The sequence below is a fragment of the Cenococcum geophilum genome (genome assembly GCF_001692895.1).
Source record: "Cenococcum geophilum 1.58 unplaced genomic scaffold K441scaffold_11, whole genome shotgun sequence".
Taxonomy (NCBI): domain Eukaryota; kingdom Fungi; phylum Ascomycota; class Dothideomycetes; order Gloniales; family Gloniaceae; genus Cenococcum; species Cenococcum geophilum.
The window spans coordinates 2,544,775-2,616,863 of NW_027137569.1; the positions used below are offsets into that span (position 1 = coordinate 2,544,775).

General features: G+C 35.6%; 2 protein-coding genes across 2 annotated transcripts; both read left to right on the forward strand.

Moving 5' to 3' along the window:
* Window positions 1-26,337: 26,337 nt before the first annotated feature.
* On the forward strand, window positions 26,338-26,616 carry K441DRAFT_549143 (uncharacterized protein; the record flags this gene model as incomplete). Its single annotated transcript, XM_067642991.1, has 1 exon — window positions 26,338-26,616. A coding segment is annotated over one exon (279 nt), but the record flags the coding sequence as incomplete, so codon positions are not given.
* Window positions 26,617-27,913: 1,297 nt separating this feature from the next.
* K441DRAFT_712550 (uncharacterized protein) lies at window positions 27,914-30,496 on the forward strand. The gene has a single exon (XM_067653924.1). It carries the CDS (start codon window positions 28,207-28,209, stop codon window positions 30,181-30,183), a length of 1,977 nt encoding a protein of 658 aa, XP_067506581.1. The 5' UTR covers window positions 27,914-28,206; the 3' UTR covers window positions 30,184-30,496.
* Window positions 30,497-72,089: the final 41,593 nt, after the last annotated feature.

The window sequence follows — 72,089 nt, forward strand, 5'->3', positions numbered from 1 at the left end:
AACCCCTTAAGGGCTTCCGTATACTGGTATTATACCTTCTTCCTAATAAATGATGAGGTAGGTTCGGTGTTCTCCTTTAGTTAAGATAGCTATTCTTTAACTGTTAAGGAAGGGTTAAGCAGTAGCTTCTTCTAAATTAATACTGTAGACGTAATCTGGGTGCGTATCTATTGCAGATGCTCTTCCTATTTTAGGAAGTACTTTATATCTTAGTTGTAGTATTATCTACTGTTCTTGTACGCCCTCTGTTAATTCGTCGAGAGCTATGCATATAAGGTTGCATTCTTATTAAAATCTATAACTTCTAGATAGGCTGGTTCTTATAGTAGACCTTATTAAGGTGCTACATTATCTGGGTTAATATAGGCCCAAATTCATTTGTCTATAAGGGCTTGTAGTTGCCAGATTTATTACTCCCAGTCTTCTGGCTTATTAAGGATGATCGTAATAGACGAACTCGATATCAGTGAAGTCATTTAACTAATAGGCAGATGGGAATTAAGATAGAATTCGTCGTTAGGATCGTCCTTATTATTAGGATCGTCCTTATCGTCAGGATCGTCCTTGTCGTTAGGATCGTCCTTTGATGATTAAGGTGGAACCTCGTGGAATCTCGTGGAATCTCGTCTTATGACAATTAAGGTAGGATTTCGATCAGGGTCGTCTTGTGACGATGAGGTGTCAGAGTCTGACGATGAGGTAGAATTTCTTCAAATGATTGAGTAATAGCTGAATAGCTTCTTAAGTCGGCGGACCGGGCTCATAACTGTCACGAAGCTCGTATTGAGCTGTTCATTGATGAAATGGGTTGATTGATTGATGATCTTGTCTTGAGGTTGATTGACCTTGGACCTAGGGCCCTTGGGCTCAGATGAAGAGGTTTACAATGCACGTGACTCGTGCACGGTCTACGCCTCTAGAGAATACAGATTATCTAACAATAGTCTATCTGTTATAGTATTCTCATCCTTACGCCGTCTTCCTTAGTTAGAGTGGGTAGGACTAGTTATCCTACTTATAATTCCTAAAGAAGTACTTAGCGCATTTCTCCTTATTTAGGCACTCCTTGTAGTACCCTTCTTCGCACTTTATATATTTTTTCTCCTTGCGGTAGAGGCCAAGGTAGTATATAAGGCAGTTTTTGCATAGCCTTAGTCTCCCTCTCTTACCTACTTTAACCAGTCCTGCCTAGCCTCTAAACAGCCTAACATATATACTAGGGCCTTTTCCTTTACTAAAGTAGTATATAATTCCACATATACTCTTATCCCCTCTACTTAGCACTATTAGTACCTTCTTTAGTGCTTTCTTATACCTTAGCCCTATCTCTAATTTGGCGTCGGCGGCGTTTATCTCCACTCTACCTATCTATTATTCTTGTCTTAGGAATGTTCCTAACTAAGAACTTATCCCATTTCTTAGCTATTTCCATCTTAGTGCACCCTATTACTTTAATAATTTCTTCCCTTTTTTCTAATAGTTTGTCTTGCTATATAGGCCCTTTATAAGCTACTACTAGTGCTCTATTAGTTCTGCTAACTCCTTAAATCCCTTTAAAGTCTCTTATTACTTCCCTAATCTTCTAGTCCGTAACCACTTTATCTAGGATATTCTCTTTAAACCTAAGGAATATATATAGGTCCTGTACTAGTTTTGTCTATACTAATCCCTTTTTATTAGCCTTAGCCAGCTCTAATTTATTCTTTAGCCAATACTTTTAGCCAACTACTTATACCTAGGTCTTTCTTTCGACCTAATTCGTCTCCTATAGGCCACGCCCCTTATAAGGCGTACTGCCACCCTTCTTTTCCTAGTTCGTTGGGCCCTTCCTACCTTTCGCCCCTTTCTTTTTAAGGGTTTTCCAAGTCCCCTATATTGCCTTACTTATAGTCTAAAGGACTTTCCTCGCTATTACCTCCAGCTTAAGGCCTATCTTCTTTTTTAGAGTCTCCACACTCTGGCCAAATACTTAAGACTATTCTATTAGGGCCTCATCTCTCTTCTTTATAGAGTCGCTTTCTCTACAGATAAGCTCTCTAAGGATATCACTATGCTTTAACTTTAGGCCTAACTTGCCCTTCTTTTCTTCTATTATTGGGTTACCCCTCTAACTCTCTATTCCTTTATCCCCTATATAGCCGTTCTTTTTATAGTCTAGCAAGGGATCTCCTTATTTACTTCTTTATATTCTAGTATCTCCCCTACTAGGCAGGGGGTCGCCCTTAGATCTTCTATAAGTTTAAAGTAAACCTATAGGTCTTCCTCCTCTATCCCGTCCTAAGGGTTGGCCCTTGTTTCTCTCCCTCCGTACTATATACCCCTAGTGCTTCCGCCGCCTAGCACTAAGGGCATAGTAGTAATTAGCGGGGGGTTGCTAAATCTTAGTAGTGTTGGCGTAACTACTAGTACCGTTCCTTCTCTTATTACCTACCCCTTAAGTATCTTCTATCTACCTCCCTCTTCTTCTTTATAAAACTCGCAGTTCCCTTTGTAGAATACGCTCCTGTACTCTATTAGTGACGGGCATCCCTGCCCCACGCAATATACGCATTTATCGACCATTTTAAAAGTTTAAAGATTGGAAAAAAGGTAGGAAAATAAACCCAAATAGAGAAGGAAGAGATAGCAGTATAGATAGATATACGGAATTTATTTTACCCGGGATAAACCCTAAATTAGATAAGTTCTTTTACGCTAGTAAAGACTTCAAAGGTTAGGGTAGCTAGGTAAAATCCGCTAAGCCTATTCTAGAAGTCTATTTTAGAAATATTTAATATTTGACTTTAAGCCTAATAAGGGCTGTGTTAATCTAATACCGAAGTGTCTCTTATACCCTTAATTCTATTTATTAGTACTTGACCTGTCCTTTTCCAATTCTAGAGCCAGTTTGTTAAGGTACTATATACTATTTTATAGGCTATAGCTATATAGATTAGGATATCTAGGAAATAAATAGCTGTGGCGGACAGTACACGGGTAATAATATTACGTGGACTAGAGGAACCCTAGATTGGGCGGGGAGTTGTTATAAATATACCTACCCTACTCTAGAGTCGCAAGACCTTCTCAAACATAACTATAGCTTCGACTATCGCGCGCACGACATTATATACTATATCGCCCCCAATTTGAGTTCTTATTATCACTCACCCAGCTCTACTTAACTCTTATTAATTAGATACTAATTAGGCGGACACAGAGTTAATTTATACATTCTCTAAGCAAACGCTTGGTTTTGCTAACACTATAGTAGATATAAAGCCTACACGGCATTTAATTACAAAAGTAGTAAGATATATTTGGATTATCTTTAACTACGGGGTTCTTAAGAATAATTATAAACCTCCCATAGCCGCGTTTTGGGTATTAGATAGATCTACCTTTTTAACTACTAGATTTTACCATCTAGGATTGAAGAAAGAGGTAAATAATATGGTGGATATATCGCGGGGTTATAGCGCGAAACTTCCCACCTAAACAGACCTTCGGAAGAATCGAGATGCTTAAGAAAATGCAAAGTAATAAATTTCGTCTTTAAACTCTATATAAGTCTATCTGCAGCCAATACAAATTGGGTACTAAGCGCTAAGAAGAGGACCATTAATAGCATCCTCTCTTATTATTTTAAGTATAACATTAGGAACATTTATGCGTTAAGGTTATTGCCTATAAGGGAGCCCTTTTAGAGACGGCAGGCTTGCCGCAATATAGCGTATAAATGTAACTAAAGCAGAAGAAAATGCAGACACTATAATTATATAGATGCTACATATAATAGCCTAGTAAACCCGGTTTTGTTCGTTTTCTAGCGTGTAAAGGGTAGTATCGCTAATTGTTACATGCATATAATACCTGCCATGCGTGGAATCCTAACCCGTAGTGTTGGCCGCGACCGCTGCTTGTCGCCGGCTTGGTACGGGTTATGAGACGAGGTGGTTATGGGAGCTGGGTGATCGTAGGAGCTGAGTGATCGTAGGAGCTGGGCGATTGTAAGAGCTGGGCGATTGTGTATTTAAGTTGGGCTTGGAACGTGTTAACAGTTATATAACTGTATATTAATAGGTCTCTGGCTAAACCACGTATTTTTAGTATGTATTTTTAAATTCTTGTGCTCGCCTTATTGTACGAAGTGTAATTTAAAGGGGCTAATAACGGGAAATTATAAGACGTTGTAGAAAATGCGCTATAAATAGAATACATAGCTAGAAAGAAGGGCACTGCTATTATTACTGTCTATTTCACCTAGTAGGCCTACCTCTTTTCTTCTACACAGTAGGCCAGGCCTTTAATTTTAAATAATAATGCGCCTGTAGTGATCTAAGACTTCTTTTTAGAAAGCGGTCTTTAATCTATTCCTATAAAAGATTCTGCTCCTCCTTTAACCCTATAAATAGCGCGTCTTCCTTTTTTATAAATTTTACTCTAGACTTTAGCTCTTAAGGCTTTAATTCTTAGGGCTTTAGCTCTTAAAATTGCTCGACTAGGCTAACTAGTAAGTAGAATTATTAAGGAAGTATATCTAGTGCGTATAACCTATCTTCCTGGCGCCTAAAAGCTACTTAGATTAATAAATCTTTTGAATTATTTAAGGCAGCTCCTAGTATTACTTTATTAGAGTTAGAGCTAAAGGCTAAGTTTAGTAGCGGGTTTTAAGCACGCAGGCGATTATATATGGGGGATATAACCTATATACGATAATTACTAGTAAGCATAGTGCTCCAGTTGGACGCGTGCATAGATGAAATTAAAGGGGAATAGTAAGACCGCTAGAGACAATGCTTCGTAGAAAGCTTTGGCTTTAATTAACTACTAATAGGGTTTAGCGATCCTCGTCGCCCTACGCACCCGCGGGCCTCGTTGCCCCCATTACTATCGCTGCTGTCATGGTCCCTAGCGTCGTCATTATCCGTATCGCCGCTGTCGTCGCTTCTGTCGTTATAGTTCTCGGCCTTACCTTCGTCCATAACATTCTCGCCATCCTCGTTATTATCGTTATAATTATATTCTTTAGCCGAGCCGTTAACAAGATTATTAAGCTTATCTTGCGGTAGTCTAATATTACAAGAAGACGAAGATCGCTAAAGGGAAGGGCTAGCAGACCGCGCAGCGGAGGCCGCTCGCTCCTTAATATGGTTATCGCCATTATTAAGGCCAAGGGTAGAAGGGCCGGAAGGTAAGTTCTTCTAGGAAGCTGGTAAGCTTCGTTGCTTCCTAAGTCAGGGGCTCTTACCGCTCTTACTAACGGAAGTATTGGAGATATAATTAATATTATCTAGTTGCTTAAGCCGATTAAACCTTCGCTTCTTTAACTTCTTAGCTCCTAAAGACTTTTAACTAGCGCTTATTAATGTCCTAAGCTCCTATTTAAACTATAAAGCGGTTCCAATACGACGCCCCTTAGCTAAATTATCCGTTTGATTAACATCTTCCGCCGTAAGTTTAATATAGTAATACTTAAATGCGCTAAAGAGATCTTCCAGCTCTCCTAAAGAAGGTAGCTCCTTACCCTTATCGTCCTTATTACTGCAGTTATTTCTATCGCCTAATAATTGTTAGGCAAGGCTATTATAAATTAAAGGGGAAGCGTATACCCAATTCGCAAGATATTAGTCGATTATTGGCTTAGCTAGCTTCATTAGCTTTATCAGCTTTATTATTAGCGTTACTAGCTTTATTACCCTCGGCTTCTAAGTCTAAATCGGCTATATTATCTTTAATAACTATTTAATTTGCTGCTAGTCGTTAGATATATATATTCACAACTACTAGGGGAATAGGGAGAGAGTATTAGGGTAATTATAGGGTATAATTACCTTAACTACTTCCTCTAGCGACTTAACTGTTATTTCTATCCCTATAAATATCTTCCTTGTTATCCTTATTATCCTTATAATACTTATTATAAGCTTCCTCGTAATTATATATAGGGTCTATAGGCGCTTTATTAGATAGAATCCCTAAACTAAGGCCCTAGGTAGAATAATATGCCTAAGATTACCTAAGCTTTAAACGCTTCTTAACTTTTTAGGGTAAAAAGAGGTATTTTATGCTTCGTCTAAGGTATACTACTTACGCCTTTTTTAGAAGCTGTAATTATATAATACCGAGGCGAAGCTATTAATTTTCTAGGGGGATTAGTGTAGAAAGTGTTATTATTAAGCGAAATTTCGTAAGGGATACGAAATGAAGATTAAGATAGTGCTAACGTTATTATTATTATTAGAGTTGCTATTACTTTATGCCTCTTAAAAGCTTTAAGGGGGAATTACAGGTCTTTTTAAGTGTATATTGGTCCTCCCTTCGCCGCTAGCTCTCGCCTATTACCCCTTACCTGGGCTTCTTATTGAATTAAAGTACTTAATACGTGCGCCTCCAGTATAGACTAGAGTAGATTATCGTTTATAGGGTATAAAGGGTTGCAAGGGCTTAAATTCCTAGCGCCTAATTAACACCCTTAGCAAATTGCGATTAAACCGTATCCGCCCGTCTAAGCTGGCATATTTAGCTCTACACAGCCATTATATCTAGCCCCTTACTAGGAGGTTAATAGCGTAAATCCTCCACCCTCGTTCCTTGGCAAAGGGCAGCGCTAATATATCTATTCGCTTCCCAACAATTCCGATCCAGCTAATCTTCTGCGCCGCTCGTATAAGTAGGATATAAAGCCCTACTTATACGTACACGTTGCGAGCTATCTATAACAAAAGGAGGTAGTGTCCTTACTAGTAGCAAGGCTCTTTAATACTAACAGCCCGGTAACGGATACGCCTGCCGCTCGCACGGTGACTGTATGCAGACGCATAGATGTGCTGGGCAAAGGACTGCATAGGGTGCTGCATGGGGTACTGCATGATGCTCGCTCTCCTGACGTGGCTGGCTGGTGTCAGAGATTCCTTCGCAGGCGTGCCGCTGTGTCGCTGATCCATCATGCGCCCAAAGCTGCAATCTTCCAATTTTAATCTAGGTGGTTCCCACTATAGCCCTATGGCTTAGAAGACCAGATTGTCAATCCTTTACCGCTCTACCGCTAAGTAGTAAGGCAGCCGGAGCTGATAGCCCCTTAGCCCTAAACCAGCAGATCAAACGGCGTCCCTAAAATATCCGTAGCAATACAACTATACCGCCAGGCGGGCATGCATGACCACCTAGGCAATGCTCCGTGTAACGTCCGTTTAAATAGTGCCTAATATAGCCCCGTACGGCGTGGTTGCTTAGATCGGCGATCTCTAGCTACTTTCCCGCTAAGTAGCCTAGCACGCATGTCAGCTGTAATATAGGTGGCTTTAGCTATTGGCAAACGCTAAAGTAGACGGTCTAACTAACAGCGCATCCCAGGCAAGAAAAGAGCGCGTGATTAAGTTAAGTGGGTTAGCTAAAATGAGTGCGATATAGGCTGGCTTAAGCCCTTAAAGGGGGCGATGCGGCACGCTTATCCCTCCCTAGCTAGGTAGGGATACGGGCAGAGTTGAACGAGACGACGGTGCTGACGCGGCTGGTGACTGCGGACTTCCCCTAACCCCCCCTTCTATGGGACGGCTGCGGATGAGCGTCATCCGGGGGGCGAGAGAAGGAAGTGCGAGAGAGAGAGAGAGAAAAAACAGGATTGTGAGGACATGCACGCGCTCAGCAGACAGAGGTAGCGCTGAAAGGGCTTAATGATAGTTGAGGCCATCGGCACCAGAGGTGGGGATTAGGAGAGGAGGCTATGGCCGTCCATGCATTGCCGTAAAAGAGTCGCCCTATTGGAAAGGCCGCAATTTACTGCATTAATTGTTAGTCTAAGACACGGGGAATAAAGAGGAATGAGCGGGCTAGACTTGCATGCGTATAAGCGCTAAGGGACGGCAGAAAAATGGAAGATGAGAGGAAAAGCAGCGAGGGAAACGGCCTTTTATAGTTGAGGTCGAGAGGCAGTCTTGGCAGAGCCACGGTTAAAAAGCGAGGCGCTTTGCCTAAAAAGGAAGTCTCCATTTCCTAATGCAGCGACACCAACACTCCGTTTACTTAACATTTAGACAATGTCACTCCGCTGCCTTAAATGGTTCCCACCAATTAATCATTTACCCCTATGTGCTATTTAATATATTGGCCTTGGCCTTTCTACCTAATACCCTTTAAGGCCTTAACTTTAGCTTCTTTGCTCTTATTTTAGCTTCTATCTCCTCTACCCCCTCTATAACTTGCTTAATTAAATTAATATTTATAAACTTTATATTTAGATCTATCCCTTCCCCTTTAAGAGGCGGACCGTATATAAACACTAGAATTAAAAGTACGCGTAATGTAGCTAACTAGAAAGCGAGCCACCCTATATAATAAGCTATATATGTGACAGTGCTAGAGCGTGTCACCTGCTACATTGCCGTTTCCTAGGCAATTTGCCGCAATTTGCTGTTTTCTAGGCAATCTGCCAAATTCTGCTAAATTCTGCCAAGTCGCTATTGGCTCGCTTACTACTAGCGCCTTAACGACCCCTTTATATCTTACTAGTCTCTACTAGTTTTCTTCTTCTCCTTAGCTTAGTATTTTTGTATGGTAGCATTCTATAAGCTTTAGTTTAGAAGCATTTATATAAGCCCGTTACATTATACTAAGCTCTCCCTATATTGCCTGGGAAGGCCTTAATAATATCCCACCCTAAAAAAAGACCTTTATCTGCAACGACGCGTCAACGCGTTATACTCAGATATTAAAAAACTCACACTACTACGCCTAAGAAGGCCCTAACAATATCCCACTTTATAGGCCAGACTGTACTTAACCTGTACCCCTAAAAGAACCCCAGAATTAAAACCGAATTATACAATTCTAACGAACCTTAGGAAGCTGACAATAGCACCTAAAGCGAGCTTATTTAAAAGACCTATCTCTACCCAAGAGGAACACGAGATCCAGTTAGGATTAGAAATTAAAGATAATAACAACATTACAGATATACACGGGCAGATTTATGCCCTTATAGCCAATTAGAAGGTTAATTGTCTTTAAGCCTAAAGCATATAAGAGACTCTAAAGGAGATCCTAAAAAGCCTTGCTGCCTTATAAAATAGCCCCGCCTCCCCTTTACAAAGCCTTAGTTAACCTATTTGCTTAACTAAATACGATATACTAAAGAGTACAGATATAATAATAAAATAATTAAAGTCCGTTAAGCTCCCTAACCCCCTACTATTATTAGACGGCATAGACCCAACCTTTAAAAACTAGAGAATTTAGGTATAAGGAAAGCTTTATATTAACCACAACCATTTTCCCTTTAAAGAAGCTAAAATGTTCTACCTCTTTAGTTAAACTATTGGGGACACCTAGTAATACCTCTAGGCCAAGTTTAAGGATAAGTTACCTATTCGGTTTATATCTATTAATAAGATAATATAGCATCTGGCTACTATCTATATTAATCTAAATAAAGTACGGGATGCTTATTATAACTATAATCGCCTAATAATAAAATTAAACCAATCCTTTACTAAGTTCTAGACTTAATTCTTATACTTAGTAGGCGAAGGCTAGGTTCCCCTTAAAAACTACCGTTTGGACCTATATAACAAGCTAACGGTCCAACCATAAGAGAAGATCGCGGTAGCCTTAGATGACCTACTAACCTACTAAAGACTTACAGCCTAATATTTGTTGTTAGATTTAGAACTAAAATAAATTAATGCTTATTCTAACTAACTAAAGAAGTCCCATAGCGACTAGAACCCATCCGCCACGCTAATAGGAGCTGGCGTTGGAAGACAAACCACGACCGCCCTTATACTAAAAGCGGTTACAACTGCCTACCCATAAGCCTTGCCTAACCCGCTATATACCACACCCTTAGCTAATACTTATTGCAATACCCCAATTAACCCTGCCACGGTTATGTGCTTTAATTACGGAAAGAATAGCTACTTTACCTCGTCCTACCCAGAGCTAAAGGATATAAGTAATATTAAGGAGATAGAGAAAGAAGAAACGTCTAATAAGTTGGGAAAAAAAGAACCCTAGGGGAAGACTCCCCCCTAGGGTATCCTATTAATTTTAAAGAGATTAATCTAAGTTAGCTAATAGGTGGAAAACACTTTATAGTTCTATATATAGTATCTTAAAATAGATATAGAATTAATATAACTGCCCTTATTAATACTAGAGCAAATAGCTTTGCCTTTATAAACACTGCTTATATAAATAACGTTGCTAAGTTTTTAAATGTAAACGCTACCCGACTAGAGAAGCCTGTTTAAGTAAAAGGCTATAACGGCCAAGCCGGTAAGCCGGTTACCCATGTCTTAAAGCTATATATTGCTATTAATAGACAGCGCCAATTTAGTATCCCCTTCTGTATCCTAAACCTAGGGTCCTATAATATAATTCTTAGCCAAAAATAGATGTCCTACTTTAATATTTAGCTGAATATTTAATAAAGACAGTTTATCTAGCTAAAGAATAGACCAAAATTACCCTCTTTTATTAGAGAAATCCGCACTAACTATAAGATATTAGCCGCGAAGGCTAACCCTATCTACTAATAGGATATTAGGGACCGCGACCTAGCCTTTACTTAAGAAGATGCCCGCCACAAGGCCGGTAGGAACTCCGTACTAATAAGAATACTCCCCTAAAGGACTGCAGTTAAGGAGGACTCTATTTACAAGAGTAGAATAGATAGTAATATAAACAACTTCTAAATTACGGAGATCTGGCCAATGGGGAAAAGGACATACCAATAGAACGTAAAGAATAACCTTTAGAAGATGCAATAAGAGCTAAAAGGGGTAAAGATAACGCTAATACGCCAAAGGCCCCCAAGGCCGCGGACACCCCTATTACCACATAACCCCCCTATGGTAGACATCGCGGCAATTAGCGCTATAGGTTTCCACTTTAATATATATTAAAAGGACAATAAGGTCTTTATAACTAGCTTATATAAAATTAACTAGATTATCAACAAGAAGGAAGAAGGGCTAGTAGAGGAAACTAATAAGGAGCTAGTTAAGCGCCTCCTCTCTATATACCTCTTAAACCATAGAGACGCGTTCTTAAAAGCAGCCTTAGATATACTACCCCCCCACTAAACCTATAATTATAAGATTTAACTGGAGGCCAATAACTTTTTAGGCTATAGCCCCCTTTACTAACAAACTATAGAGGAACTAAAAGTAACTAAGTAGTACTTAATCAATAACCTCTATAAGGAGTTTATTAAGCCAAGTTAGGCCCCTTTTACTTCCCCTATTTTGTTCATAAAGAAACCTAATAAAGGCCTTTATTTCTGCATTGACTATTAAAAACTAAACGCTATTACTTAAAAAGATCGCTACCCTCTTCCCCTAATTAATGAGACCCTTATACGCCTAAGCTAAGCCAAAATCTTTACCAAGCTTAATATCCGCTAAGCTTTTTACCAAATTAGGATAGACCCTATATTAGAAGATCTAACAATATTCCGCACTTACTACGGTTCTTATAAATATAAAGTTCTTCCTTTTAGACTAACAAATGGGCCAGCCACGTATTAACAGTACATAAATAATGTTCTTTTTAACTACCTTAATAAATTCTGCACGGTATACCTAAACAACATTCTTATATACTTAGACAATAAACTTAAGCACCAAGTTCACGTTAAAAAGTTCCTAGAGAGACTGCGGAATACAGGCCTAGAAGTCAACATTAAAAAATGCAAATTTGGAGTAAAACGAATAAAATACCTTAGGTTCATTATTAGCACAAAAGGAATTAAAGTTAACCCTAAGAAGGTTAAGGCAATACGCAACTAAAAACCCCCTTATACTATAAAAGGCATCCAGTCCTTTCTCGGCTTTTATAATTTCTACTATTAGTTTATCTATAACTATAGAGTTATAGCTAAGCCTCTTATATAACTAAGTAAGAACAACACGTCTTTTATCTTTAACAATAACTGTATAAAAGCCTTTAAGGAGTTAAAGGACCAACTTATCTCCTTTCCAATCCTTTATCACTATAACCCAGACCTTAAATTAATGCTAGAAACGGACGCCTCCAATAGGGTAGTAGTGGGAGTCCTCTTATAGCTATACCTAGATGGCAAATGGTACTCTATTACATTCTTCTTAAAAATAATGGCCCTAGCTAAGTGCAACTACAAAGTACACAATAAGGAAATGTTGGCTATTGTACAATTATTATCCTAATGGCGCGCAGAGCTTAGAAGCTTAGACTCTTAGATTAAGGTCTATACCAATTATAAAGCCCTTAAGTATTTTATAACAATAAAACAACTTACTAGTTAATAGGCCTAGTAGGCCAAAATACTCTCCTAATTCTTCTTTACAATTATATACCGCCTTAGTAGGCAAAATGCTAAAGCTAATGCCCTAACCCGGAGAGAATAGAACTTGGGGCCATAAGACAAGCTAAAGGCCCAGCACTAGATACGCGCCCTCCTCTGTACCAAATAGCTCGACCCGCGTATCCTTAAGGAAAGGCCCTAAATAAACTAATAGGACTAATTAATCGCATTCTAACCGCAAACCGTATAGCTAAATCCCTAAAAGCCCTCCAAGATTAAGCTATAAGAGGTGACCCTAATTTAGAAATAGAAGACGGACTGCTCCTATACTAAGAAAGGCTTATAGTTCTAGATATTAACAACCTACAAATAGAGCTAATCCGTAAAGCCTACTATTAAGTCTCTACGGCGCACCCTAGTAGAGACAAGACCCACCAACTACTATTGCCTTATTACTATTAGCGAGGACTCCTATCCGATATAGAACAATTTATTAGAAATTATCATGCTTATAAATATATAAATACCCCTAGGGACCAAACTCCTAGATAGCTGTAACTACTACTAGTTCCTAAACGCCCTTAGCAATATATTATAATAGACTTTAAATCATTCCCAAAGGACAAATACGGTTACAATATGGCCTTTATAGTAGTTAACCAACTAAGTAAGCAAGCCATTTCCCTCCCTTACTTTAAGACTATGACCGCAAAAGACATGGCCTATATATATATTAACAATATCTACCGGATCCATGGCGCTCCTAAGTTAATTATCTCTAACCGTAGACCCTAATTTATATTAGACTTCTAGAACAAATTCTGCCGCATCCTTAGAATCTAGATTAAGCTTTCTATTATATTCTACCCTTAAACTAACGGCCAAACCAAGATTATAAACTAGTACCTTAACTAGCAACTCCGCCCCTTTATTAGCTACTACTAGGATAACTAGTTGGAACTACTACCTATAATAGACTACGCACAGCTTACGCTCCCTTATAATGGTATAGGAATGTTACTATTTAAGCTACTCTACGGATATAAACCACGAACATCCTTTAATTGGAATAGACCTATAGGACCCATAACAGCCCGCAAACGCCTTAGCTATAAAGAGGCCTAGGCATTTATTAAGAGAATGCATAAAGCCTAGGAGACCGCCTAAGCAATTATAAAAAGAGCATAAGAAAAAAAAGAGTTTAATATAAATCAACATTGTTACAAGGTAGACTTCCACATAGGAGATAAGGTATAGGTATTAATAAAAAACTAAAAGACCTAGAGGCTAAGCCGTAAGCTAAACTACTAAATAGCTAACCCCTACAAGATCCCTAAGAAGGTAGGGCACTCTTTTAAGGTTAAGCTACTAGAGTTAATAAAGATCCACCTTATCTTCTCTTTAGACCAACTGCGGAAGGCCGCGGACGACCCATTACCTAGACAGTATAACAATCCCCCACCGCCAATTTAGAATATAGAGAACAAAAAATAGGAAGTTAAAGAGATCTTAGCAGTTAAGAAGGACTATAGTACCTTAAAATACCGTATAAGCTAGGTAGGTTATAATAAAGATCCAGAATGGTACCCTATATCCAATTTTAAGTACTCTCCCTATAAGCTATAAGATTTCCACCTAGCTTACCTAGACCTCTGTAACGGGACTAGCCTAGTTACAGTAGGAATGTCTCGGTAAAATACTCGATAGATAAATTCCGACGCTTTAACCAAATTCTGCCGAATTCTACTAGCTTAATCAACTTCTACTAAATCCTGCTAGATTAATCGAATTCTACTAAAGTCCGTCGAAGACCGCGTGCGCATGTGCGCATGCATCGACCACTAAGCCCCTAACTATTTAATTATATGATTCTCTTGTTATTCCCTTCTCTTCTTTACGCAACGTTTTGTTCTTAGCGAGAGCTATATACCCTTAGATTTAAATAGAATTTATATTATTCCTTTAAATCTTCCTAAAGTCTCTCCGCGCCCTTATATTACGTTATATTAATACTAATACCCTTAAAATGGCAAACGAACTTAAATCCGCTACGTTAACTATTATAGCCCTAGTTAGAGAATAAATAACGATAATATAATAGTCCTTTATAGATGCCTTGGCCTAGTAACAAACTATACTAGAAGCTTAGTATTAGCAATTAATTAAAGTAATATATAAAGAACTCTATAACGCTAAAGTACTCGCGTTAGAGACCTTAATAGTAACACCTATAAATAAAATTAAAATAACTATATGCGAACCCGACCTATTAAATACAAACCCTAAACTAGTAATAGCAGCTTAACCTGTACCTGTAACGAACCTAGTACCTACTATAAAATCTAAAAGGCTCCCTAACCCTCTAATATTTAATAGAAATTAAAATAATCTATATCCCTTTATAAATAAGCTCCGTCTTAAACTTTTAATAAACTATAACTAATACCCTACTAAAGCTAGTAAGATTAGCTATAGAATATCTTAATTAAGTAAAAATACTGCATAAACTATGGACCTATTCTTCCGTAATAGCACCTTTATTAATTTTAAAATCTTTATCTCTCTACTAGAATAAATATATAATAACACTAGCCGTGAATATATAGCTATTACTAAACTTAAAAACCTATAATAATAGAACCGAGACTTTACTAGCTTCTTTTCGGAATTTTTAGGCCTTATTAATAAACTAGATTAGAATAAAGCCGCTAGAGTTACTACTCTCCGTTAAGCTATCTTAGATAAAATTAGAGTATAGTTAGTGGGTAAAGAACTGCTAAAAGACTTACCTAAATTTGCTATAATATGTTAACGAATTAATAAAGACCTTTAATATAATAAGTAGACCTATTCTCTAAAGCTAATTATACCTTATATTTAAAACCTTATAAAACTAATATATACCCTAAAGCGCGATCCATTTTTAAGACCTAAAAGCCTTATATATAACCCTATGGACCTTAACGCCACTTAATTCTATATACTCTTAGGAACTAATAAATAAAGAACACAAGCTATAAATAGAGAATATTTTAGATATAAAAAAAAGGGATATATTTAAAGGGATTGCCAAACTTACCCTTTTAAAAAAGTCTGCCGTAGCTCCTCTCGGTCCTTAAGTCGCACTTATTTTATAAATTATACTTATTTTATAAATTATACTTATTTTATAAATTATACTTAGTTGCCACAAAGTATCTTACCTTTAATTAATTTAGAAAATAAATCATCCTAGGGCTAAGTCGCGCCTTAGGATAAAAAGTGGAAGAGTATAAGTGTCTAGGCTCTTCTAGCGCTAATATATAATATAACTCCCTTAATATACTTAGCGAAATTTAAATACTTAAAAAATAGAANGAANTANNAATCCTTATANANAGCGGAGCNACTAGNATANGCTTTATTAATATAAACTACGCGAAAACTTAACGCTTAAATTTAAAGAAACTTAATAAGCCCTAAGGCCTATAAGGCTTTAATAGTAAGCCTTTAATATACGGCGAANTAACGNANTANGCTNTTATAAANATNTNGATAGGCNAANACCTTAAATANANTTCCCTATTTATAATACCCTTAAAGCATTATAAGGTAATACTCGGATATAGATAGCTAAAATAATATAACTCTTTAATTAGCTAGGTTAAAGAAATACTAAAATTCCGTATAACCTACTGCTAAAGTTATTATTTAAAACACTACTTGCCCTATAAATATGTATATAACTATTTAAATTTAATATAATACGAATTACCCTTATTATAAACCCTAAACTAACATAATAAAGTTATAACTATTAATCGTAGTAAAGAATGCGAAGATAATATATTAAAACCCTTTAAATTTTGTATAATATAAGCCGCACCCTTTTATTTATTAGTAAGAAAATAAGACTATAAGATCTTTACTATAACACTAAAAGATATTAAGAAGGCGTTAGAACCGAAGTAATATACTAACCCCCGACCTCTTATACCTAAAGAATATTATAATCTAATTAATACGTTTAAGAAATGATTTGTAAACTAACTACCCCTATATTAAGACGAGTATAATTTTAAGATAGAACTTAAACCTAGTATAACGCTAAAGTTTAGCCCGTTATACGGTATGTTATAAAAAGAGCTACTAGTAATGCAATAATACCTTAAAGAGCACCTAAAGAAAGGATTAATTCGCCCTAGTTAATTACTATTTACCTTACCTATACTATTCGTTAAGAAACCTAAAGGAGGCTTAAGGTTCTATATTAATTATTAAGCCCTAAATGCAATTACGATTTAAAACTAATATCTAATTCCTCTGCTTTAAGAAATGCTTAACTACTTAGTAAAAGCATAATACTTTATAAAGCTTAACGTAGTTACTACCTTTAATTAAATCCGTGTTTGCGAAGGAGATAAAAAGTATATAGCTTTCTATATATAATAGGGACTTTTTAAATACTTAGTAATGCCGTTTGGTGTAAAGAACGGTCCTAGTATATTTTAGTAATACGTTAATAATACGCTTTACGAATTCCTTAATATATTTATTACCGTGTATATTAATAATATCTTAATCTATTTATCTTTGCTTTCTAAGTATTAGAAGTATATTTAAATAGTCCTTAAACGCCTGTAAGACGCGGGCTTATAATGCGATATTAAGAAATATAAGTTCTATACGTCTAAAGTTACGTACTTAGGCCTAATTATATCCTGTAATAGAATTAAAATGGACCCTAAGAAAATCGCTATAATTATAAACTAGGAAAGTCCTAGTAGTGTATAAGATATTTAAGGATTTCTAGGATTCGTAAATTTCTACTATTAATTTATTAATTACTTCTTAAAAATTGTTTAGCTATTAATGAACTTAATAAAAAAGAATATAAGATTTAAATAAACTACTAAATGTAAATAAGCTTTTAACGACCTAAAATATTATTTTATAACTACTCTAATTCTTACCTATTTTAATCTGGACCTTAAATATATTATTAAAATAAACTCGTCTAATTATATACTAGGAGGAGTATTATCGCAATATAATAAGAACGGTGAGTTACGCCTAGTAGCCTTTCTCTCCTAGAAACTTACCCCTACTAAATTAAACTATAAGATATATAATAAGGAACTACTTATAATTATTAGATACTTTAAATAATGGCATCTAGAACTTAAAGGATTGTTGTTCTTAATATGCGTATTAACGGACTACAAAAACCTATAGTACTTTATAACTATAAAGCAATTAACGTAGCGCTAAATTCGTTAGGCTAAATATCTTTTATAATTTAATTTTAAGATTACGTACTAACCTAGCAAACTTAATTAGAAGCCTAACTTATTAATATAATAATTATAGGATTTACTTATAAACGCCTTTAATAAACGGATTATAAATTAATTATAAATTCTACTGCCCCCTAAACGCTTTAAGAACTACACCCTATATTTTTAAACGCGGAGCTTAATAGGAATAAATTAGAAATTAATAAGTGGGATATAGAAATTAATAAATTAATAGAACACAAATATAAGAATAACCCCTAGATAGTAGATATAATAAAAGTAATTTAAATAGGGAAACGGCAATATAAGGATATTACACTGGCTAAATGCGAAATCCGTAATAATTAGTTATACTATTAATAGAAGATAGTAGTCCCGAATTCCAAACCCTTATAATTTAAGATACTTAAATTCGTACACAATTCCCCTATAGTAGGGCACCCTAGCTATATAAAGACCTATAAGATTATCTAATAAGTATATTACTAGCCTATAATATACAACTATATACAAAAATACATTTAAGTATATAGAATATACGTATATAGGAAGACCTCTTATATAAAAAAGTAAGGAGTACTTTAACCATTACCAATTCTAATATAAAGATAGTAAGATATCTTAATTAACTTTATAGTTAACCTACCTAATAGTAATAGGTTTATAAATGTTATAGTAGTTATTAACCGTCTTATAAAAATGTAATATATAATTCCTATAAACTTAATTAATATAATATTAGTAGCTAAATATTTTATTAAGCACGTTTTTAAGCTATATAGACTTCCTAATTTAATAATATCTAACTACGGAAGCCAGTTCATTTTAAACTTCTAGTAAGCCCTATATAAACGATTAAGTATATAAATACAACTCTTAACTATATTTTATCTAGAGATAAACGGTTAAACTAAAATTATAAACGTGATTATAGAATAATACCTATAAATATACTGCTCTTACCTATAAGATAACTAGGAAAAGTAGCTACCTTTAGTTAAGTTTACTGCAAATAATACAAGAAACGAATTAATAGGCGTAATACCATTTTACGCAACCTACGGATAAGACCCTTAACTTAGATTTAAACTATAACCCAAAATTAATACAACAGGACCTATAATTAAGAGGATTTAACTAATTAATATATATAACTTTGCTAATTAAATAAAGTAGTTAACGGAACTATTATAAAGTAAATTAGCGTACCATCAGGAAATTTTTTTTTGGGCACGTTGTCGCAAGCGAAAATCGGGGTCTGCAAAACCTGCGTAAGTCGCAATTTTGGCAATTTGCGGCAATTTGCAGCAATTTACTATAAATACGCAAGTAGCCTGTGCAAATTGCTGCAAATACGCAAGTAGCCTGTGCAAATTGCTGCAAATACGCAAGTAGCCTGTGCAAGTTGCTGCAAATTGCTAAAATTGCTAAAATCGCGACTTAAGCAGACCCTAATTTTTGGCTGCAATAAAAATACCACAAAGCTCCGCACAAAGCTCTACTAAGGCTCTGCACGAAGCTCTGCACGAAGCTCTACACAAAGCTCTACACAAAGCTCTACACGAAGCTCTACACGAAGCTCTACACGAAGCTCTACACAAAGCTCTACACGAAGCTCTACACGAAGCTCTACACGAAGCTCTACACAAAGCTCTACACGAAGCTCTACACGAAACCTACACGAAGCTCTACACAAAGCTCTACACGAAGCTCTACACGAAGCTCTACACGAAGCTCTACACAAAGCTCTACACGAAGCTTTGCACGAGGCTCTACACGAGGCTCTACACGAAGGTCTGCGTACAGAGGCTCTGCACGAGGCTCTACACGAAGCTCTGTACGAAGCTCTGCACGAAGCTCTGCACGAAGCTCTACACAAAGCCCTGCACGAAGCTCTACACAAAGCTTTGCGCGAGGCTTTACACAGGCTCTACATAAAGCTCTGCGTACAGAGGCTCTATGCGAGGCTCTGTACGAAGCTCTGCACGAAGCCACACGAAGCTTTGCACGAGCTTCTACACAAGGCTCTACACGAAGTCTCTGCATAGGGCTCAACAGAAGCTCTACGTACAGAGGCTCTGCACGAGGCTTTGCGCGAAGCTCTGCGTACGGAGGCTCTACACGAAGCCGCATCGGGTCCCCGCTATATTCCCGATAGCCTCTACACGTGCCTCTGCCAAGATACCCTTATATACACCTAGGTAGCCCCCTTATTTTCTACCCTTCCCTTATATTCCTCCCTACTAAGGAGATAGCCAGAACGACAGCTAGCAGACGACGATCGTCGCCAGAACCAGACGACCACCGTTCGAAACGACCATCCAGCGAACGCCACGAACGATTCAATAAACCGATCGATCGAATGAACCAGAGCTTTAATATCGGCCCGTCGCCGAATCGAATTAAGGCCTCCTAGGTAGGCACCCCAGACGACAACGTGTTCGAATATACAGCCAGCGAACGGCCGTAGAGAACGATTCGAATTAATACGATCAATCGATCAACGAATCAGGCGGAGCCTTCGATCGGGCCGACCTTTCCCCAAATACAGACAGGTAGGCATAGACGGTAGCACAGACAGGAGGCACAGACGGTAGGCATCAGACGGTAGGTATAGACAGGTAGGCATAGACAGGTAGCACAGACAGGTAGGTACAGACAGGTAGGCACAGACAGTAGGCACAGACAGGTAGGCACAGACAGTAGCCATAGGCAGGTAGCATAGGCAGGTATAGACAGATAGATAGACAGACAGACAGACAGACAGACAGGCAGGCAGGCAGACAGGCAGACAGGCAGACAGACAGACAGACAGACAGACAGGTAGGCAGGCAGGTAGGCAGGCACTAGGCCTAGTTAGGAAATCGGTATACAGCCAGCAGATCGTCAGGAATACCGCCAATTGATGATTTGGAGCCTTTGTAAAGAGTATCCCCCTTATCTTAATTGCTTAATAAATAGCTCTACATTTTATATAGTTATATAGGAATATAAAATATGCAAAATATAAAATGTATAAAATATGCAAAATGTGCAAAATATATAAAATATATAAAATATACAAAACGTGTAAAATACACAGGCTCTGCGCGTTTGCTGCGAGTTACTGTAAAATGCGCAGGCTCTGTGCAGTTTGCTGCAAGTTGCTGCAAAATACACAGGCTTTATGCAGTTTGCCGCAAAATGCGTAAACCGCACAAGACCATATACGACTGCCGCGACCGTACAGTTTGCCGCAAATTGCCGCAAACTGCAACAACGAGCCCGAAAAAAAATTTCCTGATAACGCTTAAATAGTATAGGAATAGTATATAAATAAAGGACGAGCTCCCGCGTAGGACTTTAAGGAAGGTGATATAGTTTACCTAAATATATAAAACCTAAAGACTTAACGACCCTTAAAGAAACTAGACTAGAAGTTTACGGGCCTATACTAAATTAAGAAGAAACTAAGCCCGTACGCTTATAAGCTTAAACTGCTAACTAAGATAAAAATATATCTAACGTTTTATATAAACTTGCTATAACCCTTAAAAAGTAAACCTATAACTTATAAAGTGCCACCGCTACCTCCTATAATTATTAATAATAGTAACAGTTCTTACTTTATTAACTTAATTAATAATATATAATAGAAAATATAATCTAAATAATTTAAACTTCTTATTAAGTGGGAAGGATATAAAATATAAACTTAGGAAACTTATAACTAGATTAAGACTAACGCGCCTTCCCTAGTAAAAGAATTCTATAAAAACTATTCTTTGCGGCCTACTCTAGCTAGATAAACACGATATAAAGGTAAAATAATTACTACCTAACACAAATACACGAAATATAATAGTAGGAAGCTCGAAATTAAAAAGAACTTAAAATACGTTATAATATTTATAATATAATTATATAAGATATAAGATATTAAAAAACTTTAACTAGCGGTTAAAGTTATCTAATTAGTTAAATTTACCTTGCTAAAACCTACTATAAAGATATTAATTCGGCTTACCGCCTTAACTAAGCTAATAGCGATTTTCTATACCAGGCATAGAAAATCCTAATTAGCCTACTTAACAATTAGAACCGGTAAAACCCTATACCGCTACCTAACGCAAAAATATAATACGCAATAAGTTATAAGTCTTAACTAAAATTAAACTATTTAAATTATTTGGACCTTTGGCTAAAAGGGGGGGTACTATAATAGGACTAGCCCAGTTATAGTAGGAATGTCTTAGTAAAACACTTAATAGATAAATTCCGACGCTTTAACTAAATTCTACCAAATTTTGCCAGCTTAATTGACTTCTGCTAAATTCTGCTAGATTAATTAAATTCTACTAAAGTCCGTTAAAGACCGCGTGCGTATATGCCCACGTATCGACCACTAAGCCCCTAACTATTTAATTATATAATTCTCTTGTTATTTCCTTCTCTTCTTTACATAACGTCTTGTTCTTAGCGAGAGCTATATACCCTTAGATTTAGATAGAATTTATATCGTTCCTTTAAATCTTCCCGAAGTCTCTCCGCGTCCTTATAACCTCCCTAGACCACTACGCAAATTAAACAGCTGAATTAAATGCTAGGAAGAGAGGTTAGATAACTATAATAATTTAAACAATAATAAAAAACTTGGACAAAGCCTAAGGGCAGGCTTTTTTAGGAGGGGGGGGTAATATAATAGTGCTAGAGCGTGTTACCTGCTACATTGCCGTTATAAGGGGATCTTGTAGACAGGGGGCTATAAGGACACGATTGTGGAACAGGATAGATTGGTGAGAGAGACGAATCCTTAAGGAGGTAAGGCCTTTAGGATCGTGGAGACTATATACTACGGGCACGTGCCTCTGGCACGTGACCGGCGACCATCCGAGGGGCGTCCGGGGGTTGTCCTGAGGGCAACCCGAGGTGACCGCAATAATATCCCTTACAGCCGTTTCCTAGGCAATTTGCCGCAATTTGCCGTTTTCTGGGCAATCTGCCAAATTCTGCCAAATTCTGCTAAGTTGCTATTGGCTCGCTTACTACTAGCGCCTTAACAACCCCTTTATATCTTGCCAGTCTCTACTAGTCTTCTTTTTCTCCTTAGCTTAGTATTCTTATATAGTAGCATTCTATAAGCTTTAGTTTAGAAGCATTTATATAAGCCCGTTACAATATATAGGTAATATTTAATCAATTTATAATAAAATCAATAACGAGCTTATATATATTTCAAATAGGCCAAATTAAAGCTTTTATATTTCTATTTCAATCGCGATATTGCTTAAATTAATTTAACTACATTATAGTGGTGATATAGACCTGCGCGCCAACTAATTGTATAGGCGACTACTATATTTCTGCAATGTCCCCTTCTAGATTAACGACCCGTTAATCCACTTATTTATAAGCTGTAGGTTCCACCTAAATATATAAGAGAGGTAAGCCTAATCCTAATTATACCTACTAGGGCTTAGAACGGCTCTACTTAATATTAGCAACGCTAAGCTCTGGTGTAGTTGTTCCTTCCTTATACTCCCTTTAAGTTAACTATATTTAATTTCTCTATATCCTAGCTTTTAGAAGGCTCTATATAAGTAAGAGTCTTTAAGATAATAGTAGAATTATAAGGTAGAAGGCCTATAGCTTTCTAGGCACTATAGATTATATTAGGGGTAAATGCCTATATATACACCTTTGGGTATAGCTTTAAAAAAATTCCTTATTGACGCTTAAGCGGCTATATTGATAGAGGCCATCTACTTACTTCCTATAGTAGTGAAAGAGTGGCCTAAAATAACCTATATCTAGTGGTTAAAGCCTATAAGTTAAATAAGGTAGTAGAGCTATTAGGACGATCTTATACTAAGTATATACTTAACAAATTGCTAGGTAAGGTAGCTTAAGTAATTATCCATTAAAAGTATACAGTATTACTATATTCTACCGTTAAAATCTTCTATAAGGTGTCTCGTATGCTTATTATAGTGTTTAATAATAGGCCTAGGGAGTTATCTATTTACTTATTAGGGGAGGTAACATACGTATATCCGTAACGGCCCTTATTTTACTTACTAATTTAATACTATCCTTTTTATAGTATTGCGCCTTCTAAATTAAGAAGGTAGGGAGTAGAGAACTATTGGCGCTAATTGTCTTAATTATAGATACTAACTTATAAGTGCCTAGCTATATAACTGTTTGATTTTTTAACCTCTCCCTATATATTTTACCTAATACAATTACTTAGGCCACTACTGCGAGGCCTAGCATTACTCCCTTCTTATTAAAGTTGTAGATAAATTTTAAATGCTTAATGTAATATCGCTTACGTATACTATAGAAGAACTTAAACTAGGCATATATAACTACTGGATCGTTATTTTAAGCTCTCTGGCAGTTAAGCTAACGGTTTAGTATAATACTAAGGCTATAGCGTTAAACAAATCTCTGCCCCTAATGCTTACCTATAGTTTAGCCTTTTTTTTAAAAGGGAATAAGCTATTTCTAAGAGCATATTAACCTTTAAAAGAAGGTACTAGGATTGGCATTTATTAACCTATTTAATGACTTAATCTTCTTATAAAGGATGCAATAAACTGGGGTAAGCTTTATATTATAGGAGATAGCCAGCAAAATAGTGTTTAATGGTAGATTTAGGTGCTCTATAGGCGCTAGAGGGCTTGCGAATTAATAGCTTAATACTAGAAGAGACATCCTATATAATATTTTATATAGTGGTCTCGGCTTTATAAGAGAGTAAAGATTGATTTGGCATTGTGTAATATACTAAGGCTTTTTGATTTGGGTATAATTTGCTATAAAATTAAAAATGGTAGGCATTTCCTTATATGGCTTGCTATGTGGGGTGGCTCGCTTTCTAGTTAACTATGTTATAGTTATAGAGCCTTAATCCTATGGTTCTATTGGCCAACTCTTATTAATAATAGTAGGACGAAATATACTAGTGGAAGGGATAGGATGTAAATTATTGTGCTAAGGGATAACCTGCTTATAAGACTTTTCTATAAAGTACGGTTTTATATTATGGTATTTAAACAAAATAATATTAGTAATATTTAGTGCGAGAGCTACCTAAGGCCTTAAATCTTAGCAGCTATAAGCTATATTAGGCCCCTCTTTAGCCTTAGTCCTCTTTCTTAGTCTTTATAAACATATATCCTTTATCCTTAAAATAGAGAAGGCTTTTTAGTATTTACTTATGCCTTTACCCTTATAAATATGGAGATCCTTGTAGCTATTGGACTTGCTAAAAATATTATCTAATTTATAGATTTTGGCGGGAAGCTTACCTTTAAAATAGCTGAGATCTATAAATCTGGCGCTAGGGCGTTAGTAGAGAACATTGATATTAAGATAGCTATAAATAATCTTGCCCTCCTAAGCACTACGCTTTAGGATTTTGCTAACTCTCCTAATAATATAGCGCTCTGGGAACTCTGCTAATTATATAATATTATTATAAAGAAGTTACTATCAGCGCTAAATAGAGTTAAGGTGTAGGGGAAATAATAGAAGTAGAAAAGTTTTAGAAAGGCCTTATAAAGTGTCTAAAGTAAGAAAAATATCACGTTATTAGAATAACAGCTAGTAGGGTTAAGAGATAAACTAAACTTATATATTATTATGGACTTAAGGTTAGTTATAGGAATAGGAGTTATAGGTATTACTAACAATATAAGTAACAGGAAATAAGTTATTTAGTTTAGTAAAGAACAGACTAGATGCTTAAAGGACCTTAACCTAAATATAAAGAACCTAATTAATGCTATTGTTAACTAAAAGGGCGTTTTTAAAGAAGCGCATATAATACTATAAAGGCAATATTTAGAGAAGTTGCTAGTTGCTGCTATAGCCCCCTTTAATTATTATGATCGGCGCAATAATTCTAATTGCATTTAGAATACCCGCGTGGACCTTCTTTAGGAGATAAAAGAATGGGCTAATAGAGGCAATAAGAGACCCACCTTTTAGCTAAGAGGATTAGCTGGTATTAAGAAGTCTACTATTGCCTATATAATTGCTTACTACTACTATAATAGACACCGCCTAGTAGTAAGTTTCTTCTTCTTTAAAGATATTGGGGGTGATGTCTAATATACCTATAAATTCTTTACTAGCATTGCTATATAGCTTATATACGCCTTAGATCCACTAGGAGATTATATTTATAATACTATAAGATATAATAGCGAGATTATAAACCAAGCTCTGTAGGAATAGTGGCGTCAATTTATTTTAGAGCTACTATTAAAGTAAAAGGGTGGTGCTTCCTAGCTATTCTTAGTCCTTATAGTTAATACGCTAGATAAGTGTAAAAATAATAAAAATATTTAAATAATTGTGCATCTGCTATCTAAGGCCTAGTTACTAAGGAAAGTCTAATTATAAATCCTTATAACTAGTAGACCTAAAATTTCTATTTAAAATGGGTTTGCTAGGATTCCTAAAACTAAATACTAGGACTTTATTCTTTATAATATTTCTCCTTTAATTGTAAATAAGGACATTTACGTTTTTATATAATATAATTTTAATATAATTTAGCAGCTATATGGGTTTGCTTTAGACTGGCTAGGTATAAAAATAATTAGGGTAATAATTAAGTATATAGCTAAATTATTTATTTGGGCTGTAACTACTTGCTAATTTATTAAGGATAGTAGATATTTTATGGAGAAGTGGCTCTCTACTATTCTTAACAGCAATATCTATATAACTACGCCTGAAAAAGGCCTTAATAAAATCTATCTTACTATATTAAAGGGCTCTATTTGCACTAACTTTAACTAATAGGAAGAGAGTGAACACTATAGTATACTAAGAAAAGTATTAGGTGCTATTATAACTCTCTTCTCCTTACTTTTAATTAGCCCCTTGGCTAGGTTAGTTAATATTCCTAAGAAAGATATAGATAAAAGTCTTAAAGATCTCTATACGATTTTAGATATTTATAAGGATAGAAACCTCCCTATTTACCTATACTACCTATTATTTCATAACTTCCTAGTTAATAAAAAAGATACAATAATCTGCGTTTCTAGATTAATAAGAGGAAGGTATACTAACTACTAGCTGATTACTATATAGACCTAATATCTATAGTACTTAAGAGGGATATTTGCACCCTATAAGAACCTAGCGTTATTATAAAAGATATATTAGAGTAAAATATAAAAACAGGTCTTCTAATAGCCCTTTAGTATACCTACTAGTATTAGGTTTAGTATCTAAGGAGAAGTAATACTTAGCTTAAGGACTATAATAAAACATATAATTTTTTACAGCTATACTTACTGCACTAGTTTAAGGCCCTTAGCTTAATTGGCAAAATTTTTAAGAGAGCTTATATAATCTAGGTATTAAAGGATATAATAAATATAAGTTATATTATAAAACCAGGCGAATATTGGGCTAATTATATTACTAAGGCTATTAAAAGCCCTAGCCTTTATGCCTTTATCTATAACTTAAGACGTTTTATTCTTTATAACTAATTAATTATTAAGGAAGCACCTCTATAGATATATTACTCTGCTCTTATATTTACGCCATAGCGAAGCTTAGTTCGTAAATAGTTTAAAAGTAAAATACCCTATTAGATTATAAGATTGCTAAAGGTATAGAATAAATAGAGCCTACTACTATAGACGCTTAAGGGCTATACTTAATACGTTAGCGCTATTACCTTCTTACTAGACAGCAAGCTGGTTATATCGGCCTTAGACAATGTAATAGTCCAGCTTTAGAATATAGCAATAGGCGCCACTTTATAAACGCTTAAGGGCTATACTAAATACGTTAACACTATTACCTTCTCACCAGATGGCAACCTAGTCGCGTTAGCTTTAGGTAACACAACAGTCCAGCTCTAAGACGTAGTAATAGGTGCCACTCTATAGACGCTTAAGGGCCATACTAGGTATCGAAGGCCCGGGTAATGCTTGGCGAAGCAGTTTGCTGATAAAGACTGTGAGCCCTCACTAGACCCCGCCCTTCCGGCCAACCTTTTAGCCCTGCAGCAGTCCAGCTGCCCATGAAGCATGCTTTGAGCATGCGATTTAGTTGGGTAGCTCTAATCGGCGGAATTTTAGAATTACGTTTGATTCGGATGATGATTCGCCAGGGTCAACCTAGCCGCCTGGATTTGTACTTTATCAAGCGAACAAGAGGATATACACCAAAATGGACCGGCCGCGCCCGCATGATCAGCAACAGATCCTACGAATAATTGCCGCCCACTAGTGAATCAATGGAAAGCAAGCCACACTGCAGGTTTCGCTGGACATTATCTCGGCAAAGGCGCATGCCTGTGTCCAGCTACAACAAGTTCTTTAATGCTGTGCCTCCATGCTCACACCATCCCCAAATTGTTCGCAGGAGTACTCGATGGTGCAGTTACCGCAGCCACAGTTCTGAGAGCCGAACGCCACGAAAATACAAGGCTATAAATCACATCTTCGTATTCTTAGCAACATCAAAAGTATTGGATAATATTTCTTTGTTCGCTATGTGCATATTGAAAGCAAAGCTGCCACGACAACAAGACTCCGCAAACAAGGGATCATTGTTAGCTACTGGTCGTTCCTTTGTTTCCGTTCTTAAACCTGGAAATAAAGTCTGAATTGGACTTCGAGACAGCCTTATCCCACCTCAAAGCTGAAGATGTTGGAAACCAGGACACCGCATACTGATCTGGCCGGAGCGATCGGAACCTGGGTAGCAGTATTCTTAGCTTTAGTTGCACTCCTGGGAATTATCGGTCCTATCATTCTCCTTCGCGAAACTAGAAGCAAGTACAACCAGGCACTTAATGCTGTGGATGATAGACAGCATAGGTACATCTCTAAGGGGGTGAGGATCCGTAAAGGGGCAAGGATTTTCCGACAAATCAATGCTCCAGCTCTCTCCAAGCCCCCGGAGCTATCGCGACAGGTATTATCTCGGAATGACGACGCCATGGAGCCCGCATCAAATACGGGTTGGATCATGTTTGTATTGACGCTGAAGGCTTATAACATCCGGTTTCCAACTGGTGACGAGCTCACTGTAAAGAATGATCAAATTTGGCTGCCAGTTCACCGCCTCTGGATACTTGCTTTTGGGCTTCTCGGTCGCTATGGATTCAGGACAGATAGAGGACGCGAGCTGGCCGGTCGTAACATGCGTCGGTTGGATTACGTGGGACTGGAGGACAACGAAAATGAATATAGTCCTTACGAGGACAACAAGAAGTTTCATGGAGCTACTGGCTCTCTCCAACTTGTGCAAAATGAAGAATTCGAAGCCCTGTATTTCAATCCGAACAGCAAAGAGCTTCGAGGAAGTTTGAGGCCCGACAATGTTTCACTCTCCGAGCTATTTTGGCTTGCTGTTGGATGTATTCCGGCCGGAAATCGAGTCTTTGATCTTTCTGCTTATGATGAAAAGCGCATCACTGATGTGGATAGAAAAGAACAGGATGTGTTGGATGAAGTGGATGTTTTTCCTGAGATTTGGCAGGAACGCAACCGACTTGAAAAGATCAAAAATCCCGGAATAAAAATGATTGGGGGGCGGAACTATTCAGCCGAGTGGGCAGGCGAAGGTGCCGGGAACAAAGAAGGGGAAGGAGAAGAAGGGGAAGGGGAAGAAGGGACTGGGTTACTTGAGCGTTCCTTTTTCCGCTTTGAAGCACTCAAAGTTACGAGGCCTGAATCGAAGTTCATAGAGTGGGCCCAGGCTATGGGATGTAAGACTGCGGATTTGTTATCCATAGAGAAGCAGACAATATCGGCAGAAGAGGAAGCTCAAGCTCTTCTTGCACAAGCCCACCAGAGCTCTTGGATCCAGGTCGACTCACTCTACTGGCATGCTGCCACTAGTAAGAAGATTTTCATATGGAGGTCGGACATCCATTGCATGGCATTGGCACTGCTCTGGAGCCCTCAGCATTTCCTCTTCGGTTCCGTGAGGGGGCGGTTCGGTCACGAATTGCTCTGTCGCGCGTCTGTGAACCTCTCCGCATTGATGGCAGCTACTCGCGGATTAGTTCAAAGCTGGGATTTACCCACGGACCGAAAAACATTATTGAGTAAAGCTATTGAGGAGTTGGGCAACTATACGTCACAGACTTCGGGTTCACGCCGCGATATATACAAGGAATGGCGTTTATGGAGAAGCATGGACCGGAGTAAATCCAAGGCACATTACGCCCTCGATGCTGCTCTATCATCTGCATCCCAGAGCGCACCTATCATTCGCAATGTTATGGGAATTCTTTACTTAACCAGCAAAGCTTTCCGACAATATGTGGAAGAGCTAGCTCTGGATGTCTCCCTTTCAAAAGGCTGCGTTGTGGAAGTTGACATGACTTCAAATGTTGTCCGAATTTCCTCGCCGAAGCATAAAGCTCAACAGTACAGGCTAGTGTTCACAGAAGTCTTCTTGGGAGACAAGCTTCTTCCATCCACAGTCAATGTCAGCTACCGAGAGCTATTATTGTCTTGTCTGAAAGCATGTGGGCGGAGTGAATGGTTCCGGGAGCACATCCAATCCAGTGGGCTTTTAGAGCTAATTGAAATGCTACGCGACACTGCTTTGGTAGCGACCCCTTACCAGCCAGCTTTAGGCCAAAGGAGAATTTGGCCAGCAACCGCATAGGAAGAACCGAAAAGCGAGAGAGGAATTGAGAGGTTTTTTTAAAAGGATCGAAGGTTGCAACGATGTTGTTTCATAGTTGGGTATTCTTTCATTTCCAATCAAGCTCTAATCTTTCATAAGCTCTAATGATCTGTTCGACTTCCGTTCCAACCAGTTTGTTTGTTGTAGTGGGCTAAGGGTATTGATGTCCTCTCAGGCTCCTGCGAATGGTGCTTAGATGCCTTATATATAACAGATAGCTTGTCATGGTTATACTGTGGGATAGTCCAGAGACATTGCGCCGCATACTACTTAATAAGAATGTGATTCCCTCACGCGATTCCTTCACGAGATTTCCTACCTCCACATCACCAAATACTTTAATACCCTAGGAGACGCGAACTTCCCTTCTACGCTCGCTTCCGGCATTGTTTATCGGCACCGACACGCCTGCCGTGTGGGTGCGCGACAGCACCAACTGATATTAAATATTGGTAAGAGCAATGAATTACAACACAGCAGTTACTATTGGACTATAAAGCTTGCATCAATTGCTCCCTATAGGGAATTGAGGTGGCATTGGTGAAAAAAAAGGGTTGGCGTGTCAATATGCCGAAACCAAGTCGCGAGTTGTCAAGGAAACCGCTTTGAGTTTTCCATAACAACATAGCCTATATTAAGAATCGATCTTCTAATCTATAAAACATTCCACCGTACGTATCCTAGCTAAACTTCCTCTAGGTCGTCTTTAGAATTAGCCTCTTACTCGGCAATATACTTGTTTAGAACCTTAGTAAACTTAACCGCCTACTTAAACTCTAGTTGCTTACTAAAGTACTAAAGGTCTAAAGGAATACGCGTTATATTGTCTTTAGAACTATTTACCGCGAGTCTTATTATATAAAGACCTCTTATTAAGTTACTTCGCGCTACCTTCTACTTTGCCTTATCTAGCCGTAGCCTAGCTAGCTTATAGTGCTTTATAATCGCGCTAAAATCGCTTTAGAATTTATCTAACATTTATAGTACTAACTAATTTATTTATTCTAATACGCTAAATATACTAGTTTCCTCTTAAGCCTCTCGCGAATAGTATTTAGACGCTTTATATATAATAGATAGTATTATAAAGTATAAGCGATAATAATATATAGCGAAGTAGATATTATTAAGCTATGTATATAAACTATATAATAAAGCCAAGACGTTATATTAGAAAAGAAAGTAGAAAATAGAAGAAAGGGGTATATATCGTTAACTTAGTTAATAGGTTAATAGGTACCGTGTTATATACATAGTAGAATAGGATTTAGGTAGCAGTCTTAGCAAAACTTAGTAGAATTTAGTAGACTTAGTAAGCCAATCAGTAAGAACACGGGTGGAGGGCTCCTGCAGATTCTATACGAGTCATTGGCAAGAATCCCGCTCTATAAACCTTGAGGTTTCCTTGGCTATATCCCTCGGATCAGTAATCTTCTTAGACTGGACTGGAGTGGATTCAAGCTCAAATCCACTCTATCCAGCTAGTAAATTGTTTGACTTTAGGAGCTCTAGGGAGCTCTAATGTATTTATACACTATATTTAGAAAAGCTTAGCATTATTATAGTATTATAAAAGGAAGCGTAAATATAGAATAACTCGCCAAAAGCTGCCTATATTATGTCTTACCAATAACCTTAGTCTTATAGTTAATCTTAATAGCCGCATATTACTTATCTAGCTCCTCTTCCTCCTTATTAATTATATAATCTTCCACCTAAGTAGAGGCCTTCACGGCGACTGCGGTAGTAAGTTAAGCCTTAGCAGCTTCCTTAAGTAATAATCTTTCGCAGTTCTCTTTTACCATCTTATCTACTTCCTTATTATTAAATATATCTTATTATAGTAGCCTATATAAGTGCTAAAGAACCTTATTTGCCTTAATTATAACCATTTATAATTAGGAATATTAGTCCTTAAAAAAATCTTACAGCTACTAAAGAGCCGCTAGCATTTAATACTTATAGGAGGTACGGCTAATATATTAAGCGTAAATCGAGCAAGATCTAGCTGGCTCTTATAGCGATCCTGCTAGTATTATAAGACGTTAAAGTGTTAATTCTCAGCAAGAAGTATACGGTTTCTAGCAAGATATTCCTTAAAGCAATTAATTAGTAAGAGGTCGTTATATTCTTAATAAGTTGTCTTAAGGCGTTTATAAGCTTAGGCAGAGGTATATATCTTCTCTCTTATAGCTAGTGGCTATGGAGCTATTAGTATAGATAAGGGCGACAGTTAATAAAGCTTTTGCCTTTATATTTAAGCTAAAGCTCCCTTCTTACCTCCTTTGCTTTTAAGATCTAAGCCGCCTTCTCTTTATACTACGCCTATTAGTTATAAAACCACTATATCTTAAGAGTTAGGTTAAGAATAATTGCTATATAGTAAGCTGCTATATTATTAGCCTTAATATAATACTTCTCGCACTTTTACTAGGCAGCCTCTGCGTAGGTAGCTAAATAGTAATAACCTTATACTTTAGCCATCTTTTTTAATTACTTTAAGAGCTTAATAAACTTATACTTTATATTTTTAAGCTTAAGCAAAAGCCAATTTAGTATAAGGTGAGGATGTAGATAGGGAGTCCAATAATAGAATAATAGGGTATATTGTATATATAGAGACGAATCCTTAAGGGAAAAGGAGGAGTCTATATGCGAGGTAGGAAGGGTTTTCCTTAGGTATGTGTAGAGCATATACCTTATGGGCGAGTCACCCCTGGGTTGCCCTAGAGTCGCCTATACTTTACAGCTATATAACTATCTACTTAGGTTTTACCTAACAATGCCCCCCCCTTTAAAAAGGGTCGTCCCCAATCCTTTATATACTTAAGCCTTAATAAAACCCCATAAAAAACCTTAGTAAGGAAAAAATTTAAAGGGAAAAGAGCGTCTTAATTTTGCGTATAGAGAGACGGGTAGTATATATACGCGGCGCGAAGATATTAAGGAACTTTAACCAGCGGTTAAAGTTATTTAATTAGTTAGATTTGCCTTACTAAGACTCCCCCGCATTTAACTAAGCTAATAGCGATTTTATATACCTGGTATAGAAAATCCTAATTAGTCTATTTAATAGGTAGAGCTAGTAGAGCTTAATACTATCGCCTAAATTTAGTAGACTAGAAATATTCCAAAGCTTACTTACGTAGGTAGGTTACTAGTACCTCGCGGGTAGGTCGTAGGTTATTTATATACAGCTAGATTCGTAAACGGTAAGGCTATATACCTATTAAATCCGTTACTAACCCTACTTTAGCCTTACGCTATACCGGCGTAGCGCCGTATATACTTTACGGGTAGGTTATAGGTTATTTACATGCAGCCAAATTAGGACGGTAAGGCTATATACCTATTAGACCCGCCGCTAACCTATACTTTAGCCTTATACATTATTTACGTAGTATATACATAGAATAGCATATAAGTTGTTAGTATAGGTTACTACTAGTAGGTTACTAGCAGGTTATAAACCCTAGTTAAATAGACCCCGGTTATAAATAGGCCTATTCTCTAATATATAAATAATCTACTTAGCTAGTATAGAGTGACGGACTAGGTCTAGGAAGGGTGCTTTTTAAATTAAGGCTGCAGTTCTTATAGCAATCGTTACTTATTCTTTAATCCCTTAGGACGTCCTCTACTCCGCTTTAATACAGGTTATATTTTAATAGCGACGCTTACTTTTTACCTACGCTTCGGCTATAAGGCTAGGGTGTCCCGCTTACGGTACTTATCTAGTAGTTATTAACAATTTTTAAGTTCTATCTCGTATTTCCATTTATTATACTTATTTAGCTATCCTAGCCATTTAATAAGGTACTGCGGTTATCTAGTACAATCCTAGTAGGCGATAATTACTTCTACTTTCTAGCTGCCTTCCTTAAGCTCTTTTATTACTAGGGGTTAAAACCTAGGGCGTAACCTATAAGGCTCTAGTAGGGAGATATAGAAGACTAGGTAGAGCTATACTATAGTAGGTAGAAGCTCTAGCTTATATACTTATTACCCTACGCGCTCTAGAATCTAAAACGGTCCTATAAACTTATAGTTAAGCTTTTTATAGGGACGTTTTATGCGGATATTTTTAGAGGAGAGTAGGACTCGTTTACTAACGGCGAAGTGCTTAGCTAGGTAGTGACGATTATAGTATTTTACCTAAAGCTTTTAGGCGTATATTATTAACGCCGCCGCTACCTTATATATAAGGCGTAGGCGTTATAGGTACGTCTCTACAAGTTAGACATTTGTTAACTTAGACCCCTCCCTACCTTACTAGGCGTCTTAGATGCTGTCTAAGACTTTATCTAGGACGTTTAGTAGCTAGCTATAGGCGAGCTTAATAGGGGAACGCTTTATTATAGTATAGATCTTAGAGTTATAGGTAAAGGCTACTTCTTTAAATAGGGAGGCCTAATTAGACTATTCCCAGTTTATAAATATATATAGGTATACCTTAAGCTCCTAGTTCTAACGCTCCGTCTAACTATTTATCTATAGGTAGAATATAGTACTAAGTTTACGTTAAACGCGGAGATAGTAGTATATAGTGCTCTAGTACTTGCTTATAAATACGCTACCCCTATTAGAGATGATATTATTTAGAGGCCCTATTTATATAAAGACTCTATATAAGAGTTCTACGAGTTGCGTAGTATTAATTATCTTATATACTAGGTAGTAGCGTACTAGCTTTATAAAACGGTCTATAAGGATAAGGATAGAGTTATACTCTACGCTATTAGGAGTTTTAGACTCTAGGAGATCTATAATAAAGTTAAGTAAATAATACCGCTAGGCTCGGGTAGGACCTAAAGAGGCTATAGCTTACTATAGGGTTTATAGCGGCGCGATTTAGAGCGTTAGTAGGTATTATAATTATCTAGGTATTTACGAAGGTCCTAGGTAAGGCCGTTCTAAGTATACTTTTATACAATTACCTTAAAAGTACGGTTAAAACCATAGTGGCCGCCTATAGGATCATTATAATTCCGCTTAAGGATCTCCTATTATAATAGTATACAATTTAGCACCTAGACCTTATTATTTTACCTTAAAAGTCCTTAATTATTAAGGGTATAGTCCTTATTACTAGTAGGAACTTATTTCTAGGTTAACTAATTATATATAAAGCGTATAAAGGCGTCCCTTTTTTATACTCTATAAATAAAATTAACTAGTAACTTAGGGGGGTGTTCTATAAACGCCATTTTAGCTAAAGTAGCTACTACTACCTCTTGCTATAGCATAAGACTCTACGTAAAGTCGGTGCTAGTAAAGTAATATATAATATATAGGTAACTCGCCGGATTATTATAGGGGACCGTAGCCTAGGCTAAGGGGTCTTCCTTAGGGTTAAGTGCTATTAGGCCAGTTAAAGTAGTCTTAAAGAGAATAATAGGACACTCTAGTCCGCTAGCGCTAAGTTTATAAGGGTTACTTATATACTACACGCATACTACTTACTAATTTAGTATAGTAGCGCTAGGGCCGCCTATAAGGCCTATAACCCGCAACTTTTACTATAATATAGGTAGCATAGTATTAAGGATTGTCCTTTTACTACCATCTTTAAAGCCTTTAGTATAATCTGGGCGCTAAAATAATATATTAGTAGGATTTACTTTACCTAGCTTATATTTAATCTTAAAATTAAACTTAGCTAGTTTCTTAGCGTACTAGGCCTAGCGAGTAAATAAGTTCTTAGTGGTTATAAAGTACCTAAGATTATTATAATTGCAGAGCACGCGCGTTATATACGCGGCGTATTTAAGGTAATAGCACCACGTCTTAAAGTATTACATTATAGCGAGTAGTTCTTTATTATACGTATTATACCATACTTTTAGGCTAGTAAGCTTTTAACTATAATAAGCGATTAGGTGCTAATGGAGTTAGTCTCCCTATCCTAAAGGCTGTAGAAGTATACCGCTATAGGCATAATTAGAAGCGTTAGTAATTACCATTAGGGGTAGATTAGGGTTAAAGTAGTAAAGTAGAGAAGCCTATATAAACGCAGCGCGTAGTTTATAAAACGCCTATTGTGCGTTATTAGGCCAGGACCAAGGTTAATACTATTTAGTAGGCCCTTTTAACTTACGCTTCTACTTCTTCTCCCTATCTAACGTTTGGTTGCGATATACCTATACAAGATATACGTGCAGGGGGTATACGGTATTTAAGTAGTTCCAGATAAATTGCCTATAGAAGTTAGCAAAGCTAAGGAAGACCTAGATGTCCCTATAGGACTTAGGCTTAGGCTATTCCTTAATAGCTTTTACGCGGTTAGGGTTTATTATAATACCCCTAAGGGTAATAATAAAGCCTAGGAACTTAACGTTCTTAGTATAAAAGATGCATTTTAATAGTTTAGTATATAGGCCCTAAGCGCGAAGCTATTGTAGTACCTACTTAACGTGCTTGATATACTTATCCTTATTATTTAAGTAAATAAGAATATTATCTAGGTAAACTACGTAAATAGTATCTATTAGGGTTCCTAGAGCTTTATAAATATAGCTCTAAAAAGTTATAGGGGTGTTAGTAAGGCTAAAGGGCATTATTAAATACTTAAAGTGATTATAGCGTGTCTTAAATGCGATCTTCTATTCGTCTCCCTTTTTAATGCGAATTCTATAGTACGTATTATAAAGATTTAGCTTTATAAATATCTTTATATAGCTAAGCCTATTAAAGAGTTCGCCAACCAGCGGTAGGGGGTACCGATTTTTAATCGTAATCTTATTTAGGCGTCTATAGTCAACGCATAGCTATATTATACCATCTGCTTTTAGTATAAAGAGGATAGGCGCTCTAGTAGGCGACTTACTGGGCCTAATCTAGCCCCTTTTAAGAGCACTGTCTAGGTACTTTTATAAGATCTATAACTCTTTCTATAAGAGGTTATAGAGGGGCATTTATAGTAGCGTCTTACCTTCTTCTAAGTCGATTGTATAGTCGTACTTAGAGTTCTACAGTAGCATACTTACTAGCTTATTAAAGAAGACATTAATTTCCTCCTTATATACATTTGGTAGGCTAGGGGCCATAGAGGTTAAAGCGACTATTATATAGTAGTATACTTTTAGAAGCTAGTAGAGAGAAGGGTATAGCCAATATACGTTTTGCAGGTGTGCTTATATTAAGAGTATATATAGCTCTGCTATAGTATACTTAATAGTTTTAGGGTTTTAATCACCTCCCCCTTACGTATAGGTAATCTACGCTAGCACTAAAGGGTCTTTATAGGTACTCGCTGCCAGTAACGGCAGGTCCTCTACTATATTTATAACCGGTATCTTTACGTCCGGAGGGTTTATATAGGTACTCACTGCTAGTAATAATAGGTCCTCTATTATGTTCACGACTGGTATAAAAAAGGAGTCTTCTAGCTATAGTAAATAGACTATTTTACCAGCCTTAATATCTGCTAGGAGAGTGTTAAGGGTAACTATTTAAAGGCGTCTAGGGTCTAAAGTACCCTAGATAAACTGTTTAGAGTAGAAGCTAATTAATAAATCTGCTTCTGCGAGCTAATCCTATTTAAAAACTATATCGTAACTATTAAATAAGCCGCCCTAAAAGGTCTGCGGGCTAATAGTGCAAGGGGTACCCTAAGAGTCGCTAGTAGTAAGTATTAGATTATAGGCATCCTAGATTATTATCTAGTTACTATTAAGGAAACGTATAATAAGTTTACGTAAATATAACGCGTAGCGTATAGGCAGGTTAAACCTATAGATAACGTCTTAATTAATAAGGCTAATTTAGCACCTATTATTATATAAAGTATATAGGCGGACTTCGCCCTAGGGCGTATCTATCGCAATATATACTATAATACATTTCTTCTCTCCCTCTATATTAGGCCCTAGTTACAGTTAAGAGAGATACGCTACTAGGGCTTTAGGTTTTCCAAACCCTAAGCTAACTTCTCTTTATTAGCCTGCTTCTAGTATTTCTTATAGTATCTACCTATAGTCCTTTAACTTATGTATATAGCATTGGTGTTTAGGGGGTTCCCTAAGCTATCTGGCTTTTAGGTAATCTCCCTAGGAGTTTGCTTAAAGCGTTACCCTTTTTAGGTTCTATTCCCTAAGCCTAACTCTATAGAACCTATACTGCAACCGCGCTTTATACGCGATAATTTGCCGCTGCTACTTACGCAATCTTCTGCGAGCTTTATAGTATTAAGCAATTGCTCTATATAGTAGATTTCGTTAAAGAGGTCTTTAGCGGTTCTTACCCGTTAGGCAAAGTTCTAGCGGAAGAGCTCTGCTTATAGATAGGCTGGGAGATATAAGAACTAAAAGTCTACCCATTATTTAGGATTAATAAAAGGGGTATAAGAGAAGAGGTCCTTTAAGCTACGTATATAGGCTAGGAAGACGTTAAACCTCTAGTTCTCCTTTATAATAGCCGTATAGTATATTATAGCGTTATTAAAGCGTCTTACTGTAGGGTTCCTGATCTAGTTTTAGACTATAGTCTTAAACTTATCCCATAGTAAAGGACCCTTATTCTTAGTGCCTAACCGGCAATAAACTAGTTAGGCGATTATCTTTTCTTTTATAAGACCTTCGATAGCCCAGCGCGTGCGTCGCTTATAGTTATAGTTAGCGTTATTAACCTTAAATCGGTTCTTAACTGCGGTAATCCACCGGTTAAAACGCTGTTAAGTAGTACCGCTAATATTAGGTAGTAACTTCTTAACTAGGGCGTTAAGATTTAATCGGCGTATGCGTTTGCTACGTAACTTATACTCTTTACTAAAGAGGCGACAGAAGGGCTTCATTAAATTAATAATGCTTTATAAGTTAGCTATTTTCTTAGCTAGCTTATCTAGCTCCTTTATATTAGCGGTATTAGGTAGGACGCTAATAACCTTACTAAGCTCCTACTAAGCCTAGGTATATAAGTTAAACTAGTTTCTAGCGTTTGTAAATATCTAATCATTTTAAGATTTAGAAAATGGCTTAAATACTACTAGTATGCTTCTAGCAGTTTCGTCTACACTAGATCCTAAGGCGTTCTACAGTTACATCGCTAGTGTATTACCGTTAGATATAGGCATTAGTTTTCTTTTCAGAGGCATTATAGAAAAATTAAACCGGCTATCCTCCTAAGGGGATTGATAAGAATTTAAATATAAGTTAAGAATATAGATAGGGAGTCTAATAATAGAATAATAGGGTATATTATATATACAGAGACAAATCCTTAAGGGAAAAGGAGGAGTCTGTGTGCGAGGTAGGAAGGGTTTTCCCTAGGTACGTATAAAGCACGTACCTCACAGGCAAGTCACCCCTAGGTTGCCCTAGGGTCGCCTATACCTTACGGCTATATAACTATTTACTTAGGTTTTACCTAACATTTAGGGTTTAGAAATAGTTAGTAAGGTTAGTATACTTACCTTTTACTATAATAGTGGCCTTATAGAACGTTTCTAGGTAATTATATCGGTATTTAAGTTATTTCTAATAGTACTCTTATAGTAGATCTTCCTTAAAAAGCCACTTTATACTTACTATTAGATAGTAGCTACTATAGAACTTTATAATACATTTCTTATAGTTTAAAAAGCGTAATATAGCTAAGAATAATAAGTTTTAACGCGTTTAGTTATTTTAAATAAGCTAATAGGTAGTTAACGTAGGTGATAGGGTTATGACGGTCGGCATAGTTATGACGGTGGGGCCCCACCGCCTTCCTAATTAGGCTTACTGCCTAGCTAATTAATATACGGTTTAGAACTTCAAAATTCTACCAGATGCCTATTTAGAACATTAAAACTGCGTATAAACAAAATTTGTTAGGAACTGTGTTAACTATACTAATAGTTATAACCCTATTACCTACGTTAGGACTTTAAGTAGAGCTTTAAGTAGAGCTCCGAGTAGAGCCTTTATAGAGCTTTATACGGAGGTTCGTGCAGAGATTTTGTAGAGCTCCGTGCAGAGCTCCATGCACGTCTCCCCCTAAGCTTTATTTAGTAGAGGTTGTAAAGCTCTATGGCTCTAGGCAGACGCAGAGCTTGCAACTTTATTAGGGCCTCTATAACGGCTTACAGAGGCATGCAAGATAGATATATCGCATAACGTAGGTAATAGGGTTATAATAGTCGGCATAGTTAACAAATTTCATCTATACGCAGTTTTGATGTTCTAAACTAGGTAGGCAGTAAGCCTAATTAGGAAGGCGGTGGAGCCCACTGTTATAACTATGCCGACCGTTATAACCCTATTACCTACGTTAGTATAAGTATATAAAAGAGTACTCTTTTTTAATATAGTTAATTTTTTCCGGAAAAAAAATCTAGCGCTAGGCTACTAAAACTTAACACTAAAGCTCTATATAAGATCTTATTGCTTACCTCTAAGCTGTTAAATTCTACTAATAGGCCTCTAATTTTAATCCTCTAAAAGAAACTATAACGCTAAGGAGTTATATAAATATATTATATAAGGTTATAAAGCAATCTAACGGCTCTATACTTTTTCTATAACTCCTTAATCTTCTTTAAGTCCATTTTATAATAGGCCGTTACCAGTTCCTTATAAACTCCCTTTATATTACTTCTAATTATAAAGGCCTAGGCGTAAAGGTTTGTAATATTGCTAAAATAACGTAGTTAACGTCCTTTACAAATCTTTACTAATATATTTAGATATAATATATATATTATTTAACTCCATATTATTGGCTATAAAATACCTAACATTACCTATAATCCTATAGTCGCGAAATAGATCTATAAGGACGCCCGCTATATTCTTATAAGTATACTTACTGATAATTTTATAAAGCCTAAAAAATATATAGTAACGCTTACCTTCTTTATATAACAAAGCCTAGTGGGAAATACCATAGTGGACTTATTAATGGGCTAGGTATATAGGTTAAGGAATAGTTAAACGTAAATATAACTAGTGGAGTAGGTTACCTAATAGATTAACTCTAATTATATTCTAAGATCTACTATATATAAAAAGAACTATCTAGGTAGGGACTATAGTCCTTTAAATATATAATACTACGCCTAGGAAATGTACTAAGTACGTTAATACGTTAGTACGTTAGTACGTCGGTATATCGCTACGTTCCTACATTCCCACGTTCCTACGTTCTAAACTTATAACGTAACTAGCTATATAACTTAGCTACCCCTTATCTTTATAGCTTAATCGGTTCTAGTGCCTTCTATACTATTTTAACTAACCTATATATATCTCTTTTTAGTAGTCGTGCTACTGCTAATATAAGGTCCATAATACTATCCCCCTCCTTTCTATCTTTATCCTTAAAGATATCTTCTATCTCTAAGTTATCTTCTATCTCTAAGTTATCTTCTATCTCTAAGTTATCTTCTATCTCTAAGTTATCTTCTATCTCTAAGTTATCTATTAAAGGTATAGTATTCCCGTCTTTAATTTAGTAATCTTTATTATTTCTAATACCTCTTATTAGATCTTCTATATTTAACCGTTATAATTAGCTAGTAACGTTTATTCTTTTAGTTAGTAAAGTTATACTATACTATTCTTATTATATAGAGGAAAAGTTAGTATATATTATAATCGCGGCTCCGTCTAGTTGCTAACCTTCTTTCTATACTAAGTATACGCAAGTAAATATACAATTGTTTTATAATATTTAATCCGTTTTTAACGCTAAGTATATATATCTTATAGTTCTATATAACCTTTTAGTTCCTTATTTAATCTATTTTAGGGTCTTGCGTTTAATCTATTACGTTTATCTTAAGGATAAACTAGCCTTAGCCCTTGCTAAGGTATAAATGCTTCGTAATAATAGGGAGTAAATTCGTACTAAGGAGTAGAAAGTGTTTAACGCTTAACTAGCTACTTATACTTAGTTACTCTATCTTAAAAAGGTCTGTAAAAAGCTATATTTAAAAAAAGCTACGCTTAGTAGAGTAAGGTCTCTCTAAGCTTAAGGTTAAGAAGGCTAAAAAGGATTCTAATTAAGAAGAAGCGGAAACAACTTATACGCTAGTAATGGGTCCCTTAGATAATCTGGCTCGTCTATTACCTTTAACTAATTCCTTTATCTTTAGCTCCTTTTTAATATTACCTAACCCTTTTTCTTCTAATACTCCTATACCTTTTCTATAGCTTTCTTTAGGTTTTATAGTAGTTCCTAAGTAATCTTATTATAGCCTATCCACTTTACTTTATACTATATTTTGTTATTAATATCCTTATAATTAATAACCTTTAAAACTTACTATTTATCTTCTTCTTATTCTTTATATATATCTGCCTTATAAACTAGTAGCTCTACGTCTCCATATGCTAGCTCTAGTATTATAATATACTATACTAGGTAGATTTTTATCTTTACTGGTAAGTTAAGTCTATATATAACTTCTAAAATCTTTACTATAATCTTAAATAGTCTTAGTCTAACGTAGTCCAATTTCTTACTTAGTTGTTAACTTATATATTTTTTATATAATAGCTATATTTTATCTCCCTCCTTTAAATCTAGTCCCTTAGATCTTTTAGCGTTATAGTACTTTTTTTTATCTTTTCTTATACCCATTTTACTGTACTATAGAGATTTTTATAAAGATCTATTAATATCTCTATTTTTTCTTTAGCTATATTACTTATTTTTTCGCTTATTTTAGTAATAATAATATTCTAGGCTTATACCTATAATTCGCCTAAAATAGTAAGATCTCTATGCCCTTTTATGGTATTATATTGTATATAAACTATATAATTAGTAGTAATAATACCTAATTATTCTATGCGTAATTAATATAATACCTTAAATACTGCTCTAATGTCTATTTTGATCTCTTTATTTATCCGTCTATTTGCGGATAATATACAGTAGAAATTACTACTCTTGCTCCCTATTCCGCTAAAAATACTTCCTAGAATACTGCTATAAATCTTAGGTCTCTATTTAATATAATCTTACTTAGTACCCTATATCTTATAAATACTTCTTTAATATAGATTCTAACGACATCTTCCGCTAAGATTTCTTCTATATATACTATAAAGTAGCCCTATTTAGTTAACTTGTCTACTATTACTAAGATTATATTATACTCCTATCTAGTAATAAGATCTCTTAACTTTAGCAACTTTATAATAAAGTTCTATAATATTATCTCCTATAGACGTTCTAGTATTTTAATAGGCTATAGCTTCCTATATAGCTTATACCTTATTAGCTTATTTCTTTAGCAATTTAGATATTCTTTTATAACTTCTCTTACTAAGCCCTAAATTCTATTAATAATATATTCCTTTTAAAGTCTTAACACTAAGCTTATACCTTCGTTATATCCCTATATTATCCCCCTATAGAACTCCTTAATAAACTCTTTTATAATAACCTTTAGCATATATATTACTTCTTAAATTTTATACTACTTTATATTTAGGTCTTTAGATTATACCTTTTAAATCCTTTTAGTCTAATTACTTTCTAGTAACTTATGCTTTTAAGTTACTACTATTTTAAAATAGTTATATCTAATTAATCTATTACTATCTTTTTATAGTATTACCCCTAATAGCTTTTTATTATTTTATAGTTTAGCTTTCCTACTAAATACGTCTACCCTTATATTTTTGGTTCCTTTAATATACTAAATTTTAAAATAGTATTCTATAAGTATCTCTACCTATCTAACCTATCTCTAGTTAAGTTCTTTTATTATTAGAAACACTATTAGGTTTTTATAATCCATTTTAACTATAAATAGTTTCTCTATACCTTATAAGAATACTCTCTATTCCCTTAATACTATAACTATACCTAATAACTCCTTATTATAAATATTATAGTTTGGTTCTAGTAGTATTATCTTTTAACTATATTATGCTATTAGATGCCATATAAAGTCTAATACGTTTATTTCTACAACCGTTTCTAGTTCTAGTTAATAGATTTTAAAAATTAATTCTTAGGTAAATAACTTCTTAAGTTCTTTATATAACGGGACTAGCCCAGTTACAGTAGGAATGTCTCAGTGAAACACTCGACAGATAAATTCCGACGCTTTAACCAAATTCTGCCGAATTCTGCCAGCTTAATTAACTTCTGCCAAATTCTACTAGATTAATTGAATTCTACCAAAGCCCGTCAAAGACCGCGTATATATATATGCACGCATCGACCACCAAGCCCCTAACTATTTAATTATATAATTCTCTTATTATTCCCTTCTCTTCTTTACGTAACGTTTTGTTCTTAGCAAGAGCTATATACCCTTAGATTTAAATAGAATTTATATTATTCCTTTAAATCTTCCCTAAAGTCTCTTCGCGCCCTTATATTACGTTGCGTCTAAACAACTATTATTAAAATGGTAAACGAATTTAAACCTTCCGCGTTAACTATAAGTATTATAGCCCTAGTTAGGGAATAGTTAACTATAATACAATAATTCTTTATGGATGCTTTAGCCTAATAGCGAGCGATATTAGAAGCTTAGCACTAGCAATTAATAGGAGTAATCTATAAAGAACTTTATAACCTTAAAGCACTTACGTTAAAGACCCTAATAGCAACACCTATAAATAAAATTAAAATAACTATATATAAACCTAACCCGTTAAATATAAACCCTAAACTAGTAATGGCAGCTTAACCTATATCTATAATAAACCTAATACCTACTATAAAATCTAAAAAGCTTCCTAACCTTCTAATATTTAATAGAAATTAAAATAACCTACGTCCCTTTATAACTAAGCTCCGTCTTAAACTTTTAATAGACTATAACTAATACCCTACTAAAGCTAGTAAGATTAGCTATAGAATGTCTCGTTTAAGTAAAGACGCTATATAAACTATAGACCTATTCTTCCGCAATAGCACCTTTATTAATTTTAAAATCTTTATCTCTTTACTAGAACAAATGTATAATAACGCTAGCCATAAATACACAGCTATTACTAAACTTAAAAACCTATAATAACGGAACCGAGACTTTACTAGCTTTTTTTCGGAATTTTTAGGCCTTATTAGTAAACTAAATTGGAATAAAGCCGCTAAAGTTACTGCTCTCCGTTGAGCTATTTTGGATAAAATTAGAGTATAGTTAGTAGGTAGAGAACTGCCAAAGGACTTACCCAAATTTACTATAATATATTAACAAATTAATAAGGACCTTTAATATAATAAATAGACTTATTCTCTAAAGCCAACTATACCTCGTATTTAAAACTTTATAAAACTAGCATATACCCTAAAGCGTAACCCGTCTTTAAGACCTAAAAGCCCTATATATAACCCTATAAACCTTAACGCCACTTAATCCTATATACCCTTAGGAACCAACAAATAAAGAATATTAGCCGTAAATAAAGAATATTTCGGATATAGAAAAAAGGGATATATTTAAAGGGATTACTAAACTTACCCTTTCGAAAAGGTCCGCCGTAGCTCCTCTTAGTCCTTAAGTTGCACTTATTTTATAAATTATACTTGGTCGCCATAAAGTATCTTACCTTTAGTTAACTTGGAAAACAAGTTATCCTAGGGCTAAGTCGCGCTTTAGGACAAGAAGTGGAAGAGCATAAGTGTCTAGGCTCTTTTAGCGCTAATATATAATATAACTCCCTTAATATACTCGGCGAAATTTAAATACTTAAAAAATAGAAGGAAGTATAAATCCTTATAGATAGCAGAGCTACTAGTATAGACTTTATTAATATAAACTATGCAAAAACTTAACGCTTAAATTTAAAGAAACTTAATAAGCCCTAAGGCCTATAAGGCTTTAATAGTAAGCCTTTAATACACGGTAAACTAACGTACTACGCTTTTATAAAGATGCGGATAGGTAAACACCTTAAATACATTTCCCTATTTATAACACCCTTAAAGTATTATAAGGTAATACTTGGATATAAATAGCTAAAATAATACGACCCTTTAATTAGCTAGGTTAAAGAAATACTAAAATTCCGTACAACCTACTGCTAAAGTTATTATTTAAAATACCACTTGCCCTATAAATATGTATATAACTATTTAAATTTAATATAATATAAATTACCTTTACCATAAACCCCAAACTAATACGATAAAGTTATAACTGCTAATTGCGGTAAAGAATGCGAAGATAATATATTAAAACCCCTTAAAATTCGCATAATATAAGCCGCACCCTTTTATTTATTAGTAAGAAAATGAAACTATAAGATCTTTACTATAACACTAAAAGATATTAAGAAGGCGTTAGAACTAAAGCAATATACTAACCCCTAACCTCTTATACCCAAAGAATATTATAATCTAATTAATACGTTTAAGAAACAATTTATAGACTAACTACCCCCGTATTAAGATAAGCATAATTTTAAAATAGAACTTAAACCTAGTATAACGCTAAAGTTCGGCCCGTTATATAGTATATTATAAGAAGAGCTACTAATAATACGATAATACCTTAAAGAGCACCTAAAGAAAGGATTTATTCGCCCTAGTTAATTACTATTCGCCTTATTTATACTATTCGTTAAGAAACCTAAAGGAGGCTTAAGGTTCTATATTAATTATTAAGCCCTAAATATAATTATAATTTAAAACTAATATCCAATTTCTCTACTTTAAGAAACGCTTAACTGCTTAGCGAAAGTATAATTCTATATACAATAGGGACTTTTTAAATACCTAGTAATGCCGTTTAGTGTAAAGAACGGTCCCGGTATATTTTAGCAATACGTTAATAATACGCTTCGCGAATTCCTTAATATATTTATTACCGTATATATTAATAATATCTTAATCTATTTGTCTTCGCTTTCTAAGCATTAGAAGTATATCTAAATGGTCCTTAAACGCCTGTAAAACGCGGGCTTATAATACGACATTAAGAAATACAAGTTCTATACGTCTAAAGTTACGTACTTAGGCCTAATTATAACGGGTTAGCCGCCCAAACGAGACAGTGCACGGACCTCCTACCAAAATTAAAATCAATTTGATGCCAAAATCAAGATCAATTTGATATTAAAATCAACCCAAATCTACCCTATTACATAAATACACTATAATCCATTGGTAGTTCCTTCCAAACCTTCTTTGCAAAGGTAATAACTCCTCGTAATGCAGCCCTTCTTTTCTTTGCTGTAGTCTCTTCCTATTCCTTTTAAAGCTTTTCCTTGTTCTTCTTTTGAGCCTCAGCTACAGATAGAACTCGCGCCTTCCCATATGCAGCTTTTGTCTTACTATAACGCTGCTTCTTCTGCTTTTTAAGAAGCTCTTGATTCGTTCGCTTAAGGATTATATTATTAGCTACCGTACTTAAGGCAAACTGCTGAATATTGTGTATAACTTTAGAACAAAAGGGTGACGCACCTTGTAAAAGCTGCCCAAATATAGCCGTAAGTTTCTCCTCTATGGAAGGAGATATAGGTATATCAAATCGATGGCCGTTCTTGTCCGTAAAGCTTATATAAGGAGTCGTTGGCTGAGCCGTTGGCTATATCTTTTATAAAACAACTAAAGGATTAAACGGTAGAAGGCCTATTGCTCGCCATGCACTTGCTATATTAGTGGGTGATATAGCTTTATGTCGTGCAGCTTGGTAATACTTAAGGAACTTAGGCTTAGTAATATTGATAGCTCTATAAAAGGCAAAGTCGTAAAGGCGCTTTTTATAAGCTCTTGCTAAAAGACTAAATATACCAATATCTAGGGGTTAAAGTAGGCGTGTTAAATAAGGTAGTAGACAGAGAGGGATAATCTTATAAGTCTTGTAATACTTAGCGAACTATATTAATACGTGGCTCTCGTATCCGTTAAGAATTAATAAGTAATAGATTTCTTAGAGTTGTGGCTTTATATATTAATTAAAGTGTTTTAACTAATTAACTGCAATATTCGAATTTGTCCACCCTAAATCGCTTACTTAAATTACTGTCTTATAATTAAGTTTGGGTGATATTTAGGATTATTATACTTATTTCCCTTAAAATATAAAGTAGGGAGGTAATCGATATTAACCTAATATATACTTAATAATAGACACCCAATCGTGATTGCCTGGCTCTGTAATAAAGGCTTAAGCCTCTAATTAAGGAACAAGCACCTTAACCTTATCGCCCACCCCTATTACAATTCCTTTTTTATCTATATTATATTAATCGCTTAGGGGAATTGCGTACTTAGTAACGATAGCTTTATAGAGGTTAAACTATTCCTTAATAATATTTGGATCCTTAGAATCCTTTTACTTTTAATTAAGGCCTCGGGTAAATTAAGCTTAAAGCTCTAAGTGTTAGGCAAGGAAGTTTTTATACCAGTATTAGCTAAGCTCTAGAGGATACTTTTGGCTATAGATTTAAGGTATTAAATTTAAGGTGGCCAACCCTAAGCTCCTATTGTATTGATCTATTTAACTAAAGAGGACTCCTTAATAACCGAGAGCTTTTAAAGCTTTTGGTGATACTCCTTGCTTAATTGGCGGCCGTTACAACAGTGGTAAACGGAAGAAGGTAATAGATTGTATATTTTAGCAAGCTTACGGCCAGATAGATTGGGATTGGCTTCCAATAATTAAAGAACAATTTGCATACGATCTTCCTTGCTAAGTAATAGCGATTTGGGGGTGGTAGAGGACATGGTGGTGGTGTAGTAAAAGGAGTACTTTGATGTTTTGATTTTGATTTTGGTAGGAGGTCCGTGCACTGTCTCGAATGGGTGGCTGTCTCGTTTAGGTGGCTAACCCGTTATCCCGTAACGGAATTAAAATAAACCCTAAAAAAATCGCTGTAATTATAAACTAGAAAAGTCCTAGTAGTGTATAAAACATCTAAGGATTTCTAGAATTTGCAAATTTCTACCGTTAATTTATTAATTACTTCTCAAAAATTGTTTAGCTATTAGTAAACTTAATAAGGAAGAATATAAAATTTAAATAGACTACTAAATATAAATAAGCTTTTAACGACCCAAAATATTGTTTTATAACTGCTCTAATTCTCGCCTACTTTAATCTGGACCTTAAATATATTATTAAAACAAACTCGTCTGATTATGTACTAGGAGGAGTATTATCGCAATATAATAAGAACGGCGAGCTACGCCTAGTATCCTTTCTCTTCTAAAAACTTACCCCTATTAAATTAAACTATAAGATATATAATATGGAACTGCTTATAATTATTAGATGCTTTAAATAATGGCGTCTAAAACTTAAAGGATTATTATTCCCAATACGCGTATTAACGGACTATAAAAACTTGTAGTACTTTATAACTATAAAGCAATTAATATAGCGCCAAATTCGTTAGGCCGAATACCTTTTATAATTTAACTTTAAGATTATGTACTAACCTAGCAAACTTAATTAGAAGCCTAACTTATTAATATAATAATTATAAGACTTACCTATAAACGCCTCTAATAAACGGATTATTAATTAATTATAAATTCTACTACCCCCTAAACGCTTTAAGAAACTACGCCCTATATTTTTAGACGCGGAGCTTAATAGGAATAAATTAGAAATTAATAAGTGGGATATAGAAATTAATAAATTAACAAAGTATAAATATAAGAATAACCTTTAGATAGCAGATATAATAAAAGTAATTTAAACAGAGAAACGGCAATATAAGGATATTACACTCGCTAAATGCAAAATCTATAATAATCGGTTATACTATTAATAGAAGATAATAGTCCCAAATTCCAAACCCTTACAATTTAAGATACTTAAATTTATATATAATTCCCCTATAGTAGGGCACCCTAGCTATATAAAGACCTATAAGATTATCCAATAAGTATATTACTGGCCTATAATACACGACTATATACAAAAATACGTTTAAGTATATAGAATATATATGCGTGGGAAGACCTCTTATATAAAAAAGTAAGGAGTACTTTAACCATTGCCAATTCTAATATAAAGATAGCAAGATATCTTAATTAACTTTATAGTTAACCTACCTAACAGTAATAGGTTTATAAATATTATAGTAATTATTAACCATCTTACGAAAATATAATATATAATTCCTATAGACTTAATTAATATAATATTGGTAGCCAAATACTTTATTAAGCACGTCTTTAAGCTATACGGACTTCCTAATTTAATAAGGGCGCTACTATTCGCACACCCCCTAATTACTACACGTACACCCCCTAATTACTACGCATACACCCCCTACCTTATTTGGTTTAGACGCTTCCTCGTTAAGTTAGATATTTCCTCATTAAGTTAGAATATCACGTGCGTTTGACTTGTTTGCGCCTGCATCACGAAAATCAAAAGTGCGAGCCCGTATTTCGCTCAAATGTTAAGGGCTCTCTACGAGTAGATCTGTTAACACGATTGGCAATTATAGAGCAGTTGTAGAGTTAATTGGCTAACTGCCCTAATGCTCTATAATTGTAGGCTCTTGGATATAAAGTAAAGGTGTTAATTTGGGTCCCACCGGGCGTATGCCCGGGCGCGGGCGTGGGCGCAAAGCAGAGGCGGTACACCTAAATCAGTTTGCGTGACGCCTTATAAAGTACTACGCAATCCAATTAATTAACTTAGGCGCGATCTAAATTTAGACTGTACTACTTATACTATCACTAAAATTAAGACTTAATCGTGATGCTGTGGTTGTAAAATTTACGTGTCGCGCACTTTGATTTTCGTGATGCAGGCGCAAACAAGTTAAACGCACGTGATATTCTAACTTAATAAGGAAATATCTAACTTAACGAGGAAGCGTCTAAACCAAATAAGGTAGGGGGTGTATGCGTAGTAATTAGGGGGTGTACGTATAGTAATTAGGGGGTGTGCGAATAGTAGCGCCCTTTAATAATATCCAACTATAGAAGCTAGTTTATTTTAGACTTCTAGTAAGCCTTATATAAACAATTAAGTATATAAATACAACTCTTAACTGCATTTTATTTAGAGATAAACGGTTAAACTAAAATTATAAACGCGATTATAGAACAATACCTATAAATATACTACTCCTACCTATAAGACGACTGGGAAAAGTAGCTACCTTTAGCTAAGTTTATTACGAATAATATAAGAAACGAATTAATAGGCGTAACGCCGTTCTACGCAACCTATGGATAAAACCCTTAACTTAGATTTAAACTATAACCCAAAATTAATACAATAGGACCTACGATTAAGAGGATTTAATTAATTAATGTATATAACTTTGTTAATTAAATAAAGCAGTTAACGGAACTATTACAAAGTAAATTAGCGTACACTTAAATAGTATAGAAATGGCATATAAATAAAGAACAAGCTCTTGCGTAGGACTTTAAGGAAGGTAATATAGTTTACCTAAATATACAAAACCTAAAGACTTAACGACCCTTAAAGAAACTAGACTAGAAGTTTGTAGGCCTATACTAAATTAAGAAGAAACTAAGCCCATATGCTTATAAGCTTAAACTACTAACTAAGATAAAAATATATCTAATGTTTTATATAAACTTACTATAACCCTTAAAAAGTAAACCTATAACTTATAAAGTGCTACTGCTACCTTCTATAATTATTAATAACAGTAATGGTTCTTACTTTATTAACTTAATTAATAATATACAATAGAAAATACAATCTAAATAATTTAAACTTCTTATTAAGTGGGAAGGATATTGTTCGTACTAACTTAATAGCACGAGTGAGTCGTATCCACGGGCACGAAATACGTGTAGTATCGTATGCTTGTTTGGATGGTGGCTGTCAATTCTATTAAGGTAGACTACGTAGTCTATATACTGACGCGCCTCCCCCCTGATTAGTCAGCACGTAGGTGGTTGGTGCACAAACGCGTATTTACGCGTTCGTATACCAGGTGCTGTAATTATACACTGGCGGTACTTGGAAAATGAAACCACTTGTGTACAGCCTCCATAATTGCCTCAATAGAACCATAAAACACATAAGAAAATACATAGGAAACTCCTCCCGAGGTGCCTTCTGGGCTGCCTTCCAAACGGTGCCCCAAGCTGGCCGTAAGTCCTGCTTACGGTCCGTAAAATAGGCCGTACAATAAGCCGTACGGCCTTCCAACGGGCCGTAGGCGTACCGTAGGTACTCCGTTAGTCCCGTTCTACCCATTCTATAACTTTTAGGTTGAGCTTGTTCGTGTTAATTAAGGTTTTAAGAGCTTAACACGGCTTTGCCTTAGTTATAGCATCTGCTAGGTTATTTCCGCCGCTGATCCATTTAACCTCCGCAATTTCACGTCGTTCGTAGGCCTGACGTAAGCACATTAGGTCGACCATAAGCCTCTTCTCTTATGTCGTACCTAGTTTAACTAGGCAGTTATAGAGGGACTTTAAATCGGTGTATAAAACCAGGGGTAACTGCTCTAGTTGTAGAATCTTCTAAACCGTTAATTTAATTGCGGCTGCTATATTAAAGCTATAAGCTAGTATATATAGTTTAGAGGCTAGTACACTATAGGTTACTCATTTACACTTAATTAAAGACTAGTATAGTATATTTACGTCCTAATTATAGTCCGTAAGTACAATTACGAAGCCGATTTGCGATAATAGGTCCCTATTATTAGCAAAGGAGGCGTTCGTAAATACTAGTAAGCTAAGGGAACTTAGGTCTAGTGGTATAAAAGTAAGTCCCCTTACTGCATTGTTAATTTGCCACTAAATGCGCTTATTAAGCTGCTTAATATTTTCTTCTTGCGGATCTACTGCCTGGGCCGTAAAGGATAAATTATAGGTAGATTTGGGTTGACAAACTGTGGCAATATAGGCGCCTCTTGCACGCTATGCAACGTATTAGTCCTTTATATTTACGGTCTTACGGGTCTCTCTGCGGGAGCTAGTAAGGTCCATAGGCTTTACTGTAACAGGCTTTAGGTTTTAAGCTTAGCGTTCCTGAGTTAGCTTAATTAGGTTACCCTTTTATGTAATTAGGCCTCTATTAAACTTAATTGGATTCTACTTAGTTAACTACTCTCGCGGCTTTACTAAGAACTTGGCCTTTTATAGTTTAGTTTCTTTAGCGTCCGTAAAGGTCTAGTCTACTAGGAATAGGGTATCGTCTGTTTAGAGTCTAACAATACCAAGGCCGTTTAATAGGCTGTATAGGAGGTAGGGGTCGTAGGTTAACTGTTCCATTTTAAGTTTACTAACGTAGTGCTAGTGGTATATCTTAAACCAGTGGTTTCTAGCTTCTAGTACCCCGTAAAGAGGTTTTATAACCCGTAAAATTGTTTCTGGTTATAGATTAAGCTTATAGGGTAGTCGTATAAAGATATCCCTACTTAGGTAGGTATTTAACTGCACGTAGGCTTATAAGATATCCCGTAAGTAGAGGGCTATAGGTTTAGTTTGCTGTAGTCTAGGCGTAAGTGCAAGTATAATCCATTAACTGACTCGTTAAATTATAGGTGATTGCATAAGGATTAGGTCCTTTCCCTAGTCGTTATAAGCTTATATAATAAGCCTTAATTTCTTAAAAGCTTTATTAGTACCAGGGTGCTTAATCTTATTAATAAAGCGTAAGTTAAATATATAGACGCCTTACGGAACATCTTTTTCCGTTATAACCGCAAAGACGCCCTTTTTAAGTAGTCCGTTAATCTCTTTACGCCATAAGTCCGTAAAAGGGGTTTCCTATACTAAGACTGATATATCTATAGGCGGAGATTGTCTTGCGGATATGCCTGCGAAGGTTAGGTAATTCTTTATTACGGGGTTCTTAGTTACGGGATACTTTTAGGGGCGTCCTTAGCCACGCTTTATAGTAGGTTTAGCGGGTTTAGTAAGTTCCTAGGGGACTTCTAAGGTAGGCGGGGGTACTTCCAGTTTATCTAGTTCGGCGGGTGCTTCCAGTTCGTCTGGTTTGACGTCATAGGTATTTTTAGATCAAAAGTAGGGTTTTACGGACGTACTTCTAAAGCTAGTTGGCCCGCTAGGAAGCTATACGTAGCACGTCTCGTTTTCTACGGCTAGTAGGCGATAGGGTCCATTCTAGCTGCCGCTTTTACGCTATATAAGGACTTTAGAGTTAAGCGGGAGGTTATATACTAAGGTTATATTAGGTCCGTTGCGGTAGTATAGGGCGTTATTAATAGTTTGTTTAGCCCGTAATTTAACTATTTCGGCCATTACCTTCCGTATTATAGCTGCTTATTCCGTAATAGATAGGGCAGGGGGGCCTAGGTTGCTTATTCTTAGGTAGGCTCCGTAAACTAAGAGGGTAGGTACTAGTCCGTTAGGGCTAGCGGTGTTATTAACGGCTTTTACGGCCATCTATAAAGCTAGTTCCTTTTAGATGTCCTTACACTCGTCCGTAATAATCTAATAAGCTCTCTATAAAGCTAGGTAAGCTCGCTTAATAAGCCTAATAGACTAATACGCCTTAACTAGAACAGCTTTTATTAATATAGCTATAGCCGTAGCATACTGCTAGAATTCCTTACTAATGAAGTTCCTACTAGCGTTATGGGTGATATACTTAGGAGGTCTAACGTACGTGTTAATCTAGTAGGTCCGTAAAATATCCTAAGTATACTTTGCAGATATATTTTGCAACTAACAGACAGCTTAGTAGTGGGTTACCTCGTCAATTATATATAATACTAGGCTACCGTTAATATACATAATATCTACGTATACTAAGTGGTTAAAGTTAAGGTCCTTATAAAGGGTAAACTTAAATCGGCCTAGGGAATGTCTGTATTTCTAGCAAAAGGAGCAGTATTTAGTTAGGTAATTAACTGCCTTCCTATTAACGTCGTTGTGTCTAGAGCGTTTAAGGACTCTATATAGCTTTTCGACTAACAGGTGGCCGAAACGGCAGTATAGACGGTAGATCTCCGTACTGGTAAGGTAGCACGGGTTATAGTCGAAAGATTCCTAAATGTAGGTCCGTAAAGTCTCTCCCTATATAAGGAACGGGTATCTAAATCGTCGTATAATTGGTAAGGTAATATACTTACTTCCTAGGGCAGTTGTAGGGCCGATTAAGGTGTCCGTAATATTATTATAGTAAACCTATAACCTATCTATGTCCGTAAGGTAAAGTAAAAAAGGGGTGTCTGCTTTTACTATATGGAAGTTAACTAGGCTAATTAGGGTCTTAACTGCAACTAATTTAATTAATACAGTTAAGCCAATGCCAAATTGGACGTTTACGGCCCCAGTTTACGTAATATTAATGTCCGTATTGTTATTTACGGTAGTCCTATATGCGAGGTATTGTCCGTAGCCTGCAGTAGACTTCTTAAAGGCGCCTGTGTCAATTATAACACCGTAAAATTCCTTAAGGGTATAGCGTTCTGTAGTAATATATGCAAATAGGTCCTACTTGTAATCTATAACGTCTATAATGGGGGTACTTGCGGAATGGTTTTTAGGCGTAACTAAGTATATAAAGGAACGGTCGGCTAATACGGTTGTAATATTAAAGGCTTAGCTATCCGTAAAAGGTCTAAAAGTAGTTAGGAACGTCTCTAGGGTCTCCTATTCCTAGTTATTTAGGTTAAAGTTAATTATAAGGGCTTCTATTAACTTATTAGGGGGCTCCTCTTCTTCCTCTCCTTTATATTCTAAGATAAACTAGCTAATCCGTTTATTAAATCTTTTCTTAGACCTATTATATTCTTCCTAGGTATGCCTTATAGACTAATATTCTTCCTTACCACATATAAAGCATTTCTGGCTTATTTGTTTATAAGGGTATACTTTTATACAAGGGTTACTGTGGGGGTTATAGGTAGGACTTAGTCGGTATGGGTGCTGCTAGCAGTAGCGGCGGTCCGTAAAGTAGATGTCTAAGTCTATTTATGGATATTAAATATCTATAATAAAGGCTTAAGTGCTACCTGGTGGGTTTAAGACTTTATAGGTTATAATAAAGGAGCGTAAATTATTAATAAGGCCAGTTAAGGTATCTGTAGGCTTATAGTAGGCGTACTTACAGGGCTCTACTTCCTAGTAGGCCGTAATAAGTTTATTATACAGGAAGTCGTCTATTTAAAGCTTAGCGTTAAGGCCGTGCTATAGGTGCTAGAGGTCTTTAATAAGAATTTATAGGCACTCTATAGTCGATTTTTTAGTGTTCTTATTAATTACGGTCTATAGCTTGGTCGCATTCCATTAGGTAAGGATATTACGCCTATATTCCGGTTCTTTAAAGTAGTTATAGGTAGCTTTGCATAGCTTATTAAAGGGGACACCAAAGGGGTTACTTTTGAGGTTAGTGTAGTAGTGGTTAAGTGCTAGGCCGCGCAGTATAGTAGAGTAGGCTTAGCTAAACTCTTATTTAGGAATATCAGCCTTCTAGCAGAGGTCCGTAAAGATAGTTAGTTTAAAGTTAAAATTATCATTTTTACCGCTATACTTAGATTTGTTGGTATAGAGCTTAGCTAGGTTAGCTAGCTCCTTACTATAGGTCTTTACTTAGGTAGATTGCGGATCTATAACTTACGGATCTATAGCTTGCGGATATATAGCTTATAGGTCTGTAACTTAAATAGCGGGGGTAGTTTAGTCCATATTTTGGTTTATAGGGGTATTATAATCTGTAACTTAAGAGTAGGGTATATTTTAGCTAATAAGGTTAAGTCTAAAGCTGTTTAGGTTTATAGGACAAATTTGGTTAAGTAGGTTAGGTATAAGGCTAGCAATTATATTAAGTTTAGAAGAAGTAAAGAGTTCCTTAGTTTCTTAAAACTGGTCTAGGATTTCCTCTTTAGTCCATTCTGTTTAGTTCTTTTTATATATTATATTATATAAGGACTATATAACAGTAACTTATTTATTCCTTTTAACCTATACACCTTAGTTACGTAAAAGGGTTTATAGTTTATAGATAGTAATAGGGTTGTAGGCCTTAAGAATAGCTTCCGTAAAGTCTATAAAGTCTTCCTAGTATTATTCCTATAGGTCGTTATTTATAAGCTTAAAGTATTTATATTTAAGGATTTTAAAACTAATATAGTTATTAACGTCATTTATAGACGTAACGTCGACTCCTTATCTCCACTTCTTTTAACCTTTACTAACTTACTTACTAATGTCTGCTATACTATAGTATAGTATAGTGCGTAGCGGGTGGTAGCAGCTTATAATAGGTGGGGGAGGTTTTATAACAGTCCGTAAAATTAATTAACGGGTCTATAATGGTTTACAAAAGGGTAGGGGTTTTCCGTAAAAGGTCTAAAGAGGTTTAAGGTTTAAGGGGGTTAAGGATAGGGGTTCCGTATAGGTCTATATTCGCGTCTATAACTTCTAATAAACTGTATTAAGACTTAAATAAGTATATAAAGTTAGAGATAAGTCCGTAATCCCCAACTTCTAACCTTCTAGTAGGTCGTACTAGGAGTCTAAACGGGTGGTTGCTATCGTGTATATCGCTTGGGGGGAGGTATCGAGTAATTGCTAATCTGTGCGCGCTTACTGATTAGTGTTTATACTAACTTAATAGCACGAGTAAGTTGTATCCACGGGCACGAAATACGTGTAGTATTGTATGCTTGTTTGGATGGTGACTGTTAATTCTATTAAGGTAGACTACGTAGTCTATATACTGACGCGCCTCCCCCCTAATTAGTTAGCACGTAGGTGGTTGGTACACGAACGCGTATTTACGCGTTTGTATACTAGGTGCTATAATTATATAGATATAAAATATAAATTTAGGAAACCTATAACCAGATTAAAACTAATACGCCTTCCCTAGTAAAAGAATTCTATAAAGACCATCCTTTATGGCCTACTTTAGCTAGATAGATATAATATAAAGGTAAATAACTACTACCTAACACAAATATATAAAATATAATAGCAGGAAGCTTAAAATTAAAAAGAACTTAAAATATGTTATAACGTTTATAATATAATTATATAATATATAAGATATTAAAAAACTTTAACTAGCGGTTAAAGTTGTCTAATTAGTTAGATTTGCCTTACTAAGACCTACTATAAAAATATTAGTTTAGCTTACTACCTTAACTAAGCTAATAGCAATTTCTTATACCGGGTATAGAAAATCCTAATTAGCCTACTTAATAATTAGAACTAGTAAAACCCTATACTACTACCTAATGCAAAAATATAACACGTAATAAGTTATAAGTCTTAACTAAAATTAAATTATTTAAATTATTTAGACCTTTAGCTAAAAGGGGGGATACTATAACAGGACTAGCCCAGTTACAGTAGGAATATCTTAGTAAAACACTTAATAGATAAATTCTAACGCTTTAACCAAATTCTGCTAAAATTTACTAGCTTAATTAACTTCTACCAAATTCTACTAAATCAATTAAATTCTACTAAAGTCCGTTAAAGACCGCGTATATATATATGCACGCATTAACCACCAAGCCCCTAACTATTTAATTATATAATTCTCTTATTATTCCCTTCTCTTCTTTATACAACGTCTTATTCTTAGCAAGAGCTATATACCCTTAGATTTAGATAGAATTTATATCGTTCCTTCAAATCTTCCCCAAAGCCTCTTCGCGCCCTTACACTTTAAATAACTTCTTTTATTTATCTATAGTTTCTCATTCTTTATAAACCTTATAAATGGTTTAATATTCTTTAACTATTATATTAGTAGTAGTAGTAATTCTTTAATTAACGTCTAATACGGATCCTACTGGCCCACGCAGACTACTCCGTTACAGGGGGGAAAACTTGTGTATTTATAGGAAGAAAACCCCTGCAGTTGTTGGGGGAGGAAAAACCCTATGAGCAGCCTCAGTAGGATGAAAAACCCCGATTTGCCATGCTTATACGTAGCAGCGGCCCTGCGGGCCTACTGCACGTCCTCCTCCTTAGATGTTTTAAACTCCTTAGGAACCACTGCTTCCTTCTCCAGCTTATTTAAAGCTAGGGTTCACTACGTCCTAGCTAGGCCTTGCCGATCAATCGCCGTGTACTTATACTTGTCTCTTCCATATCTTAACTATCTTGTCCATCCCCTATGTGCTATCTCTTATTAACCATTGCCATATACGCCTTGCCTCCCCCCCCCTAGAGCCATCAAAGGCATAAGGGGGATTCATCCATTCCAACTACCGTAATACTGATAAGCGAGCGGGATATATTATTGGGTATCTTTTATGCCTAGGCCCCAGCTAGGCCCTTTCTAAGGGTTACCACTCCATTAAAAGAAGACAGGGAAAACCGTGGGTCGCAATCCAGGCTGCTAGGTAGTATTTGGTAGTTAACGGTGAGTAACCGCATGCTTCGCGGGCGATTGCCCTGGGGGTTAGGAGGGGCCGTATATTTACTCGTTCGTTCGTTTGCTTGCGATCGCTCGTTCATTAATATGAGGTCGTTAATACTTTCAATTAAGGGTTTTAGGGGATATTGGATTCCATCTTGTATCCGTAAGGATCACACAGGGTTAAATAGGGGCGTAGCAGTTGTCTACTATGAAGGGGGTTACCATTAGTAGTGGTTTTCGAGATCTTACCATCCCATGTGAAAACTTTTCACTACCCCCCACAACATTTCAACCACCACCACGACCTCCTACCCGCAGCTGTGCGACGTCTCTGCGTTGGCTCTGCTGAGTCCGAAGACCAGCAGGTTCGTAGGCCTCACCACGTACAGGTGCAGAGTCCGATTTCGAGGACCTTAACTATTATATTATAAACCTCCTATAGTAGTTATACACCCCTAAAAACAATATTAACTATATTACGTTTTCTAGTTCTTACTAACTTACTATAGCTTTAATCTTCTTTAGGTTTATACTAATATAACCTAGCTTAATAATAAATTTAATAAAATCTATCTTCCCTATAAAGAACTTATATTTCTTAATTACTACTAGCATCTATTCCTTTTATAGTCTCCTTAAAACCTATTTAACGTATTCCCTATATTCTTCCTCCGTTATTAAGTAGATAATATTATTATTAAGGTATTCTCCTAATACGCTATTAATTTACTTCTAGAATATTACTAGTGTATTTATAAGTCCGAATTATATAACTAGTGGTTTATATAGTTCTTCTTTTAATCTAAAAGCTACCTTCTATTTATTACCCTCCTTAATACTAATTTAGTAGTACGCCTATTTTAAATCTATCTTTATAAGGATCTATACGTTGCCTATCCTATCTTAGATTTTACTAATTAAGGGTAAAGAATACCTATCCTTCCTAGTAATACTGTTTAACTACAGTCATCACCGAAATATCGGGAACTCGCTTAGGACACGAAAGAGCCGCATCGCCCCCACCAAAATTTGTATGAGGGGCAATTCTTTTAATTTTAACCACCACAATTGAAGTTATTATGGGCCGCCGCCTTCCAGATGAAGTTGTTTATAGGATTAGGATTCGTATTGAAGCTGGTGAGGCGGTACCAGCTATTGCGGAGGCCGTAAAGGTGGGCAAGAAGACGATTTATAAGATATGATTGAACCTTGATATTTGGGGCGAACCGTATGCTCCTCCTACCGTTGTTCTTGGGCGACCGAGAGCTCTAGTACCTTACCAAGAAACGGTAATATACAACGTCATGGTGTTGAGCTTTTTACTGACTGCTTACGTATTCTAGAGGCTTCTCAACTTTCTTGAAGATCAGCCAACCGCATATATAGATGAGATGCAGGCCTTCCTATTTGACGAGTTTGACACTCAAGTCTCTGCCACAACTGTCGCCCGTATTCTTGAGAGAGCTCGTTGGTCACGGAAGGTGGTTATAGCTCGTGCAGCTCAAAGAAGCGCCCCCCTCCGCAACGCCTGGATTGGTATACAGAAGAGCTGGGTGGCAGAGCAGTTGGTATTTCTTGACGAGTCGGCAGCAAATGAAAGAACTGGTGATAGGAAGTACGGCTGGTCACTAGAAGGGACTATATGTGGTGTATCACGCGTACTTAAGAGGTCAGAAAGGTGGAGTATTCTACTAGCGCTAGCAGTCGACGGATATCTCAGCTACCTCATTTTTCAAGGCTCTATTACCTCTGCGATATTTGAAGCCTTTGTAGAGGAGCAGGTACTACCTCATTGTACACCATATCCAGGGCCACAATCAGTCCTTATTCTTGACAACGCGTCAATCCACAAATCGACACGGCTTCGAGAGCTTTGTGAGCAACACGGCGTCCTACTAAAATTCCTGCTACCGTACTCGCCAGATTATAATCCAATTGAGGCTACATTTAAAGATATTAAGGCTTGGATTAGAAGGAACCAGCGGCTAGCTGAGAACTTTGAGAGCTTCGAGGGCTTCTTACATTTTGCTGTTAGTCAAGTATGTGGTACACACGCAGGAGCGCACTTCCGAGAGGCAGGATATATTGTAGAGTAATAGATGCATACTATCTCACTTGCTTGAACTTTGAGATTAGAGCTAGCTGCTGCTGTCGGGGCGCCATAAGTTGTAACACCAAGATTTCTATATAATCGACCTAACTAGGTAACACGCCGGCTTCGATATTTAGGCACTTATAGTAGGAGGTAACGTATTATAGGCGGTTAAAATCAAAAGAATTGCCCCTCATACAAATTTTGGTGGGGGCGATGCGGCTCTTTCGCGTCCTACAGTCGCTTCGGAAAAGGACGATCAAATGTCAGAAACCATGATCAAAAACAGAAATTTGCCGAATCCTCACCTGTTTGAACTGTTCTGCCCCATACTGGCTCGAGCCTCGTTCCGGAAAATTCCTGCGTCATACCGGAACAAATCGTCTTCAAAAAGGAACGATTCGTGTATCGGTTTTACCGTCTTGATTCCGGAACAATTGCTTCATTCCGGAAAAGATCTTTAAAAGATTAGGCTAATTATAAGGTGGTACAGCAGCGCATGGCTATGCACGAATCGTGAAGCTCTTTGACATATATTATACTAATAATTTCAGTTTTCTTCCCCTCTTAATCTAATTGGTAAATCGTTATCGTATAACGTCCAAAACAGCCTCAAATTACCCCAACCATGCGTACACGACGTCGCCAAAACGGCTAGTTAATAAGCCTAAGTTTGGTGGTTCGTTTGTATTTTATACCTAAGTGCAAGGCATTTCTTGTAAAACCTCCTAAGGTGTTAATTTTCTTGTTGCAATTACCCGATTAGACTAGCGCAGGGGCTCTAAAAGTCAAACTTTGACGTCTATCAAATTTTCTTATTCGTCCTTCCTTATTTACTGCCTCTACGTATAACTTAATTATATCCTCAACGAGATGCACGTCTTATCTATAAGTTCTAAATATATATTAACTTAATTGCCAGCTTAAATCTGACACCAGCAATAGTAATATTAACCTCCGCAACAACCTCCGCGACAACCTCCGCGATAACCTCCGCGACCACCTCCGCAACCACCTCCGCACTTAATGCGATTACCTCTCCTTCTACTGCAGATGACTCCTACAACGTTTTTTACGCTATTTCTGCTTTTTTAGTTATAGTAAAGCCTGCATTTACTAAGTATTTGGAAGAAACTAGAGTTAACTAGCCTATAAGAGGCTATAGAAGGCTTACTAGTACTTAGCTAAGCGCTTAATTAAAGTAAGCCTAATAGGAGACCTTATCGCAAAGTCCTATACTACCTTAATTAATAATAGCAAATAGAGAAGGTAATTAATTAAGCCCACTATAAAGGCTACGTAAGACGAAGGAAAGGAAGACTATAAAGCGAGTAAGGTTAGCGACTAGGAGAAATCTAAATCGTAATCGCGCTAAACCTAAATAGGCAATCAGTCTATGGCTAGTAGAACCTCAGAGGGCCCGGTTTTTAAAAGATCTTAGTAAGATTGGAGCTTTGCAAGATTTTTAATTTTTGGTGTCGGGGAACGCAATTAATCACCCCCTACCTAACTAGCTTCCACTACTTGTAGGCTGTATCTATAACGCGGAAAAGCCTTTAAATATACTTATTAATCGCAGCGTAATCTGGTTTAGATGGAATTTGATAATATTATAGTAGTTAGAGGGGGGTAGTAAAATTTAATCCCTAGAGCCTTATAAAATCTCATTAGAAAATCAAGATTTTATATTTTTATCCTAAATATGCTCCACTAGATAATAAATTATAATATCAAGGATATATTATTACTTATTTTACGCCTAAAATCAATAAGATTATATATTAATCATTATTTATAACCATTAACTACACAGTACTTCCTAAATCTGCTTATAGAAATGGCCAAAATCTAATAAAAAGCTCCACTAAAAGCTTTATATAGCTTTAAATATAGTATCAAATCTTTTCCGGAATGACGCAATTGTTCTAGAATCAAGACGATAAAACCGATACACGATTTGTTCCTTTTTGAAGACGATCTATTCCGGTATGAAGCAGAAATTTTCCGGAACGAGCCATCTGCCGATATGGGGCAGAACAGAACCCTTTTTCTGTACTCGCGCATGCCACCACCCATTACCTTATTATTACCTTCTATTTAAAGCCATGGGTAAACCTACCTAGTCGACTGAACAGAAGTCGATTATATAAGCTCTAATTGACCTTAGCAACGACGACTTCTATATAGAAGTTAAGACCAGCATTTCTTAACCTACTCTTTAACGCTAGAGGGTAAACTTGAAGAGATATGGCCAGATTAATCCACTAATTAAGGCGAATGGTAGGCCGCTGCTGCTTATAAATAAGGCTCTAGATGTATAACGTCAGGTATTATTAATATTAATATATTAACGCGTACCTTAGGGCCTCCTTAAATACCTTTTATATAGCCTAGACGCCTATTTTAAAGAGATGCTCTGGTTTCTATACAACAAATATAATATAATAGTGGCATGGAGTACGCTATCGGCTAGATTAAAGCGAAGGAGATAGAATAGAAAGGTTATAAGGATAATTGCGCAATAACGCAACCTAGGCCTAAGAGACGACTGGATTGTTTAAACCTGTAACTATAGGCGTAATTAGTTTGTTTTTATTAACAAATCAGCTTATAACGAGAAGATAATAGATAGGAAGTACGGGTGGGCACCTATTAATAAGCCTGCTGAAGAAATATTAGAATTAAAGAGATCTAAAAGATGGAGCTTACTGCTAGCGTATACCTGGCAGGGCTATATGCCTGGTTGGTTAATACACCAAGGCTCTATTGACGGGTCGATATTTATTCAGTAGATAAAGAATAAGGTTCTTACTCGTATGCAGCCTTATTTATAGCCTCGTTTAGTTCTAGTAATAGATAATACGTTAATCCATTATAATAAGGTATATAGTGACCATAAAGGATAGGCACGCCGACGCTGCTGCTTACTTAAACCTAGGAAGTTTAACGCCTCTATAATGCTGCTGGTGTTAAACTTAAATATCTTCCTCCTTACTCACCCAATTTTAATCCAATTAAGGCCTCTTTTTATAACTTAAAGCAGTGGCTACGTACTTATCAATTTAAAGCTAAACTATAGAATAACTTTGGCGACTTTTTAAACCATGCGGTAGAGCAATAAGGATTTAATAAAAGGGCAAAAGGATATTTCTCACGGGCAGGAATTAAGTAGTAGATAAAGGGAAGGATACGGTCTATTGTTATATAGAGCGCCTACCAATTAAGACATCAAGTAAGGCCTCTGCTATAGCACTATAATATCGCTAATCTATTCTAAAGTCCTCCAAGTTATCCACCATGCGATTAATAAGCCTGTATATTAAGCCAACCCTATACAGCTTTACATAGCCTATATTATCATCAAGCAGCGCATACTTAAGCATCTTAAAGGTATAGTACTTGTTAACTAAAATTAACTCCGCTTTAGTAAAGGCGTAGGCGAAAGCTAAATAACGGCTTTATAGCCATTTAATAAAGGCGCTGAGCTTGCTATCTAATTATTTAATATTACTATAAGCGGGGCTACTAGGTAGCAGGCTAGTAGAAGGCGTATTTAAGAGTAGATAGTAAAAACCAGTAGGCGTTTTAGAGGATGGAGTAGAATTGGATAGGGCGCTTTATAAAGAAGGCACTAAAGAAGGTCTTATATTTAGTACAGGATCCACTATAAAACGACTGTTAGCGATGGCTGGTAATATAGAAGAAGGCATTACTACCTATATAGCACTCTGCAACTATTATAGCGTCTGCTAGTTCTGTAGCTAGTTCTACTATAGTATCTAGCTCTACTGCTGTATCTAGTTTATTAAAAGCGTTAATTGCGTTTATAATGGATCTTATTAAATAGGATTGGCTGGTAATTATATAACTATAGTATAAGCCTCTTGTCGCTGCCGTTGTTAGGGGGAGGAGCTTAATTTATCTATACTATAAGAGTTACCTCAACAGTGCTTATAGCTGCCCGAAGACGCCTTTACATCTTTTTTATCCTCCTTATCCTATATGTACTAACTATACTTAATCTTTAATAGTAAGGATAGATCTAGCATATTAACCATGGCTTTCTTCTATTCTATTACTTCTGACCAGCGCGTAAAGTAGTAAGATTATATTGGGTAGTGCTTTGAGTCGAATTTAAAACAGTATATAGTGCCGTGCTTTCTATTCTTACAGTGCTGTTAAAGGTAGTAATGGCGATCAAGCAGCGTATATAGATGCTTGCCTCCGGCTTCTATACGTTTACGCCGTTTAGCAGCCTCTTTCTACATTTTAGTAGTAGTTAACGCCTTCTTTTTACTAGTAGCTTCCTCCACTACACCTTCATAATCCTCGCTAGAGGACTCTACCTCTTTATTAGCCGCTGCTTTAATTAGAATACCTCTTACTTAAAGCGCCGCATCAATAGCCGTAGTAAAATTAGCATCTCTAGCATTAGTAGACACGTCAACAGGTGCAGTAACGGCCTTGTATTTAACTGTAAGATTAACCCTCCATACCCTCCTTACGTACTTTAACTATGCCTCTATTATTCCCTCTACTTCGCGCTATTCGTCTATATTGTTAACCTCTTTAGGTATTATAGGATCCTTTAGATTCAATGACGCAATAATAGCAGTTAATTGATTAAGCTAGAAAGAATAAAGACCGTAATATTTGTTGGCTAAATGCGTATTTTAGGCGATAAACTCTTAGTATTTAAAGGCTCCGAATAGGACGGCCAGAACCTTAATAAATATCTTCGTAGTATTAGCGGATACAATTATATTTAGAATAAAGGTTTAATAATCTTTAGGCTGTTCTACAACAGTAGAAGGCATTAGTATAGGTGGTGCAGGTTCAACAGTAAGGTCCACCTCTTCAGGCGCTTTAGAAGTGTTCTTTGCAGTATTTTTAGGTGCTTTAGCTCTCCTCCTATATATTATAGCGCTAACTAAAATAGGAAACAATATAGGCTTCAAATAGCTTCAAAAAATAGGCGACGGCGATATATTAGCATGGAGGATGGGTGGTGGCATGCGCGAGTACAGAAAAAGGGTTCAAACAGGTGAGGATTCGGCAAATTTCTGTTTTTGATCATAGTTTCTAACATTTGATCGTCCTTTTCCGAAGCGACTGTAAGCGAGTTCCCGATATTTCGGTGATGACTGTATTTATAGTTAATATATAATCTAAGTTTTCTATTCTTCTTTGGTATTCACAATACTAAATAATCTACTAATGACTATAATGGCCTAATATATCCTTTTCGCAGATTTTCTTAGACAAACTCTTTAAGTACTCTTAACTCCTTTCCTATAAGCTTATAGATTAAAAAGAACCTTAAACTTATTCCTAGTTCTAATTCTATTTTATAGTCCTATACTGTATATTCTAATAGCTTCTTGCTCTCTAAGCTCCATAGCTTTTTACTATACTTATAGTATCTCTTTAGTATATAACTTAATCCTTTTTTAGTTTCTTTATAAGTTACTCTAACCTAGTACTATACTAACTTAGTTACTATATACCTTTTATATTATTAAGTATCTCTAATATTAACTTAATCTATAACCCAATTAATCTTTAGATTATATTTCTGTAACTAAGGTATACCTAATACTGCCTTATCCCGTCCTAATAGTAGGATATTAAAAGATATCTTAATTTGTTTCCCTTTAATAGTTATTTAAATAAGTCCTATTTTAAGGTTAATAATACCTTCTCTATAGGCTATTAGATCTCCTAAAATTATTACTAATAAATAAGGGTACTCCTTTTATCTATGTAGTAGCCCTATCCTTTTTATTACTACTAGTAAGATATAGTTTCTTATTACTTTACTATCTATTAATACTTTAAACTGCTAATCCTACTAATTAACTCGTAGGTTTAGGTGTTGTCCTTAAATTTCTTTAAGGGTCTAAGGCTCTACTATTAGCTCCCTCTAGTTCTATAGGCCTTGTTTTATTTAACTATTAGCTGCTAAATCCTTATATATTTAGATTATTCTTTAGCTAATGCCTAGTTCGCTTCTTATTCTTTTCTTAATATACTATAAATATATATTCTCTAAGCATTTCCACTATTATCGTCTATCTAAGTATTCTTTTATAAGGAATTTTTTTAGTTAAAGTATTAAGTTACCTAACTCCTAAACTTTTATTAGATGCTAGCCGTGTATATACTTAGTATTTCTATACTATTGCTCTTTTAGCGTCTAATATATTCTTATAAGGTATTTCTAATTTTTCTTTTTTAGATTTCTATATATATATATCGCATATATTATCTATATATACAATCTATACTAATATATAATATGCTAAGTGCTTTAGGTTAACTCTTAGCTTATTTTATTCTTAAGTTTAAACCTCTACCGTATTAATCTAAACATTATAATTTTATTCGCGGGTACTAAGATTTATTATTTACTTCTCTAGTCCTCTAATTACTCCTTTAAATTCTTTAATATTATAATTAGAGCTTCTTTAATATAACTTATAGCTTTCTCTCTAATTAGTTAGTCTTAGATAACTTTACTTATCTAGCTATATATAGAAGTCTTCCTACTTATTATTATATTGCTATCTATACCACTTTTAGTATAGCTCCCTAAGTATATATAGTCTATTTATAAGGAAATATCTTCTTATTACTGCGTTATAACAGCCTTTTATATATCGTTCTTTAAACCTAGTTAGGATCTCTAAATCCTCCTTATCTTCTAATTTAGTTAGCTATTTAGCCCTTAGCGTGCCCGCTTTTAGCCTATTAGTAACTCTTTATATAAGTACTCTATTCCCTAAATAATCTATCGCTTTTAGCATCTCTTTCTACTATATAAAGATTCTATTCCTAAACTCTTTATTACTTTTATTTAGTTGCTTCTATACTAATAAATTAAAGTCTTTATACTTTCTAACTAAGGTATTAACTTCTTAATCCTATGACTAAGCCCTACTTGTAAACCTTTACCACACATGCAACCTTACCAAAAGGTAGCGCCACACTTCAAAACTTACGTATACCCATCTTACCATCAAAAACAATCGATTTTCTAACTTTTAAGACCTAATTCCTACTGCCTAGCGAGCTAGAGGTGGATTTATTTGTTGTTTTACCCCCTTTCTCCTAACAGAAAAATTTCTCTAAGGGTGGCCTTAGCTTATAAGCGAGGCACGGACAGGAACACTAAAACTACTACTACTACTACTAATACCACCAATACTAAAACTATAAAATAGGGGCTAGTTTCCCTACTACCTCTTAGCCTAATCTCCCCAGAAATCTTCTAGTAGGATTAGTAAGGAGAAAGGGTATAAGGATAGTAAAAACTAGGAAAACCCCCCTATTAGAGACATAATGCCAAGGCCCGGTAGGCCTAAAAAGAAACCTCCTATAGAAATAAGTGATAATGAGTCTATATCTACATTCACCTTTTCTGGCCCTTCTCCTTCTCCTGGCCTATTTGGGATAGGAGAAAAAAGAGGATATCCTTAGTCTTCTACTAAAAAAGAAAACCAAAAACCTGCAAAAAAGACAACCAAACTGATGACTTTCACGGCTGGTATACCTAGTATATCTTTCTNTCCNCTTTCTCCAGAACAACACCTANAAAAGGCTCTAGATAGCCTAATCCAGGCCTATAAAGGGCTAGAAGAAGAAGAAGAAGAAGATAAAAAGGAATAAGTTAAACAGCTAGAGGACTATACACGTAGTATCCTAGTAGGAGAAAATCCCTTTATAAAAGGAAAAGAAAAGACAAAAGATGTCCTAAAAGGACTAGTTGAAGAAGTAAGAGCTCTCCGTAAGGAGGTAGCCCCTACTAAAGAAACCCACGCAGAGAGGCTAAAAAAGGACCTCCCTACTTCGTCCTCTCTACCCTCCTCATTACTACCATTTCCTACTCCTTCTACTTCTACTAGAAGTAAGAAAAAGCAGCTATAAGAAAGAAAGCTAGTTCCTAAATTATAGACCAAAAGGACTAACCTCTAGATACCTTCTCTATACGAAACAAAGGTTAATTAACTATTTACATTAAAACTGGAAGTAGAAAAACCTGTTTTAGCATCTATAGCTAGAACTAAAGGGAAAATAAAATATTCTCCTTACGACTACGGAAGAGTATAATGTAGATTTCCTAGTTAAATATAAGGAAATCTGGCATAACTGCTTTACCTTTTAAAGAGAATAAAAACTAGAACTTATGGGTTTTAATTATTAGCCATGGGGGTTCCTACCCTACCTTTCTTAGGAGAAGGAGGCTTCTAAGCTTCTAAAAGAAGAAATAAAGACATTTTAATCCTATAAGGATACAAGGACTACCTAGATGGATCTTATCTAGTGTAAAAAGACACGATCCACAGACCAGATTTGGCTCTATAAGTTTTTACTATAGAGAATGAAGAAAAAAGACAAGAAATCCTTAAGCAAAAAGAGATATTAATTGCAGGTACAGCGCTACTAAGGTAGTAAATATACCTCGAAGTCTCTCCTACTACGCAGTGTAATAGCTGCCAAAATTTGGCCATATAGGAGACAGATATGCTTTCTACTAGGGCCTGTAAGATATTATGCGGCTGCATATCTATCTATCTAAAGAACCACTGCTATCCTACCTGCTTAATAAAGCGGCAGGCCTTGCAAAGCATACCACCCCCTCTTTGCATTAATTGTAAAGAAAAACACTCTTGCTAAATAGCAGAAGACTGGTGAGAATCTTAGAGCAGGCTAAACTAGGTATATAGTACTGGTGTAGAAGATTCTATGGAAGAATAAAATTAATAGGAGTCTAGAAGGAGGTAACTCCTATCTAGGCCTTTTAGGTTAAAAGATAGATAAAGAGCAAAAAGGACAGAAATAAATTGCAAAAGGACAGGGGACAGGGGTTAGGATTTTTTTACAGTTTTTCTTACCATTTTCTTATTCCCTAGTAGTTGTAGTATTTTAGTAATTTTACTAGAAAAGCTTATAAACTCCTAATTTAGGGGTTTTATAAACTTACTAGGACATAGCTACTAGTACATATTAAGCTGCCTAGAAAGGATTTATGTATATAGAACTATAGCGCCATAGCCCAGAGGCTGCATGCGCAGTATTGTACGTAGTATAATACAACGGATATAAAAAAAAAATTAAAAAAAAAAGCCCTACTTGCAATTTTTCCAATAGTTCTTATCTTAGTATTAAAATCTTAGTCCTATAGAACTTTTAGTTCTAAGCTTACTTCTTTCTTAAGTTATGCTCTAGCCTTAGTCTAACTAGGCTCTTATATAACTCTTATCCTATCTTTAGATTCTTAAGTATTAGGAAATTCCTATCCCTCGCTTATTTATATATTCTTAAACTAAGCGGTTGCTCTACTCTATTAGTTATTGTCTATTATAGGTCCTTAAGCTTCTTTTATCTCTTCTTAAGAATCTTAAATAATTCTTATCTATTCCTTAAAATCTTAAACTTATAGCCTTTTGCCTTTATTAAGTGCCAAAGTAGCTCGCTATCCTACTTCTTTTGCGTCTTATAAAGTAATAGATATTATATCTAATAGAGTCTTAATCCCCATTAATATTCCCTATTCTATAGTAGAATTATCCTCTACCTCTATTACATATCCGAGTTTTATATATTCCTAGTTAACCGCCTATTTTATCTTATAGTTACTTCTAATAGTCTAATTGTTTTAATCCTTAAATCCTATTACTCTTTATTAAAACTATTACATAAAAATCTTCTTCGCTAACTACTAACTAAATATACCATCTTTATCCTAATCTAGTTTATATAGTTAATCTTATTCTTTATCTAACCCTTTTATACCCTAAAGTCCTCTTAATTTAGGCTCTTATAGCTAGTAGCTTACGCTATACTTAGCGTCCTTGTAAACTTAGTATACGTTATTATAATAAAACGCGAAACTCCTAATTAGATATTCCTTTATTCCTTATAGCATATTATCGTCCTTCTATATATATATATATCGCTAAATAGTCCAGTTCCCCTTATTATATAGCTATACTATCTACCTCTATAGTCTCTAGTAAAATAACCCTATTTTCTACAGTTTATATAAGCTTCGTCTTTAAACCATTTTTCTTGCTATAGAGTCCGCCTAAATATCTTCTACTATTAGGATCCCTAGTTTAGCCTTTACTCCCTAGTCCTATAATTACTTAATCCTTAACCTTTAGGTTTCTATAGTTTCTTATTCTATTTTCTATTTTCTCTAGTTCTACTTAAGTCTATTAGCTCTGTGCTATACTATAGTTTAAATACCTGCTATAGTGCTTTTCTAGTATATATTAGTCCCTAATACATTTTATACTCCTTATCGCTTTAGTATAGCCAGTTATTAATCTTAATAGCCTACTTAATTAGCTCTCTTATATCGCTTAGATTATATAGATTGCCGCATATTGCGGTCACGTGACGCGAAGATATTATAAAACATTGAGCGGCGCTACCTTTCTTCTCCTTTCCTTTCTCTAGCTTTAGATTCTCGTTTATAGACAATCCAATCGTATAGGCCTGCGCGTCTCTCTTACCGTACTCGCGCCTTAATTAACTAAGTCGCTAACATTATCTAAAGCTCATCCACCCTTTCTTCCTAAGAGGGAACTTAAATAT

Excerpts from the sequence above, each read along its gene's own strand:
- K441DRAFT_712550 (XM_067653924.1), top strand. The coding sequence starts at position 28,207 with ATGTTGGAAACCAGGACACCGCATACTGATCTGGCCGGAGCGATCGGA.